Source organism: Juglans regia, chromosome 13 (assembly GCF_001411555.2).
Source record: "Juglans regia cultivar Chandler chromosome 13, Walnut 2.0, whole genome shotgun sequence".
NCBI classification, from domain to species: domain Eukaryota; kingdom Viridiplantae; phylum Streptophyta; class Magnoliopsida; order Fagales; family Juglandaceae; genus Juglans; species Juglans regia.
The window spans coordinates 36024314-36096402 of record NC_049913.1 but is presented as its reverse complement, the minus strand read 5'-3'; the positions used below and the strand labels follow the sequence as shown (position 1 = coordinate 36096402).

General features: G+C 35.6%; 3 protein-coding genes across 8 annotated transcripts; 2 read left to right on the top strand and 1 right to left on the bottom strand.

The window, feature by feature from the left end:
• Nucleotides 1-23261: 23261 nt before the first annotated feature.
• LOC108997223 (low affinity sulfate transporter 3) lies at nucleotides 23262-27844 on the top strand. Of its 2 annotated transcripts, XM_035684237.1 has the most exons (12): nucleotides 23269-23743; nucleotides 23856-23904; nucleotides 24095-24302; nucleotides 24442-24616; nucleotides 24790-24855; nucleotides 24957-25187; nucleotides 25273-25399; nucleotides 25535-25821; nucleotides 26755-26948; nucleotides 27040-27125; nucleotides 27365-27441; nucleotides 27539-27844. In XM_035684237.1, the coding sequence occupies exons 1-12, from the start codon at nucleotides 23408-23410 to the stop codon at nucleotides 27686-27688; spliced, it is 1986 nt and encodes a 661-aa protein (XP_035540130.1). In that variant the 5' UTR covers nucleotides 23269-23407; the 3' UTR covers nucleotides 27689-27844. The 2 variants fall into 2 exon arrangements, 1 of the variants encoding a protein (XP_035540130.1); XR_004797965.1 differs by lacking the exon at nucleotides 27040-27125 and having other exon boundaries at nucleotides 23262-23743; nucleotides 27539-27648.
• A 5394-nt stretch (nucleotides 27845-33238) lies between these two features.
• On the bottom strand, nucleotides 33239-41797 carry LOC108997227. 5 transcript variants are annotated; one of them, XM_035684238.1, is made up of 13 exons: nucleotides 41576-41792; nucleotides 41291-41479; nucleotides 40519-40578; nucleotides 40358-40411; nucleotides 40187-40247; nucleotides 39954-40030; nucleotides 39000-39049; nucleotides 36805-36887; nucleotides 35632-35702; nucleotides 35370-35526; nucleotides 33985-34127; nucleotides 33810-33908; nucleotides 33239-33537 (listed from the first exon to the last, which is right to left on the bottom strand). In XM_035684238.1, exons 2-13 carry the CDS (start codon nucleotides 41327-41329, stop codon nucleotides 33442-33444), a joined length of 990 nt encoding a protein of 329 aa, XP_035540131.1. In that variant the 5' UTR covers nucleotides 41330-41479; nucleotides 41576-41792; the 3' UTR covers nucleotides 33239-33441. The 5 variants fall into 5 exon arrangements, with proteins under 5 accessions (XP_035540131.1, XP_035540133.1, XP_035540134.1 ...); XM_035684240.1 differs by having other exon boundaries at nucleotides 41291-41391; nucleotides 41576-41780; XM_035684241.1 differs by having other exon boundaries at nucleotides 41291-41364; nucleotides 41576-41780.
• Nucleotides 41798-61853: 20056 nt separating this feature from the next.
• On the top strand, nucleotides 61854-64129 carry LOC108997222 (zinc finger CCCH domain-containing protein 15 homolog). The gene is made up of 2 exons (XM_018973399.2): nucleotides 61854-62042; nucleotides 63695-64129. The coding sequence occupies exons 1-2, from the start codon at nucleotides 61944-61946 to the stop codon at nucleotides 63827-63829; spliced, it is 234 nt and encodes a 77-aa protein (XP_018828944.2). The 5' UTR covers nucleotides 61854-61943; the 3' UTR covers nucleotides 63830-64129.
• The last annotated feature ends 7960 nt before the right edge of the window (nucleotides 64130-72089 follow it).

Below are 72089 nucleotides of genomic sequence, written 5' to 3'. Positions count from 1 at the left end.
ATGCATGTTCCTTCATGGTGACAATAAAGAAATTCTCAATAACATAAATTAAAAGCACCCAAAAAGCTCGAAAATATCTTTAATCCAACACATCAAGATATCCAAACATAATCAATTTACTAACTATGACTCTCAAATAAGTACTTGTATCATCAGACATTTATTCTTCTACTCATCACACTTTGTAAAACTTCCTACTCTTATTTTTCAGCTAAACCATCAAAATTATCTGAAAAATGTTTGGAGATAAGGAGTGAGTTATCAACAACTCAGTAAGCAGAGAACATATACTAGTGTGTATACACGAGGATTTACAAAGTTCATAGAACAAAACATTTTCTTTCAGAATGCAAAACAAAATATTTTTTTTCCAAATGCAGAATCAGAATATTATCAAAAATATCAGAGCGAAAGTTAAAAAAATATTCATAATCAAAATCCATCTGACATAGCATAAACTGAAATATCACATCTTATCTTATTATATTAGACTAGAGACCATGTTTAACTCCCATGGTAGGGTTGTGCAAACCCCGGTGGCCAGCTGATCATAAATAGAATGTGAATCTTCCCCTTATTATTCTCAGAACCTCAAGTGTGCACACAGGAAAGACCACTAAGAAAACCACTTTGCTTCCAAAGTGGGTGCACTGAAAATAGAAAAGTTGGTACCAACCCGAATAGAGGTCACAATTTTACACCTGTGGTAAAGTTAGAATGGTATAGAAACATAATGTTATGACAGAGGTTTTCAGAAATCACATCATATCATATCAGAGTACAGAACATTTTCAGAAATTAGATCACAAAAACATAATTTATGCACAAAATTTCATATTCGCTCTCTTTTACACAGTTTATAAACAAAATGCCAAAATAGCTCATGTGTACACCAGTCATGCCAGAAAATACTTTATTATTAAATATAATCTCAGGAATAATGCAGAACAAATAACTGAGGTAATTCAAATTTCTTTTCATAACCAAACATGCATATTTTTCAAAAACCCCGTTTATCTAGACTTCTTAAATTTTTGAAATTCTCCATAATAGTATCGAACGAAAATTAATCGTCACCTATAAGATTATCACGTAATTTCTATAAACATCCGAAATTAACACATTTTTCAAAACTTAAGCCTTAAATGCTAAGTAACCTATTTCCTAAAAATTTAAAATTTCTCAAAACCCTAAAAATATATCATAAAATTCTGGAATACATCGATATTCACTAAATTTTTCCGAACAATACATAAACTCTAAATTCTTAAGACCTTAATACCAACTGCAATTTAAAAACTTCAACTATTTTTTGTCAGACAAACTTTTTGAACTAATTTAAAGTAAGTCGAAGCCCACTAAAAGAAATCCAATAATTTTCTACAAAAAAGACTCAACGTAAGAAACTAACCCATTGAAACATAACTTTAAAAAAACTCATGCTTTGGTTTAAAAATTTGAGGGCAAAGTTGTAACTTTAACAAAAACAAGTCTTCCTACCATCTCTACGTAAGAGCTCTACAAAAAAAATTGTAACCCATGTTTTGTTTTGTTTGCATGGATATACAGTCACATGACCCAGGGTTGTGCGAGGGATGCTTACTAAGAGGACAATCGCGAAGTGGAGGAGAAGAGGGCGGCGCTGGGTGGCTGATCATTAAGAGAGAGAGTTAACGCAAAAAGAAAGAGAGAGAGAGAGACCACGACGAGATAAGAAAACGTGAGAGGCAGGGGTAGTTTCGGCATGGGCTTACCGTGCTGATGATAAACGTGCAGCTGATCAGAGCTGACGAAGAGTGGTTGGCTGGGTGGTTTTCCGTCGTGTAATGGGGCTGAAAAGCTGAGGGCACGAGGAGATTTTCTTACTCTATTTTAAGGTGTTGAAAACAGAGGCGTGATGGTAGCTTGAGTTTTCCGTCGTGTAGAGGAGATCTCGATCGAGGCAGTGGCTGGCAATGGAGTGGTAGATGCTTTGTTTTGGGGAGCAAAAATATAGGTCCCTTTTTCGGTGATGGCTAGCAGTGGCTCCACGTAGGTTCATGGCTAGGCTATGGTGGCTTATGGTTTCACATGGGGCTAGGCAATGGCCAGTGGCTTCCGTTGTGTAGGGGAAAACTCGCACGGGGGTGGTTTCTATTCGGCTAAGCGCACACGGGCATGGGTTTTTGTGATGGTGAGGTCGTGCAACTAGGCTGCAGGCAAGGTCTAACACCGTGGGTGTGGAGGTGCAAAGACAACGACGGTGACTGCATGAAGGTTGTGGAGGGTGGCGGCTTGTGGTGGATGATGGAGCTATTTCTGTGCGTGGGTGGAGACTGCCGTCGAAGGTTTGCGGAAGCTATAGGCTTGGTAAACTATCACATCCAGATACGTATGTATATATTTATAGGCGATGGAAAAATCCTAGAGAAAATGAGGGAGATGTGCATGTGCATGTGAGTGGATAAATACATTAGAGACGTGTAAGCTTATGACTAATGGAAAGAGATGTGTAAAGGTGAGGAGTTTTTTAAAAACAAACTGCCTTAGGTCTCCCAGTTTAATAAAAACGGGTGTGGGCCATGCGGATCAGGTAGAATCCATTTCAAAAATTTGGGTCCAAGACTGGTAGTGAATAAAAACAATAAATGGATTGTTACCTAAGTTTTGGGTCTCGAACCAAACTCTGCAATATTCCAACTTGTCTCTTGAAAAAATATTATCGGCCCATAAAAATATTCGACAAATCAACTGGCTTTCCATACGTATAAATCCAAAAATTTTAGAAAACAACTCGGTGCTGGTCTGTTGTATTACACGAGGGTCGGGCAGTCAAGAGACTGACATAGTCCATAATTTACGGTGAGTCAAGGGACCCGACTTGGTACCTAAGGGTTGGGTAGTCAAGGGACTGTTATTGCCCATGGTTCGTGGCAAATCAAGGGACTCGGATTTTGTTTGCATGACGGTCGGACAGTCAAGGGACTTAACCGCCCATTGTTAACATCCTGTAAGAGGAAACACATAGTTTGGAAAGAAGGAAATTTTATTCATGGTTTCCAACATTTACCAACACATTTTTACCACTAAGCCATTGCATCTCCTTATATATTCAAGCCAAATATTTCTTTAGGTGCTCCGCGTTTTAAGGGTGCGATAATTTATTTCCTAAAGTGTCTTTAAGGTGATAAGACCCCTGCTTGTTGTTGGCGACGACGACAAAAGGTCCCTCCCATCGCGACACTAGCTTCCATTCCTCGCGCATGTTTGTTCTTATTTCTCATAGGAACAAATCACCTACTTTGAAGGACCTAAGCTTGACCCTCCTGCTGAAGTAGTGCTCTGCTTTCCTTTCGTTAATTATCGTCCAGAGCTTGGCTTCCTCTCTCATGTCTTCCATCAAGTCTAATTGCTCTTCTAGCTTCTCGTCATTAGATCTTTGGTCGAAGTGCTAGACTTTGTAGGCCAGCATTCCTACTTTCACCGGTACCACCGTTTTGCTCCTATTGGTGAGAGGGAAAGGGGTTTCTCTCATTGGCGTTCTGACGATGGTCCTGTATTCCCACAACACCCCTAGGAGTTCTTCCACCCAACTTCCCTTCTTGTCCGTCAGATTTTTCTTCAGGATTCTAAGCAAGGATTTGATGGTTGCCTTGTCTTGTTTGTTGGCCTGCGGATGACTAGAGGAGGAATATTTGAATTTGATCCCCAGTTCTGCACACTAATCACGATAATGGTTTGAAACGAATTGTCGTCCGTTGTCCGAGATTATACTCTAGGGAATGCCAAACCTGCAGACGATGGACTTCCATAGGAACTTGGTGATGTTGTTTGTTGTAATGGTTACTAAGGCTTTTACCTCTACCCACTCAGTGAAGTAGTCCACGAAGACGACGATGACCACGAATCCCATGTCCCCTTACTTAGGGGTAATGGGCCGACCAGGTTGATACCCCATTGCACGAAGGGCCATGACGCATTATTGATGTCAGTTCTTCTGGTGGGTAGTGTGGTACCGGCGCATACAACTAGCATTTTTGGCATTTTTTTACAAAATTTTCCGCATATTTGTGGGCATGCAGCCAGTAATAAATTGCTCTTACAACTTTCCTGGCTAAGGCTATTTTGTTGGGATGACTTCTTGTATCTCGACTAGCATGATTGGCTTCTTCTAGTAAAACACACCTAATGAAGGGGAACTGAGAAACCCGCCTATACAAAACCCCATCTATCAAAGTGAAGTGTGCCTTTTGTTCTTCACCTTCCTAGCCTCCTATTTTTTCGTCAGGGAGCTCCCTAACATCCAGGTATTTTATCACACCTAATGCCCATTTTGGCGCTCCCAGCTTTACCTCCGAGATTTCGTTCCCCATGGCGGGTACATCAATTATTTTGACGACTATCTGTTCTGGTAAGGCGGAATCCTCCTATCTCGAGGAGGCTCGTGCTAGCTTTTCAACCTTCTGATTCTCTCTCCTTGGCACCTATTGTATACGAAAATACTGAAAATGACCGCATTTTTTACATACCAATTGCAAATATTTTTTCAGTTTATCACCCTTCACAACGAACTCTCCTAAGACTTGGTTGATGACTACTTGAGAGTCGGCTCTCACTTCCACTTCTATGACTCCCAGGTGCTTTTTTTCAAAGGTGCTTTTATCAGCACCTTGATCAGGTGGGCTTGAAAATATGACCTTAAGCGTTAAGCTGCCATTACTAGTGTGAAAGCCAGCATGTCCATTCGAGAATATCTCGCCTTCACTCCTCAAAAGGCTCAACTAGTGTAATACACCAGCTTCTGGATGCCTTTCGTCTTCATCACTAAAGCTGCCGAGACAACATTTGGGAAAATGAATATAGATTTAGAGCCTCTCCCAACTCTGCTTGGCTAAGGAGTAGCGGGTTGGTTAGATTGTCCTTGAGTTTTCACAATGGCCGGTTGCATTCGTCATTCTAGGTTTGTGCCTTCCACAATACTTTAAAGAATACCAGGAAACAAACTGGTTAAGGGCGGCTATCCATCTTATCAACCTATGTACTTCGTTTATGTTTCGAGGCGGTGACATGTTCATTATGGCTCCAATCTTTTCTGGGTTGGCATCTATCCCTCTTTCTTAGACCATGAAGCCCAAAAACATACCCGAGTCTATGTACTTCATTTATGTTTCGAGGTGGTGACGTGTTCATTATGGCTCCAATCTTTTCTAGGTTGGTGTCTATCCCTCTTTCTGAGATCATGAAGCCCAAAAACATACCCGAGTCTACTCCGAATGTGTACTTTGTCGGATTCAACTTCATCTTATATCGGTGCAGGATAGTGAACTTCCCATATCTCATCCATGTGTTGCTCAGGTTCCTTGCTTTTGACTAGCAGATCATCCGCGTAAACCTCCATGTTGCGGCCTATTTGGTCCTTAAATATGTGGTTAACCAATCATTGGTAAGTTGCTCACACATTCTTGAGTTCGAAGGGCATGGCTCGATAACAATAGAGCCATTGGTCCTTTATGAACGACGTTCTCTATTCATCATCGGGGTTCACTATGATCTGATTATTGATTAGGCGTCCATAAAGCTCAGCATGCGATGGCCTACCGTGGAGTCTACTATTAGGTCGATGTGCAGCAATGGGAAACTGTCCTTCGGGCATGCTTTATTTAGATCGATGAAGTAGACGCATATCCTCCATTTCCCGTTTGACTTCTTTACCATAATTACGTTGGACAACCATTCCAGGTACTACGCTTCTTGGATGAAACCCGTAACTGGAAGCTAGTCGACGTCGACTATGGCAGCATACTTCTCCATGCTAAAGCTTCTGCACTTTTGTTTGACTTTCTTGGCTTCTGGGTCAACACAAAGTCAGCGCTCGATGACCTCATTGTCTATCCCAGGCATGTCCTCGTGACTTTAGGCGAACATGTCTTGGCGCTCCGTTAGGTGTCACTTCATCAACTGCCTCATTTTTAGGGGTGATAAACGGTCCAGTTGGGCCAAATGGATCGATCGTTTCAGTTCAGACCGGACCGGACCAAGACTAAGACCGATCGGTCTTGATCCACGTTTGAAAAGTTTTGGTCTGGTCCACGGTTCGGGATTTTTTGGGACCAGACCGAATGAAAAAAAAATTATATATATTATTTATATAATAATTGTACAATTAACAATATAAAATTTTGAATATGTTATTAATACTTGTTAATATTCTATAAATTAACAATATTTTATATATATTTTCATCTAACCTATCACTATTAACAATATAAAATTTTAAATATGTTATTAACACTTGTTAATATTCTATGAATTAACTAATATATAATATCAATTAGTTAATTATATAGTAATTATATAAATTAATAATGTAATTTTCATCTAGTTTATTATCATTGATGGACCGAAAATGTTTGGTCCATCGCCGGACCGGATTGGACCGACCGATTTGCTCCCCTACTCATTTTCAGTTCCATCTTGGTTCCTAGTCTCACTGTGGTCTCGGGGTTGCCTGGATCTAAGGCTACTAACTTCAACGGCTTGTATGGTTCTGCTTGTCGAATATTCTGCTCATCCTTAATATTTTCCCTCTGGTTGGCGAGTGATGGTGGCGGCTCCTCGTGCAAGTTGCACTTTCTGCCATTCGAACATTTCTTCCGCTGGTTCTGAGTTTGTTCACATAGCATTCTCATGCCAACACTTGCTAGCCCTGGAATTCTCCTACACCCACCTCTATCAGGAATTTCATCTTCAAATGGTAGGTCAACGTTACTACTTGCAGATTGTTTATTGTTGGTCACCCTAAGACGGTGTTGTAGGAAGACAGAGCTTTCACTACCAGAAAGTCGGTCATGGTTGCAGCAGTACGGGTTGCTTTGCCGACTAAGATCGACAAAGTTATGGCACCCACATGTTGGACCACATCCTCTGAGAACCCCTTTAGAGGATGACATAAGAGGATGTTGGTCGATTCCCATTTTCATGAATGCATCCCATAAGAGGATGTCAGTCGAGCTTCCGTTGTCTATCAGGAACCTCTAGGTTGTGTAATTGGTCACTAGCATGGTCACTACCAACACATTATCGTGAGGGTAGAGTACCCCCTGCTGTCCTCCTTTTCGAAAGCAACAGTAGTGTCTGTCGAATGCCTTTCCCTATTTTCCGAGTGCTTCTCTATAGAAAATACCTCATCATACCTGACTTCCTTGGCGTACGCCTTCCTAATATAGGAGGTGGGGCCGCCTCCAGCAAAACCGTCGGCTATGGTGCGGATCTTCCCCAAGGGGTGCTGTGAGCTGAGGTCCGGCAAGGTGCATTCCATGTATCTCCGTGATCTGTTCTTCGCCATTTGGGACTCTCACTTCTGAGTGGCCCTCAGGATCGTTCCATTCTTTGTTCGGATGGTTTCCCCCAGTTTGTCGATTGTTGGGGAACCAGTCGTTCCAGCTTTCCACTCCCCTTCATTTCTTCTATTTTCTTCTTGAGAGTGTAGTAGTCTTCAGTCTTGTGACTTTTTGTCCAGTGGTAGGTACAAAAGTGACGATCTCTCCGTTCATGATAGTCGATGTCACGGGCAATTGGATTGCTTTCTTCTTGCACATTCAAACTGGCATGTGCGTGATGGTTGCCTTGCCCTAAAAAAAATGTGTTTTCTTCTCGCCTTTGGTTGGGATGCCCCTTTTTAGACTTCTCCAGGGCCTTCGTGCGGCTCGGCCTATTAGACCCCTTTTCTGCTCATTCTAAATCGACTTTACTTGATGACCCTAAAAGTGTCCTCTGCGTTGATGAAGCCATCTGCTCGGTCCATGAACTCTTGCAATGTCATCGAGGTATTTCTAGCAAACTCGGACATGAACGGGTCTCGAGACCAGATGCCCCCCAAGAGAGCTATTTTCTCATATTGGTCATTTGTTGTAATACGTGCTTTGTTAAACCGCATTAGGTATGCCTTTAGAGACTCGTCGTCCCGTTGCTTGATGGTGAGAAGGTACGTCGCAAGCCTCCTCCTCCTCTTGCTTGCCATAAATTGCGTAAAAAAAGTCAGGCAAGTTCTCCGAAGCTATTGATCAAGCCCGATGGTAAAGATCCAAACCATCGTTTCACCACACCTTTAAGTGTTAGTGGAAAAGCTCGACAGACACTCATTTTAGCTCAGTGTTGCATCTTCTTGAGTCTTCCTGCTTCTTCTTTTTAGTGTTTCATTTTCCTGTCAGAGATTTTCCATCTCTACTACCATCTTTTTTATGTGCTCCTCAATCTTTGTGAATCTTCCTTCCATGTACCTCGAGTTTGCTTCCTGATTGCGGGTTGTTTGAGAGCGTGATGCAGCCAACATGCTAAGGACACATTAATTCATAAAGAAGATATTACAAACGACGTCACTGTTAACAAAGTGTTTCACACACCAGTCACCGGGCTCGATGCTCCTACAACACGAGAAATGTGAGGGTTCAAGGGGTGGTGAGACACCTCAGATGCCCAAGTCAGTTTCTTGATCCTTAGAGAGAATTTCTGTATGTAAAAGTATGTGAGAGACGTTTTTGACCCGAGGTTGAGCTTTTATACTTCCTATCAAGGTTGGGCCCATATCCTATGTTAATGGCGTCTATCTCCCGTATAGGGTTCCACGTCGTCATGTTTAATGCGGCTCAGCTCTCTTGGGTCACATCCCCTATGGCAGGTGGGTGAGTGTGGCCACTACCTAGTCATTTTGTCAGGAACAAGGCCTTCCGCCGAATTCTCCTGTTTGCGCTCCGTATCTGTACATTTAATGCAGGGTGGTGCCCTTACAGGCCATCCAGACAAGGTTGTGTCAGAGCAGGCATTGTCCCATCTCCCATGCCGATCCTTCTTTCCTTGTGGGCTTTGGGTCCTCTTCTTCCTTTATCGCTTGGTGGGCTGGTTACATCCTAGTCGTTGGTAAATTATGTTTGGTCCCTTTTTACTAATAAATTATTGTTTCTTTAGCCATTGCATGTAGAGCATTGAACCTAATTTGAGGTTTAAGAAATATCATTCTCTTTCGATTCTGGATCTTTCATTTTTTTCATTAATAATCCCATAATCAATATTTCGCACTTTTTGTTATCATGTTGTCGTGGGAGCAACGACTTAATGCATGAACCCAACATTACTAGTGCTAAATTAAAGCGAAATTGTTGACAAATATCCATGCTGCATACTACATCGATCTAATGAAATTAGAAAAACAAAATTACAATTATTTCCCTTTATTCTTACAAAATCTTTCCATTTTCCAAGCACAAAACTCCTTTTATTCAGCTCCCCTGATGATAATGGCAGTGAGAGGCACTACAAGAAAAATGAGTATTTATGATAGTTATTTGCGACAAAAATGACTATATGCAACAAGAATAGACTAATTTTAACAAGATATAATCATTTTGACATAAAATAGCTGACAGTAAATAAGCAAATTGTTTTTTTTTTTTTTTTTTTTTGTAGTGAGGCCATGCCCTTACTCCATTGCAAAGTTATGAGTCATGTACTATAGCAACCCTACCAGCTGCAGGCAACATACTGCAATATTGTTGGTAATTTAACACCTCCAAGTTTGCTTTGACCCCGTAACTTCCAGCTTTGCTTGTGCTACAGATAGCATGTCATTTGGTTTGCAGCTTTTCCTCATTACAAAAAAATATGCCTATTTTAGATAGGTTATTTGCAACGAAAATGATTTTTTATAATAAACATGAATTTGATACAGAATAAGCATTTTTCTGGCAGTATATCTCTGACTTCCACGCTGTAAAATCTTTGAAAAGTATGAGGCCAATTCAATTTGTACCAAACTTTAGATATTGCTGGTAAGACAAGTCAAATAATGCAATGGGTACAAGACCTTGTGCCCATTGAAAACAAGCAATTATCAGCATCCTGCAAAGAGCTATAGAGTTCAGGGCAAGGAGTAGTCTGGCCCAATGTTGAAAGCTAGGCCAGCTTAGCCCATTATACTATACTACTAATTCTACCAACCTTGTTTTTGTTTTGTTAGGCAAGCTAGCTAGGGCTGAGCAAAAATCCGACAATCCGACTCCGAATCCGACTCCGCTCCGGCTCCGCTCCGACTCCGCTCCGGCTCCGACTTGTTGGAGTCGGAGTCGGAGGTTTTTTCTTCATGACAGTCGGAGTCGGAGTCGGAGTCGGATCCATTGATGATCCGACTCCGACTCCGACTCCGCTCCGATCCGACTCCGATCCTCCGCCTCCGCCTCCGACGTCTCCCTCCGACTCCGCCTCCGCCTCCACCTCCGATTTTATACATATTTTATAAAATATGTGTTTTTCTATATATTAATTATTTAAATTTTATACAACTATATCTTATATAGTTAGTTAAACTCAATAATATACTAGTTAAATAATATATTTATACTATAATATATAGACTAAATTGACTAATAATAGTTTAGTATATGACTATATGTAAATATCATACTATTACAAATTTACAATATTACTACCATGTAACACTAAATTACTAATGTATAAATATAATAGCATATAATACTAATAACTAATGTATATATAATATACTATAAACACTAAGATGAATAATAACATCGACATGTAATATTGTAATACTAATGTATAAACACTAATCTATAAATTTATAATAACATATAATACTAATGTATAATAACTAAAGTATTATTCATATAAATTACTAATAGTCTAATAGTATTAATTACTATATATAAATTAGTAAACCACTTTAAGCCTATATATAAATGACTATATAAATTACTGTAGTAATAGTATCAATTACTAATACTATATTACTATATGATACTATTAAGTTATTAACTATAGTGATATACTAGTATTAGAAATTAAGTATACTAATACAATCAGTAATATAGTCAGTATAATACTAATATACTAATACTATTATATAGTTATACTAAATTAAAATCATTATAGCAAATACTAATATATAGTTATTCTAATCATTACAACTAATTCTAATACTAATATAGACTATAGTTATAACTTGTAGTATCATAACTATACTAAATCACTATAACTTATACTAATATAGTTATACTAAATGACTATATCTATAACTATATATATTATATAGTATTAATATCACTATTAGTATAATATATAGTATTAATAATAACTAATAGTCTAATACTAATATAACTATTAATATAACTAATATCACTACTAGTATAACTAATATTAATACTAATACTAATATACTAATACTATTATATAGTTATACTAAATTAAAATCATTATAGCAAATACTAATATATAGTTATTCTAATCACTACAACTAATTCTAATACTAATATAGACTATAGTTATAACTTGTAGTATCATAATTATACTAAATCACTATAACTTATACTAATATAGTTATACTAAATGACTTTAACTATAACTATATATATTATATAGTATTAATATCACTATTAGTATAATATATAGTATTAATAATGACTAATAGTCTAATACTAATATAACTATTAGAATAACTAATATCACTACTAGTATAACTAATATTAATACTAATACTAATATACTAATACTATTAGTGTATTACATATATTTATATATATATTAATATATATATAAAGTATATTAGTGTATTAATAATATTTCGTATACAGTGTCGGTGTCTTTTTTTTAATATTCATATATAATAATATATATCATATATTTTTTTATGAATCTTCATATATATATATATATATATAATATAAATTATAATGATAACATTAGATTGATATTGCATGGTCTTCTATTTAGTTTAGATTGTAATATTGATAAAGTTGAAATTTGAAAGCTCACAAATTTTTTTTTTTTTTTAAATGGGTCAAATATGAAATTAAAAAAGACAAAAAAATAAAATAAAAAAATCCGACTCCGCTCCGACAAGTCGGAGTCGGAGTCGGATCGGATAATATACATCGCGGAGTCGGAGTCGGAGGTCGGATTCGACCTCCGACAAAGTCGGAGTCGGAGTCAGAGTCTGGGCCCTCCGACTCCGAATAGGTCGGTGCTCAGCCCTAAAGCTAGCTTTGTTTTGTTTTTGGAGTGAATTATAGCTTTGTTTTTGGAGTGGATAGCTGTGTATGTAATTTCTTTGATGCCCGTAACACTTCTCTTTTGGATTGAGGGAGACATCTCGAGGACAAGGTAGATGGTGGATCCCCACCCTTCCTCCCTCCATTAATCTCTGAAAATGGTGCCCCTTCATGTGTGGTGGTATAGGAGATCTCCTTCCACCAATGAGGGGCAGCGCAGAAGTAACCTTTTTTTTCTAATTTTTTTATTATTCAAAAATTGAAAGAGAAAATATTTTTGAATTTTAATTTTCTTAAAATATTGTCAAGACTTTAGATTTGTGAAGGGGAAAAAAAAAGATTTCTTAATTTCCATTTTTACATATGTCGCTCTGAATAACTAGGAGTGTCATATTAAGGACTTATTTGATTTCAAAGTTTAGAAATCAATTACTGATCTTCAAGAAAATCAAATAGATTATTTTAACATTCAACTAAATAAATTTGAATAAAGGGTTTTGGCCTCTTACATGACCACACATGCACCATACATGTTTTAATTTTTTTTAATTTTATTCATACTAAACTAATTGAGTTTTTCTACTTATCATTCTTACATCACATACCTGCTAAAAGAAAAAAAAAATCAAAAGATAAAAAATCAAAATCGGTGTGTGGTGTAAGGATGATGAGTAGAATTTTTCTCGAATAAAACATAGCATCTCTGATCTGCAGTGTATGTTGTTGTTCTTTCTTTGGAAGAAATTACTAGGAGACTAGTTTGCCTATTTGTTTTCCTCTTATCTCTTTTCATTTCATGAAAACTAAGTTTCATTTTTCGTTGGTTTCGGGTGAATGAACAAAGTTGTACTACATGGGCTAACAACCTTTTGCACCTGAGAGTTTTAGGGTGAACTCGTTTTGGTCTAGTCGGTTCAAAGGGTATTTTTTGGACTAGACCAAATCCCTTTGATCCAAGATTTACCTACCTTGGACCGGACCGAACTCCCAAAGGGACCAGACTAGAGTGGCCCTATCGGTCCAACCCAGTACCAGATGGGCCAATTAGCCCAATTCTATGATGTTCGGCCCAACTGAAAATTGTAGTATATTTTCAGCCAAAAAATACCAAAAAAGAACTTGAAAAGAATCCAATAATATCCAAGCTCAAAATAAAAGGAAAATATATAAAAAATAAAAACTATCTATATCCATCCAAACAAGGTTAACAATCATGATTCATACTAATAAAATTAAAACAAAAATAGAGATTAAAAATTTATAAAAATCCATAATCATCCAAATTCTAAACTCTGAAGAAAAAAAAAACCAAAAAAAGTAAACATATAAAAATTATTACAATTTAACAATCCATGCATCTAGCCATAACCCACTTACTTATAAAGTAATACTTCAAATTACAAATATTACAAACAATTGAATGATATTAAAAAAATACAAATGACTAAATGATTGACAATGATGTCACAAGTTCACAACACAAACTCTAAGTCTCCAAGTCCACAACTCCATGTCACCACAACTCATAACAACGATTTTACTACAAAATACAAAATAAATAATAAATATCTTAGGTTAAACTTTTTTTCATACTAACCAAAATAATAAATATGTTAGTCATTCTCACCTCAATCATCTGCATTGGGTGTAGATATTGTATTTGACGTCTCTATAAAATTTTCAACCTCCCCAACAAATTCTAGGCATAAAAGATAAAACAAAGCAAATTATAAAAATGAAATCAATGAATCATGAAAAGATATAAAAATAAATAAATTTGTTACAAAAAAAAAATATTCCACTTCATCCATTAAAATCCTAAGCCTTATTGGAGTAGAATAAGAAAGAAGCCAATTTTGTGCATAAATGAGACCCTCAACCATCATCAGAGATAAACTACTTTGAAAATGATCAAGTATACAATCTGCCATGTTAAATACAAATTTAGAGGCCACTACCGAAAATGATCAAGTACACAATCTGCAAGTACATCGCAAGGAAAATACCTTAACATAGTTCATCCAATGGGTTATGTATTTTATAACTAATATCCAATTTGTTACAGTACTATCTTTATATCTATGAAATACTATTCACACGCAAGATTTCAAATATTGTAAATATTATTCTTATTCAATCCATCTTGAAACACATGGATATAAATAGAACTATTCTTCAATTTAATAATTTAATATCACGTTAATAGATGAAAAAAATTATAATAAATAGTATTTTTGTAGAAAAAACCACATCCACCCAAAAAAAGCAAACCACCTAAACTCATAATGTTAGGTACAAATCTTAAATAGACAAAACTCATATAAGTTTTTTGTAAAAAATTGAGTCTCATTAATAAAAAATAGTTTTATTTTTATTTTATTTTTTTAAAGGTGTGGTCCACTTTTTTACAATGGCTTGCATGAGACTTGTCTATTTCAGAATTGTACAAATCATTTCTCAAATAGAATCATGTTATCATGCATGTGGGGTGAGATTGTGAGAAGAATTTCTACTAGAATTGAAAAGTGGTCACGGATAGGGGTGTACAGAATTCGGTCTAGATTGAAAAAATTGACAAAATTTCGATCTAGACTTGACCGAATACTGTACCGGTCGGTCTCGATCCTAAAAATTGTGGATGGAAGAAATTCGGTCCAGTCCTAGGGTCTATAAATTTTGGAACGGACCAGACCGAACTATATATATATTTTTAAAAATATTTTTAATAATTTAATATATTATTTTTATATAGTAATTATATGAGTTAATGATACAATTTTTATTTAATCTATTATCATTGATCATATAAAATAATATATGCTATTAATTAATAATATATCATAAATAATGTGATAATTTATGTCATATATGTAAATAATTAATACATCATACATTCATACATATTCTATTATTTACACTTAATTAAAGTAATTCTTTCAAGTTTTTTAATATACCTAAGTTGCAAGCAAACATTAATAATATATGTTATCAATTAATAATATATCATAAATCATGTCATAATTTATGTTATTATATGTAAATAGTAAATATATCATGCATTCATACATACTTTATTATTTACACTTAATTAAATTAATTAGGTAATTTTTTTAAAATACCTAAGTTGCAAGCAAGCATTAATAATATATACTATCAATTATAATATATCATAAATTATGTGATAATATATGTCATTATATGTAAATGGTTAATACATACTCTACTATTTACATTTAATTAAAGTAATTAGGTAATTGTTTTAAGATACTTAAATTGCAAGCAAGCATTAACTATTTAATTACAAATATTCTATCAATTAACTAATGTATTATATCAATTAATTAACCTATCATCATTAGCTAATTACTAACATCTACATTTATGATCTAATTAAAGTATAATAATTATATAATTAATTATGTAATTTTCATCTAACTTATCACCATTGACAATATAAAATGTTAAATATTTAATTACAAATGTGCTATCAATTAACTAACCTATCACCATTAACTAACCACTAACATCTATATTTATGATCTCATTAAAGTTATAAGATAATTTTTTTTATAAAATACCTAAGTTGCAAGTAAGTGTAAAGTATGTATGGTCAATGAAAAATTGACAATTATTTATTAATAATATACAAAATGTAAAAATTTTAATATAGCCCATTATGCATTAACTATCATAATACATTTACATACTTTAAGTTAGTAACAAATTAGCAATTAACATCATAAATCTAATTATAATTAATTATTTTTTAATGAGTTAAATAGTTAATTACATAATCCACATTAAATAGTTTACTTAATTTTATTTTACTAATTTAAATAATTTTTTAATCATTTATGTGAGAAAAATATAAAAGAATTAAAAAAATGGCTCTTACTCAGCACAAGAAACGGTGCCATTTAGTGTAATATTGGACCTAAACAGCACCATTTAGGTCTAGTAGCAAGTAAAATTAAAATTGAGTTGTCGTTTCATGTAATTCAGTTTTTTTTAAATAACCCATCCATTGAAACAACGCCACTTAGGGTTATTTTCAATCCAAAATGCGTTGTTTCAACATAAGGGTTACACTTATAAGACCCCCCTAGAATCCCTCCCATTCTCTCACACTTCCTCTAACGCAAAACCTAGCATTTTTAGATCCCCCTATCGTCATCCGTTATCCCTTCCCTCTCTAACTCCTTCGTCGCATCTCCCTCCCCTCTCTAGCCCCTCCATCACATTCTCTCCCCTTTTCGAAACCTTCGCAACCCCTACCCCCTTAGGTACGGTCTTCACTCTTCAATTTTCTTTTCTCTCAGTGTAGTGAATTTTCTCGTTGGCCCTATTTAAATATTTACAATGTAGTGATTCTAGTTAATCAGTGATAAATTTGTATATAAAATATTAGATTCGCATCCCTATTTACATATAATTTGTATGAATATCTTTTCTGATGGATTTCTTTGGATACTAATATTCACGGCTTGATTAGTACCTAGTATCTATAGTACTCATGTCATTGGATTTAAGACATTTCAAACTAGTTCTTTAGGTTTGTTATTTTTCTAGATGTACCCTATAAAAGAAACGATTCCGAGAGACTCTACCACAGATGATGCTAACAAGTCAACACAAGAGCAAGGGCAAGGTATTCTTCCACTCCTACCCAATGTAAGTACTAAACTGAGTGCTAGTAGACCTAGTGGTAGTAGAATTAGGTCAATGGTTTGATATCACTTTACAAAAATACTAAAAGGTGATCTCACTAAACTTAGGACTGCATGTAATTACTATGGTGCTTCGTATGCATGTGATACGAAGATCAACTATACAAAATCTATGAAGTACCACATTGAGAAATAGTGTAAGAAAATGTCCATTTAATAAGACGGACAAGTCCCAAACCACTTTAGGTTGGTAGGCAAAGGATGTGGTAAGTGGTAGTGGGGGACTTGTTCCCATAACATTTAGTGTTGAGGCTTGTAGACAAGCCTTATCGGAGATATTGATTTTTTATGAGTTGCCCTTTAGGTTCGTTGAATGTGAGGGTTTCAAAAGATTTATGCTTGTTGAAGGATAAAGATTTCATCTTGTGTTACGATTGCAAAAGATTGTGTTAATGTGTATGTGAGGGAAAAAGTAAGTTGAAAACTGCTCTTCAAGGGCAACAGATTTCCTTTACCACAGATACATGAACATCTATGCAAATCTCAATTATATGTATATCACTGCACACTTTATTGATGATGATTGGAATCTACAGAAAATGATTCTTTCTTTTTCTTTGATTGAAAATCACAATGTAATACACTTGGTAAGGCCATAGAGATGTGCTTGCATGATTGGGGGAGACCAAAAATACTTGCAATTACTGTTGATAATGCAAGTTATAATAACGAAGCAATATCTTATTTGAAAAGAAGACCAAGCATAGGAGGGATACTGTCTTCGAACATCAATTTTTGTATGTTTGGTGTTGTGCCCACATATTAAATTTAATTGTCCATGAGAGGTTGAAAGAGTATGATGACTCTATTGCAAGGGTGAGAAGTGTTGTAAAATACGTTAAATCATCCCCTCAAATGTGGAGTACATTTAAGTTGTATGTATAACTAGAAGACATTATATGCAAAGATCATGTTTGCATGGATGTGCAAACTAGATGAAACTTTACCTATCTTATGTTGGAGAATGCGGAAAAATTTAGAAAAACTTTTGAACGGTTAGCGGAAAAAGATTCAAATTTCTTTACTAGTATTGGATATGATAATGATGACGATGACGATTCATTGATGAGGAGAACGTCAAGGAAGTTAGGACCTCACAAGAATGATGATTGGGAGAAGGTAAAGTTATTTGTGAAGTTTCTTCAAGTTTTTCATGATACGCCTTTACATTTCTCGAGGGGTGAATATGTAACTTGCAACTCTTTTTTTATGGAGTTGGTTATAATTCAAAATGTGACATGGAGTGTGATGAAGGAAGCCTTGTGGTGGGATTAATGACGGTGAATATGAGGAAAACAATTTGATAAATATTGAAGTAATATTGAAAATGTGAATATGTTGTTGTATGTTAAGCTTGCTCGGTACAAGATGCGATATCTTGAATTTTCATTAGAATCAAAATTTTATAAAAATATGAATTTTACATAACCTGCTGAGAATGCTCTTATATGAAAGTAGAAAAGGAATAGTTGGTGTGTGTTTTTAAGACACCAACCATGTATGTATGTGAGATAACGTACTGCTCATGATATCGGTGCGAGGAGCTTTAGTAGTTAATTGGTTAAAGACGGAGCTGTCGAATAAGCTAGTAATATATACATGCATGGGTTAGTGGAAGATTTGGCAGAAAAGTTGAAGGAAGTAGTTTAGACAATAATGGTACATATATAGTAGCTAGCCAGCTAACTAAAGGTACGTAGTACTGGTATTAATAGAACACAACTTGAATGCATCCCACATCTATATATGAAATATGAATCCACCCCTATTACTCTCCAAATTCACGCCATGTTTTTCATCTTGGGGATATCTAATAACCACTTTGCTTTCAAAACTTTGGATTTGATGTAGACACTATAGGAAGCCCGACTTGCAGTAGTCTTTTCCACTCTCGAGGAATACTCGATTGCAAAATACAGCATCTTTGAACTCTTTTGGTTTTGGATGCATAGACGCACTCGCTCTGAATTAAAGCGAAATCACGTGATCATCATCATCATCATCATCTTGATCTAGCAGCTCCCAAAATATCTCTCCATTATAATCCCCGGTCAAGATGATCAGCCTGGCCTGGCATGTCTTTTCTTGATTGTGCCATAAATATAATTGCTTGATTGACAGTACCGCAACTCTGAATCAAGGTCTTGTTTACACGTACCTATTTATAATGAAGAATGGATTCTTGTATATTCTGCCCCAAATGTGGATAAGAACATACGTACTTACTCCACCCAAAAGCAATATTGCGGGCGATGAGGATGAAAGCTGACCGTCGAGAAGTGCAAAATGCAGGAATAAAGTTAGTGGGTCGGCTTCAAATATATGGGTTGGGATGGGATTGAAGTGGGTGCATGTTTTCATCAGTCATAAGGATATGATGAGCAGTACTATATATGACAGTGGCTACAGGCCGTATATGGACTTTGATTGAACTCAATGCATGGGACCAGATTGAGCACAAAGTCGTACACCAATCTCCCCCATACCCTATATTCATCCACGTTCACAAATTTATATGGTAAGTGGACAGGCCACCTGCATAAAGCTAGCTAGCATGGTGTTGCTGCTTTATTCACATGACCAAACCCAGTACTCCAATTCCATTGGTTTCCATCACCTACGACAGCCATTGCTCCTGCCTTACCTAAGATCACCAAGTTCATTTTCTAGAATTTTGCTACACATTAATCGATTAATACTATTTATAGTGAGACTCATTATAATTTAAAAAAAAAAACTAAAATACCAATAATTTTTAAACATACATAGCTGATGTGAAAGTCTTCTTGATCCACGTCAGCAGACTTTCACATCAACGATGTGTTATGAGATTCCATTTCCAATGCTATCATAATTGGTTTCTAACTAGTAATTTTGAGATTCCATATATATATGCTTTTTAGAACACACACACTGACTATGTAGGAAAATGTTATGTTTCTCCGACACTCTCGTTCACTCAAATTTGATTCATGTGATGAGATGGCCGTATTATTCATCAAACTTTGAATTTGTTGTTTTTTGAAAAAAAAAATTAAGTTGATCTTATGGTTGATAATCAACAATATAATGACACATCTAAATCTTGTTGGGTGTAGGAATAGATCATACATTCATGAGCAAGTTGCAGGTCCCATGCATTAATTAATACTTCATGAATGCTTGGTTTTAAACCATATGAACAGAATTTGCTGATAACATTTTCAAGCCCGGATCTCCATAATATGACACAACTAGCTCATGTCGATCCCCGCCCGGCTGTAAACTTAATTCTGATGTTGCTGTTACGTACAGACATTTCCATGCTATTAGTTGCATGTTTCTTTCTAGAAACTTTGAAAGCTCCATTTATGTGTGTGTGTATATATATATATCTCATGCTGCATGGACAGTAGACAAGTTAGGTAGCTTGGGCAACTATACCTACCCAAGCTAACCGTCATAATTAAAGGGATCGAAACTGACTTGTGATCACCATGCATGGCCGTTCAGTGCCACGTACCCGCGGGATCGATCTCACCTCAGGCTGACACACGATATCCCTCTTCAATACAGATATCCACCAGCTGCTGCCATCCTTTCCAATATTCCCAAATGGCAAGTAATTTGCAAGATGCATCGCTGTGCACGTAGACTGCATTCCCGTCAATCCCTATATATCCTCCCCCGGCCCTTGCCGTACTGTAACTCTCTTGTTTCTTTTTTTTTTAATCGCTCTTCCCGGCCTTCTGATTAGCATGACTTATTATATAGATATAATGCAGGTTTGATCTATCCGATCGATTAAATTTTTTTATTTGAAATCGGATGTAGTACTTTATTAAGTTGTTTGTAATTTATTATTAATCTTGCTAGATTTTTTAGCAGTGTTTATAAATATACATTACAAGAAAGTTATTTATTTATAACCAATTATATATTTTTTGTGAAAATGATTATTTTCTATTAAAATGAGACTGTTTCGATCATAAATATAATCATTCTCGTTAGAAGTAATATATCTTAAATACTCGTTTTTCTTATATATAATACTATACGGGATGACAACTTTATATATGTACATGTAATCGACAATGCATATGTCATGCGGGCGTATGCTCAGATCATTAAGATACAAATAAGATCATTTGCCCACCAAGAATGAAAAAAAAAAAATTGTTATTTTAATTTAATGTTTGAATTACGTACTATATATTTCTGCTTGGAGATCAATATTTATATCTAGGAAAATCTTCCTTCTACTTTCTATAATGTATGAAGTTTGGCATATGCAAGATTGTGACATGATTGTATTCTTTTACAGTTTTAATAATGCCTTCCGTTTCCGTTTTCTGCAGTGCAGAAAGATCTTTTAAGGTTCATTTATGATCGCAGGTTTTTAAAGCTGTTAATATATGTATGATTGGTCGAGAATATCAGCTCGTAAGGGCCAAAGGGCTGGCATGGTGCGATATTTCATCATAAGTTTGGAGATAGAAAGATAAACAAAATGAGTTTTATTATATATTTAAGGTAAGGGAAATGTGCGTCCTTCATTTTTATAAAATTTTTTATCTCATTTTATATAATTATTATAATCTTTTTAAATTTTTATATAAAATAAAATAAATAATTTAATTTTTTTAAATTTTAAAATAATAATATTAAAAAAATATATTTTAATAATATTTTATCTCATCTCATTTTATCTATAAAAATAATCAAAATTTCGTTAATATTTGGAGAATAAAAACAACACAAAAGAGAATATTTCTTTTTATAATAATTGATGTGATAGGCTCTTACATCAACACTGTATGTTTGGATAATAGATACTCTATTTCGTTATTTTGAATAGTGAGCAAGGGGATTAATTAATTTTTTATGGGTGATCAAATTTATCTATATATATTTTTATTTAATAAGATAAATTTAAATAATTAATGAAGACAAGATTACTTGCACATTTGAAATTGTATTTTTGAAAATTATATAAGATGAGAGATGAGTTGAGATTAAAATTAAAAAGTTAAATAAAATATTGTAATTTACGGTGTGTGATTGTAATTTCTTTTAAAATAAAATTTCTTACATCTCTATAGATGTAGGTACGTTACCGAATCACATTAATTTTATATTATGTAATTATTTACTTTTATTTTATTTTTCATCGTTATTTTCACAATAATATGAAACGCCATAATGGCTTTTTTTCCGTCCAAAATATTTGCAGAAACATAATTTCGCCGCAAAAAAGTAGAGTTTAGTGTTGACTTCTTCTTCACAGTAAATGAAACGATGCTAATGCACAAAATCAACTTTTTGCGTCAAATATTACTGGCGCTCAAAAAATTTGGCCGCGAAAAGACATATTTCTTGGAAGCTGGGATGGTTGCAAAGATGCTGCAATTGGATTAAGTACTTGTAAGTTTGATTGGTGTCTTCTATATAGATTGTCGCAGAGTCATGTTTTATGTTTAAAGAGTTTTTCAAAAGGTTTCATGAAAAAATTTCTTGTCTATTGATTACTATTCATGCCATCATGTGTGGACGTTGATATTGAATAGACTTGGTTTTTCATCGTTTAATTGTGCAAGCCATGGGACCGGATCAGCACATTAGTCATAAAAAGTTCACGTTACAGGAATCTACTTAAGTGGATGATGTGAGATGAGTAATAAAACTAGTTAAACGGATTTACAGGAAAATGAATCGGATGATATGGCTCAACAAGAGCAAATATATATATATATATATATATTTTAATACATAGTTAAATGAGGAAAATATATATACTTTGTCACCAGAAAACAGAGTATGCTCAGAAGTCAGAAAAATGCTTGTCTTTGTCCTCGAAGTATGCTCTTATAAAGGGAAAAGCGATCAAATAGTAGTGTCGAATGTCTATCCAGTATGCACAGATTCTGGCTAAAAGATAAGAGCATACTTTGACGAAATCAAATAATGGGTAATCACTTAAATAGTAGTCGGTAATCACTTCTCCATTAATTGTGGCCGTCTCCCTCCCCCTCCTTGATCAGTCATTTCAAAGGTGTGAAATTAGAGGTTGGAGGATCATATCCTCTCCCACAAGCACAATGTATTAGATAGATTTGGATTCTCTTTGCATACCCCAAATCTCTCTTTGCATCATGGATAGTTTATATTCACAACTGTAACTAGTATTATAATGAATTAGTTAAGGTTATTGAAAATTATGGAATAATTTACCAATAAAATGAGGACTTTTAACACACTTACTGATGAAATTTGATAATTATTTATATGTTTTTTTGGGACACACTGAAGTGTTTGATCATGTGGCTTGTTCATTGGGAATCTTCGGTGCAGAGAATTGTCCTGTTCCATCAATAAATTGAAGCATAAGAAAACCATTAACAAAGTTTAAAAAAAAAAAAAAAAAAAAAAAAAAAGGTCATTCTCCCTTTTTTATGAGTTCCAAACATCTGATAAGTAAGTTGCCACTCCTGACATGACCCAAATATAGTGACCCTTGAAGGCCAAGCACTTTCTAATAGGTAAGGCATCAGCCAAATTCAACTTTATTACGCTAATGGGTAGCATATAACCAACACTTTTGAGTTACATAACAAGTAACTCAAAGAGAGTTCACCCAAACACTTCAACTTCAAAGTTCAAACAACCATGATCAGTTCAGTTCCAACTGAGACCTTCAGTGTGGAGACTCGGCAGCTCGACATCGAGGATGCTAGTCGGGCTCCGAGGGCTGAATGGGTGCTCAATTCTCCTGACCCACCAGGTCTATGCCAAGAGCTCCTAGGTTCAATCAAAGAGACAGTCTTTCCTAACAGAAAGAAGCCATCTTCATCCTCCAAGATGAAGAATCCATGGAGATGTGCTGTGGCTTCATTCCTGCAGGGTCTATTTCCCATCCTCAGCTGGGGAAAGAATTACAAGGCTTCAACGTTTAAAAGCGATCTGATGGCTGGTTTGACACTGGCTAGCCTTAGCATTCCTCAGGTATTCACATGTTAGCCTATATCTTTTGTTTAAAACATTCTACTATATATATGTCATTTTTCTTCTTTCTCATCATTTCCCCCTTATATTAGTTTCATGAAATTTCTTGCAGAGTATAGGATACGCTAGTTTAGCAAAACTTGATCCTCAATATGGCCTATGTAAGTTACTGAGTTCAGTTTAGTACCGTATATTATGCTTCAAGTTTCTCAATTGCTAGTCTGATCAGGTCATTGATTCTTTCACACCCAGAGACATACTGCTGGAGAAAGAAACAGTAGTTATTATATTGTGGAACCTTATATTTGATGTTAGATTGGCATTTTTCTGATTTTACCTTCCTTTATTTAGACACAAGCGTTGTCCCTCCTCTGATTTATGCTCTAATGGGGAGCTCAAGAGAGCTAGCTATTGGACCAGTAGCTGTTGTTTCCATGCTGCTCTCCTCCATGGTTCAGCAAATACAAGATCCTATGGCTGATCCCATTGCTTATAGAAAACTCATTTTCACAGTGACCTTCTTCGCCGGAACTTTCCAAGCTCTATTTGGAATATTCAGGTAATTATGGGCTTTAAAGAGCCAGTTACATTTTCTTGTAATGTGATTCTTGTTCATTCTTATTTTGTTTTTCCTTGTCAACTTAAGTCTAGTCTTCTTTGTTCTAAGAAGTCTAATATCTAATCTCCAATATCTGCAGATTGGGATTCCTTGTGGACTTTCTTTCACATGCTGCCATTGTTGGATTCATGGCGGGTGCAGCCATTATCATTGGTCTTCAACAGCTAAAAGGGCTACTTGGGATTAGTCACTTCACCGTCAAAACAGATGTGGTGTCGGTCTTAGAGTCTGTTGTTAGATCAATTAACGATGAAGTAAGCTCTGCTTAAAGAACCATGGTTTGAAGAGGACAAAAATGAAATGATAAATGAAGAGTATTAAAATATTAGTCTCTGTTATTTGTACTTCTGCTCTATAGTTTTATGCGCTTTTGTTGATGTGTCACAAATTTGACAGTACCATCTTTTCCCCATGCTTTCATTGACAGTTGTACCCACTGAATTTCGTCCTTGGTTGTTCATTCCTGATCTTCCTCCTATTTACTAGATTTCTAGTAAGTAATTGAATCCTAGTGTCTCCCTTTATGATTTCTCCTTTATGGCACTCTTTTTCTGTTTCATTCATCCAATCTTGATAAATCTGTGACATTTGAAGGGCAGGAGAAACAAGAACCTCTTCTGGTTGCCTGCTATTGCTCCTTTGATATCAGTAATGTTATCCACTTTGATTGTGTTTTTGACAAAAGCTGATAAGCACGGAGTTAATATTATAAAAAACATCAAAAGGGGAGTAAATCAAAGTTCAGTTCATCAATTACAATTTAAAGGTCCACATGTTGGACAAGCAGCAAAAGTTGGACTAGTTTCTGCAATTATTGCTCTCACGGTCTGTCATCAACCCTTTACCCATTTGGTGATACTTGAATTTTTTCAGTATAAGTTTTTCAATGGTTATCCAATTTTCACCGCAGGAAGCCATCGCCGTTGGCAGATCTTTCGCTTCCATTAGGGGCTATCACCTGGATGGGAACAAGGAAATGGTAGCCATGGGCTTTATGAACCTAGCAGGATCTTTATCCTCATGCTATGTGGCAACCGGTGAGCTTTTCTGGTAACTTTTTTCCCTTTCTTTATATCTCACACACTACAAGAAGATCAGATGTCCACTTAAGCTGACAACCTCACAGACACAGCATATCAAATTATTTGAGAGGTTTTGGTGAATTACTGTAGGGTCATTCTCTAGGACAGCGGTAAATGTCAGCTCAGGATGTCAAACAGTAGTGTCAAATTTAGTGATGGCCATTACTGTGCTTCTGTCACTGGAATTGCTTACTAGGCTCTTGTACTTCACTCCCATTGCAATCCTAGCTTCAATCATTCTCTCTGCTCTTCCTGGACTTATTGACATAAATGAAGCTTACAATATCTGGAAGGTCGACAAATTAGATTTCCTTGCATGTATTGGTGCATTTCTTGGGGTCTTGTTTGCATCGGTGGAGATTGGCCTTCTGGTTGCGGTAAAGTTCCAAACTTCTCTCTGGCGTTTTTTCCCCGTTAACTTCTCTGAGTTTACTTTGAATGTGCTGATTCGGTTCCATTTTGGTGCATGAACTGTTGAAATAATCCACCTTAAAAAGGGAACCAAACTTGCAGTAAACAGACAACTTTATCATAATTGATTCGTAAGAGCACAAATACTGTTGGATAGAATCCGAGTCTTCATTGCCCAATTGGAAGAGCATGGTTGTCCCGTGATTGGTGGGTTCCATAACATAATGGAGCTTTATAATTCAACTGCTTTCTGAAAAGTGGGTGCTCACATGACTTGGGGTCCATATATAAACCTTCAAAGGCAGCAAACTGATTAGACCCTTTTGGCGCGTCCGGCTGATGCTGTTTTGAACTTTTGTGTATCCACGGACCACTGCCCACTTTCGGTATCTGTTTTGCTTTCTGGATGAATGATGTAGCCTGTAGGATCCCTTTAAGCTCAGACTCGACTTGCATATAGTTGAGCACTATATGTGAATAGGATACTGCAACCCATCATGGCATCATTTGCATTCAAATAAACATACACCAAAAACGGTCTATGAAACATTTCAAGGTATTTATTATTGCTAATGATCGAAGAATCATGTCACGTTTAGAAAACTCTATGATCATATTAAAAGCAAGAATAAATCTGAACACTTTTTCGCTAGCTAATATATGGAAACCATAGAATCTCAGGTCTGGTTTCTTCATGCTAATTAAGATGGAGTGATTTTATTGAACTGTTCAAGTCAAACACCCACCGTTGACAGATCATATTCAAATCTGAGTAGATGGTCATTATAACTTTATTCAATATGAAACATGTTCTTTCATATGAGGGGATATGAAAACTTCCATCGCCTTGGATAGTAACTACTAGTTCTATCTTGATATTTATCTTTTATGGAGTGCAGGTAACAATCTCATTTGGAAAAATATTACTAAAATCAATTCGACCTGGCATAGAAAAAATGGGGAGACTTCCTGGAACAGATATCTTCTGTGACATAAGCCAATACCCGATGGTCATTAAGACTCCGGCCATCCTGATAATCCGCATCGACTCTGCTTCCATGTGCTTTGTTAATGCTAATTTCATAAGAGAAAGGTATGAGTTTATGATTATTTCCTTATTTTATGGAAAAATGATAGAGAAATGGTGCAAGTTGAACTTAGTCCACGAATGGCTCTCGTTTCAGGATATTAGGGTTGATGAGAGAAGAAGAAAATAAAATGACAGAAAATGCAAATGGAACTGTTCAAGCATTAATCCTTGACATGTCCAGTGAGTTTTGTAAACTTGTATATCCGCTACCAACTAGATATTCTAAGTCCTCCTACTTGCGAAGTGGACGCTATTGACATAACAAGATTTGATTTGTAAGAGAAATTTAAAAATTAATTTATCTTGCAATTCAAAGCTTGCAATGTCTGAATAGTGCAGAGTGTACCCCTTTATACCGGCTTGCAAATATAATTTTCTTCAAGGGCATCACTGACCAAGTTGAATTTCTCTTATGATAGACATGATGAACATTGACACTTCAGGAATTATAGCACTAGAGGAACTGCACAGGAAGTTGGTTTCTCATGGCAAAGAAGTAAGGAATCGACCTGCACTTCAAGCCTTTCTCATGTTAATTACAATCTATGTATGTGGTTTCTGAGCTTTTAAAGCATTTACTTGTGCTCTTCCAGTTTGCTCTAGCAAACCCAAGGATGCAAGTGATTCACAAGCTGAAGGTGGCTAAATTTGTAGAAAAAGTTGGAAGAGGATGGGTTTTCCTCTCTGTCTGCGAAGCTGTAGATGCATGTCTCGGTTCTAAATCGGTGAATCTTGACACTTGATGGCTGTCTTGTGTATACTAAGTCGGTAAATTTTGTAAAATATAATAACCCTCAAGGACATCACAGCAGCAGCAGTTGTTGTGACCATGAACGTTGGTCTTGGAGGATAAAGATTAGTGCAGTATGGATTTTTATTAAAAATTGCTGTTTGATCTATTTGAGACTAGTGTTTGATGATAGGTAAAAGTTGGAAGATGTAATTAAACCTCACTTTCTGCGTTTGAAAAATGCATGACAATATTAGCTGATTGCATATATATATATATATATATATAGGAGTTGGGTAAATCCATCCAAGTGAAAGGTCGAATTTTGATAAAATATTTAGTAAAATATGGATTTAAGAGTTTGAAATCCTACTCCAGTTCTCAGAAGTGCTTTGTCCATCGACAAGAAGTATTAAGAATATAATACAAATAATAAAATTTATCTCTTCTTATCAACTTAGGTGTTTGAGATAAATGGTAAATTTATATAGTATTAGAGCAGAGGTCTTGAATTTTTTAGACAAATGATTATTTCACACAGAGAATTAAAAACAAAAGTAAATAATGGTTACTATATACTGTATACGTTCTTCTATTCATATGAACTTATATGAATGAGTTATGCTACAGCCACTGAAAAAGTGGCCCGAATAAGGATCCCGAACATCGTATTTCTCTTTTTTATTTTTCTTTTCTTTTTTTTTCATGTATTTTTTTAATCATCATAAACATTTTTTAAAAAAATAAAAAATTCATAACATTATTAAAAAACACTTCCTTAATCATTAAATAAATAAATAAACCATTTGGGACACAAATTCGGGACTCATTTTCAGAATCCAAAGCATTTCTATATATGAATAGTTACATGTGTATCACTATTTTGTTATTTTAATTTAAACTATAATATTCATTTTAATTTAAACTATAATATTCCACATCGTATTGTCAATAGTGGTATTTTTTATGGTGCTTCTGGATTGCAGCCAAACTCAAAATAAATCTCCAAAAAAAAAAAAAAAAAATTCAGACCATTGAAAATTCAAGTAATAAATTATATTTTTAGCCAAACTCATCTAGGTGTTATTGTAACACCTGCTGATGCACCTCATATTTGGGACTTAGGTGTCAAATGTGATGTTGTTACCTGTTTGTTTAAATTATATTCTTTATTTTGGCACAACAAGGAGTTTAGTATGGTCAGTGCAGTGAGATTTTTGGAAACTAATCGTCGTAAAGCATCTTTACAACTGTCTATTGCGATGTCAATGTATTCTTAAATATTCTTCATTATTATTTATTATTTTATTATTAATTTTCAAATATTTTTTACTATTATTTATTACAATTCAATTTTTTATCATTATTTTATTATTATTATTCAATAAATACCTCACTATCCAAACGCAATTTAGCCGCACCACCCCAGATAGAGGCACCCTGGAGGAGACGCTTGCGAACTCCTTAGATTAATCTCCTGGCTATTAAAGAGTACATAGAAAAGGCTATCACAACATTTTCATGTCCTAGCCCTAACGGATAGGCGTGAAGCGTATTTCATAACCTTTCCTTCTTAAAATGCCGGAAGAAAATTAGTAGAACTAAAAATTAAACATAATAAATCTGATATATGAATTTGAAAATATTTACCGTTAGTATGATATTTTATTTTATTTTATTTTTAAAAAAAATACGGAATATGAGTAACTCAATTTGAAGATTTTGCACTTGTCAAAAAAATTTTAAAGATTTACTTTTTTTTTTTTTTTTATGAGAGATAAAATTCTAGCAAAATCCAAGTTGAGCGTATAGAATTTGTTAATTGTTTATATATAGAATAGAATGGTATTACATTTATTTATAATTTTATTTACAATACTCATTTTATTAATTATTTTTTTTAAAATTCAAATATCATAATTTTTAAGGCATGTATATAAATAAAAAAAAATTATAAATTTTTCTTTAAAGTATATTTTACTTATTTATAATTGGCCTAATGGCCTTTGTAAAGTAAACAAAGATAAATTATGCATGAGACTATAGTCAGTCTGTTAGACCCCCACGTCGAGTTGCCTTTAGAGTTGCCGCACATGCCTTAGTCATGATGGGGACATGGCTCTTGGCTAGCCCACAAGCATACTTTGGCTCGTGTCGTGACACGCACGAGGCGCCCATCATACATGCATGCCTTGACTCGCGCGATGACACACATGGGACGCCCAACATGCAGGCCAGCGAGGTTAGTGACCCTAGCATGCACATGCCCATGCGCGTGGCATTGCATGCAGCACTGTGCCGCGTGGCCCTGCACACACCCATGTGCGTGCGCCCTACGCCGCATAACCCTCATGCGCAGCGCCACACTGCCAGTGCCCAAGCCTCCAGCCTAGGCCATGCCGCTCAGCAGCACGCCCCAGCCCACCTACCGCGCACCAGCGAGGTTGGTGACATGCCCTCACAGGCATGCCATCCAGTGCATGGCTCCAGCCTCAATACCCCAGCCACCAGCTTGGGCCATGCAAAGCCAGCACCCAGGCCACCAGCTTGGGCCATGCAGCACACACACATGGCTCACCATCAGCAAGCCATGTCGCACCACTTAGCCATGGGCCAACCGGAAGACCACCATGCACCATCTTAGCCCACCATGGACTCATGTATGCCACGACCAGCTTGGTCCATGCCACTATGTTTATTTATTTTATTTATTTATTTTTATTTATTTTCAATGGACCTATTGGGAGTTTTCAATTTTTATTGCTTATAAATAGGACATCTTTCACTTGCTTTAGAATCTTTTGGCAAATACCCTAGAGTGAGGATTATTATTTGAGAAATCATAAACGGCGCCTTTGCACTAGGACTTTTTGGGTGAAATTAATGAATCCCAAAGAGAGAATCACACTTTGCAATTCTTTGAATAAGTGTGATTCATTTAGCTTGCTCTTGCAACTTGGTGCAATTCGTGAATCCAAGTTGCGTTTATCAATATATGAGGTTTATTCAACTCTTGTGCAATCCATGAATCAATTGTTGAATTGTCATTATTGTTCATTCAAGTTCTTAAGTATTTTTGCTTTTGTTCTTAAGTGTTCATCATTGTGTTCTTGGTATTCTTCATCCATTTGCTATTCCAATCCATCCAATCCATATTTTCGACCAACCCTAGTGTTTGTCACTTTCCATAAATTGTTTGCCTCATCATCTTTTGCCCTAGCCGAAACACCCATCCAATTTGAATTCCAATTCAAATTTCGACAATCACTTGCCTAATTTGAATTTGTCCTAACCGTCCACCATACTTTCCATAATTAATGTTCCTATAATTTAGGAACCCTAATTGCTTCCTCTTACTTCTATAGCCAGTCATACACATCACCTTTGACTTCCAAGATTTTAAGAACCTTTCCTAAAATCTCTTACTAGCCAAACTCGACCAACCCTAGCCGCCCAACTCCAAAACCCTAAACCTAAACCCTAGCCGTCCATCCCCATCTTCCAAACCCTAAACCCAAAGTTCCAAGTGACACCAACCCTAGTTCCTCACTAGTGTCGTGCGCCCCTTGCTCCATTGTAGCCCATACACTTCATCAACCTTTTCCATCATTTCATACACCAATTCAAGTCTAAACACCTAACCTCACCATACCAAAGTGGTCATCTTTGTGACCATTGTTCAAGAATCAAGCAAGAAAGGAACAGACATTCGGTCACCACAAGGAGATCCAAGGCGTGGAGATCATAGTGTTTAGGGACTTGACCGAGATCCCTAACATTAATTGGTGCTTTCATTGAGAGGATTCTTGCTTGGTGAATTATTGAGAAGTTCTCACATTTCTCCTAAAGATAAACGATATTGTGTTAACCCAAAAACTTTGTGAATTGGTTGGGAGAAACCATCGTTGGATCCCATTTATTTTTTGTTGATTGTGAAATACTAAGTTTGGAAGTTGAGGTGGAGAACGGAGTAGTGTTCTTAAAGGGATCGACCACCCTTGAAGGTGAAGGATCCAAGGTTGGACCATGAGTGTGCAAAAGGGGTTGCCCACCCACAAAGGTGGACAACTCAAGGTTGGACTTTTTGAGGCCTTCCTACCGTCCAAGAAGAGTGCACATTGCTATCCAAGCTACTCCAATCAGAAAATTCAATTTGCAAGACTAGTTTACAAGAGTTTCAAGTGGTTAGTTTGCAAGCATCATGTCCACAAGCAATCAAGAAGCTGAGTTGAACAAGAGTTCCAACCGGAAACGAATTGAGGTGCTTGAAGAGCACAATACTAAAGTCATGGACATTCTAAGTGAGGTCAACACCACTATGGTCGAACTTAGGATGACTTTGAATGTTATTACCCGTGATAGTGAAGAGCATAGAAGAACCATGGAGACTATGAGAAGAGAAACTCTGAACTTATTTTACTACTATTCACATATATACTGAGATAGTCTAAGTATCCAAACAAGACCTTAGTGTGATTTGTCAATATACTTTGTAATAAAAAGAGTGTTACAACCTTATAGATCATATTAAGTTACGCCAATTTTGTAGCATTTGGATTGGGAATTTCAATGAAATGGGAAGTCGATCTGTAGCATTTGGTGGGTACATTGCCAATTTCTATTGTTGTGTAGTGTATGACTAATCTACGTTTTGCAGATGAAAATTAATGTACATCTAAGCATACATGTTTGCATGCTGTATTTTTAGTTTGGACAAGTTAATATTAATTATTGAAAATAAAAATTTATGTAAATCTAGCACCTAATATACTACTTTCAAATAATAATTAGTCAACTTGACAAAGATTCATGGACATAGAAGTAGTCCACAAATAACTCAACTCATACAGGGAGATCTCTCCATCGCTCAATATACTACGAGAAGTTGTGCGAGTACTGAGTGGAGATCTCTCCCCTAGTGCACAGCGGGGAGCAGGTTTGGCAAGTGGGATGAGACACAAAAGTCTCATATCATCATTATAACTTTTTCAAATTTCCACATAAAATATAATAAACAATTCAACTTTTTCAAATCTCAAAACAATAATAATATTAAAAAATAATATTTTAAACTTTCATCTAAAATAAAAAATTCTCATCTCACTATCCAAACTTGCAGGAGAACACTTACCCACTGAAGCTGGTAGAGAGAGAGAGAGGATTCTTTTAGACAAGAAAATATGATAATAGTATGCACTAATTTGGTTCCCCTTTCCCCTTCGGATTGTGTTTAGTTGGGTTTCAACCCCAACCCCCTCATTTTATAACTTGGATCATACATCCTATAAAACTACCTTAACTGGAAAAAGAAAAAACATACCAATGTCACACTGATTTATAAGATAAAATTTGATGCCAATAGCACACTGATTTATTCATTCACCAAGAATCCATACTTCATTATGGCCAGCTACATAAAATTCGAAGCACATAACTAATCAAAAGGTAATTAACTCTCGAAACGCACTTAATTTCTGCTAGCTACTGTCGTGGAATCCATCAAGGGAGCCAAGGTCATGACATGGATCATCCATTTATCACCATGAAAACAGATCAAGGAATATAAAATCCAAAACATCCAAAGCCAGTTGGACAGATATCAATAATCATGGATAGCAATCAGTTGAGCGAGTACATATTCTATCAAATGTATATATGAATGTAAAGCAATTAGCATTTTAACAATCGAAAGTTTGGCAAGGAAAGTTGAACAGCTTAATTCCTTGCTCACCTTTACTCCCCTTGCATTTTTTTTTTTTTCAAAGTTCACAAACACGTGAACTGATTGCGAGAACCAGTGTTCTGGAACATCATGCGAGCAACACCAAACCCTTCTGTGTATGCTGCGTTCAGGTATGACCTCTGCAATAATGATAATCATGAACATGGTAGAACCATAACATTACATGAAAAAGCTTTCCACAATCACGACCAATAATAATGCAAGGAACCGATGCCTCAACATGCAAGCCATGTGTTCTATAAAATTGCCATGTTCAGTTGCTGCTTTTCAAACTAAGGATAAATAATAAATGTTTGAAAAAGAAAAAGGTGTCATGACTGACTGTTCCTTTTCCGAAAAAGAATAAATGTTTGAAAAGGTAAAAATACAACTGCTGTATCCAAATACTTACAGTATCTGCCTTCAACTCAGCACTAAGACGTTCTCTGATACAATTTGATACAACAGCTCCTAGCCGCTCTCCATGTTGCTTAATAGTGTCCTCAGTTATCTGTATGATTTGATTTCTCTAGCACAATCCAGAAGAATCTCTTTGCGGAAAAAAAGAACAGGAAAAAAATGCTTACCTCTGAAAGTAATAGTGCTGATGTTTTATCCAGTATCTCTTCCACATATTGCCCAACATCTTTGAACGAGTTGGATGGTTGCACGCTACCAACAGGTTTGTCCTTTACATTTTTAACTTTTTTGGATGGCTCAGCACCTTTTGCTGCATAAAAAATAATTAGTATATTAGGTTACAATGATTAAGAACAAAACATTCTGGGATGAAGTTTGGAACATCCCCCCCCACCGAAAAAAGAATATTTTTTCCCCAAAAAACTGACTATATTCAACTCAATAATTATCAAAACTCCTAATAGATGAGTCTGATCTAAAAACGAACATAAATGGGCAGCTTCAAGGAAGTTGCATGGTGCATTGATTCACTTGCATAGGTTGCATGTGCCACTGTTAAGTTGCATATGGCATGTATTTGGCGCACAGGTTTAGGTTAGACATCACATCCATCTATTTATGCTTGCTTTGTGCAGAGACCACCATATTGGCATATTGGTATGAACATCCTATATCAGGAAAGACAGTAGCTAGAATACCACAATCACTATTTGGGGACAAAAAAGAGAGAGAGAAACTAGGAAATGGCCTTTCCCTGGAATCAATTTGGTGACTGGCATGTCAGAAAACAATGGTCTAGCTGAATAGAACACACTTGAAAAAACTTAAACCAATTTCAATTGTTGAAGATGATTACTCAACACCATGTGTATCAAACCAATTTAAGTATCAAAGATTATTAATGAGCAACACCTGGGAGGAAATCTAAGATGAAGACTTTGTATATACACCTGCCTCCCCCGCATCACCTGGGAGGAAAAAATGATACTCTTATCTGAGAATGCAATACCTCATGAATTTCCAATCTAACATTTTTTACTTTCCGATTGTTTGACTAAGATGCTTGCTTCCAGGCATAAATCAAGGGGCTTTGCATAGATTGTCTCCCTAAGCCCCTCATGGCCCACAAAGAAAATTGCACATACCACACCAACGCAATTGTTTGCTCAGCACAGCAACATAAAACCGAGCAATAATACGGGGCCCCAGTGGTTCGTACAATCCTTTCAGATGTGATAACATGTTTGAAAGAATAACCGGCTGATATAGGAGAAGCAAGGGCAACTGCTAAAGAAGATTTTAGAAAATTCCCCACGTCTAAAAACATTCATATGCAACCAAGACAATTAGCTCATTTTCACATCATGTACAATGAATGCCACAAAAAACAATACAAGAAATGATCATTCTCCTAACTGCAACGTTTTGCATCTTCACCATGCAGATAGTCCTCCAAATTAGGGAAAATATGAAATACACAAGCATTCATATCTTTATCTTTGTTCAAGCACATGATTGGGTGGCAATATCATATTTTGGGGAAAAAAGGTACCAGTAATTTCCATGGACTTGCTAACTGAAACAGCATGATCTTTTGTAGGACCTTGAACTGAAGCTGCTTTTTCCAGGAGATCTGGTACAACCATAGAATCAGATGGAACAAGATCAGCTAGATCAGGAGGATTGTCTTTCCCTACAGGAGGATTAGCCTGAAAAAAATAAAACCCAAAAGAAACAAAAAAAAGATTAAATCACACAAAAAAATAAAGAATTATTTGTTGAACCTACATTAAAAAAAAAAAATCCCAAATCACCTCCAGGTCAACATATGAGGAGTTTCTGCCAATTGATCTTAGAAATTTGTCGAGCTCACAGACATTAAGAGCTGTAAGTAGGAAACCAAGTGTCAGGGGCTAAATAAAAAACAAAATGCATGTATCTTTACCAATAAATTCATTTACTGGTGCAGCCTCCCATGTACCCAAATGTTGTGAAGTAAGCAGCAGGTAAAAGTTGAAAATGAACTCAAAGTCTTTTGAGTAATGCTACCCCTCACAGAAGGTTTTTATGGAGCTCACATACAAAACACAAGGGGTTGACTTCCCATAATTTTTCATAGATAAATAGTTGCCATTATGTATGTACATATGAATTTCTGTAGCTGTAACATTTTCTTCAATCTGTTATGAAACTAAATGAAATTTTTTTTCCCCTAAAGTATATGCTTGTTCCTTGAAATCACCCCCCGATTTCAGTTCTATCTATAAAAGAATTTCCATCCAAGTTACTCCTATGTTTTCTTCAAATGAGTCAAATTAGTTTCTTGACACAACAAAGTCATGTTATGCAACATAAAAGGCTGACGTGTATCTCCTATTTTTTTAATCTTGTATGACCCAAGAAAAGTTCAAACTACATTTTTGAGTTTATACTCCAAAAGAACTAGGCAAGATTACCATGGAGTTTCTTGGGATCATGGAATGACGGGGCATTACTTGTCACATAACAAACTTCATATATTGTCCACTATTATTGGTTAAATGTTTATGACGTTATACCATAAAGGAGGTACAACGGAGGTGATGAGATTCTATGTCAAAATTTATCAGATTTGTGGCGGGTGTTGGTTCTATGTTAGGCTTTTGAAACAATGTGTGTTGTGGGATCAGCCTTTGAAGATATCTTACCCGAAGTCGTATGGTATTGCTAATTGTAAGGATGTATGTGTGGCAGAGACTGTGCAAATCCAAAATGGAAGTATTCAGTGGGATACACTTTTTACTAGACCCGTGCAAGAAGAGCCTCCTTTTTCTTTTTATAAGTAGAATCTCCTCTCTTTTTTTGCCTATACCCTCAAAACCCTTTTGCAAGATACATGTTAAACAACCTAGCATGCTAAATAACCACGATGAAAGTGGTTTTGAAATTATATCTGATAAAAAAAATGACCAGAGATTTTCTGTTTCTACAAACCCCTTCTAACTTACATATTGTCATGTCATTTGACAGTGGGTGGAATAAGCAGTGCTCCTTGCCTTTAAAACCTTGATCCAACAACAGGGAGACATGTCTTCACAGTGCAAAGACAGAAGATAAGACGAAACTGAGAATATACAGATAAATATTGCAAATAAAGGACCAGAGGGATAGATAGAGAGAGAAGGGAGTTAAAAGTTACATGATATCTGTGGGAATTTTTCTTAATTCAGGTTTAATGCACATGAAAGTCTGGCACAGAAAGATTACAAACAAATTACCCTTAACCCTAACTAAAGAATAAAAACTGACTGACAAGACAATTCTACTGTACCAAAACCAATTCAACAATGACAATCAATGAAACCAAAAAGGGAACCTTTTCTTATAAGTAATAATCATCTCATTTAAAAATGCTCGATGGTGCATTTCACTTACAACGAGCTGTGCGCAAGAAAGTCATCTTCTTAGAAATAGAAATAGATACAAGATAGTCATGTAGATGAAGCCCATTAAAGTCTATGGATACTGTCATAAGGAGAGTGTTAAAGAAAGTCTTGAAATCCTCATTTGTGGACTACCACCTAATCCTCCCGATAAGTTAAGAAGGTCCACTATGCTTCTAGGCATAATCCAAGTCATGCCAATGTGTCCTTTTCTCATATTGTTCATGGTAAGAATCTTCCCAAGATATGCTTTTTTGATAAGTTTCCCAACATATGTCCTTTTTTTATGAATTATTATTATTATTATTATTTTATAAGTAGACAAGTAACAAGGCAAAGCCAAGTAAACAGGAAGTATACAAAAACTGAACCTATTACATGTCAGGAACTAGAAAAAGAAACAAGAAAATCATGGACACTAGTTCCATTAAATACAAGTTTCCCAATATATGCTGTCATGCTGTCCAAGCAATATACACAACTCCTAGAGGTACCTTAGTCTTCCACATTCTATTATATGGAAAAAAGTTGGTAATATGAGGGACAAGAACATTATAGAAAGAATGGACATTAAACCTCCCTGTCTTGAATGGAGTCCAAAGCAGTTTGTCTTCACCTCTTATTCTCGAACTAGTGGAGTACAATAGATTAAAAAACCCAATAAAGGCCTCAACCTCCCAATCATGAGCCACAAATAAAACCTACATTTCACTGAGTGAGTCCATTATCTATCTCAAAAAGGTTCGCCATGAAGTGTCCTTCACCTGAGCCACATGTGTGTGGTGTGTGTTCCTAGGTGACACTGGAGCATCTAAGAAGCCATCTAAACCAAGCAGGCCTACAGTCCACTTGGATCTGCCACCAGCTAGCATCACTTCAGTCTTTATTCTTGTGTTTATGAGTGTCCTAATTGTGTCTCCTTTTCCACAGTTTTGGTATGCTATGCCCTATTCTTATTTTAAAAAATACAGCTCGCATGTAATTTTTAATGAGATGGCATTGTTATTATAAGATCGAGGTAAAATAACTAAAGGGGAAGACATTAATTTGCCAAAGGTCAGTAGATCTATTACGAGGCAGTGCAAGCAGTCTACTGTTATGTAGCATATCCAATTTCGCTTTGGTACATTGCTCAGCCTCATAAAGCTAGAAATGTATCCTTCAATCCAGATCTACAATTAATCGCATCACTAGGAGATAAGAAGAAGATAGAAGCTTCTACAAAATTCACATGAAAACACTACTGTGGAAGAAAAATGTCATTTGGGGCAGCCAGCGAATAAAATATGAAACCATTTAAATTACGATATTCACACGAGAAATTCTATCCTCACAAGCATGACTCTGCACAAAATAGTATTGGTCTAGAGATAGAAAAATGTTTGCTCTTTATTCTAATTATTGACTTCATTAAAGAAATTTAAATACAGGAAGAGCACAAAAAGTATGCCTGAGAACTACAAAAAAAAATCAGAAGTTCTAAAAACTCTAAAAAAGAAGAGACCTTCCTACCAATAATAGAAAGGTTCCCCATTAAGTCTCCAGAATTTCCCTTCAGTGGAGAATTTTTTAATAAAAAAATAACGTTAATACAGATTTCAATGCATCGCCTCCAACAACGAAAAAAATATTGGACAGAATATGAATCATTTTGCAAAAATGTAACTTCAAGGCATACGTAACAGTACTATGACATGTCTGAACAAAAAAGTATACAGAAAGAAGTTCAATTTCCAGTGTGACTAACAATTACTTCATACCTTGCTGAATCATTAATAAGTGCAAATGGAGTAACGCAACCCAAAGGTACCTTCCAAAAACAAAAAGACAAGCAATAAAATCAGGGAGCAGATTAAAGTCAAATCAATGAGTAGTACTGAGTATTGAGCCAAATAAATCATATGAAAAATGTACACATCAGATACATTTTTTTTCTTTTTCTTTTTTTTTTTAATGTCGGGGAGCCTCTCCAAGGGCAGGGCTTTTTGGATCCACCCCTACAGAGTAAACCCCGGTCCCGTGCACCGCGCTCTCGAAAATTTCCCTACACGAAACTGGTTAGATCGCTGGCTTTTCACCAGGGGGTGTCGCCCCAAAGGATTGTTTACACCCATGGTGTATTGAATCTTGGACATTGAAGGGAGTGATACCCAAGACTAAGGCCTTCACCACTTGAGCCAACCCCTTGGGGTTGTACACTTCAGATACACATAATAGAAAGCATTTGAGTTAAATAATTAAATAATACTGATAAAAGAAAATGGTCATCCTTTGTAGTAATAGACATATATTAGCCACCCTAGCCAAAAACAAACTACCATGCGGTCAATCCATCAGGCTTGGATTTGTCAATCACAAAAAGGGACTGAATCTGCCATCAGACTAGGGCTCTACCTCCTTATAGCTCCTCAATGAAAAGTTGAAAACTACTATGCACAATATGTGAGAGAAAACTTTATTTGAAAGAGGAGAGAGCTTACGCATGCAGGACTGCATCTGGAAGGTTCCTCTAAAGAAAGAATTTATATATTTTCAAAAATGAAGAGATATGAGCTAAATATGCTTCACATGTAGGTATTTGCAGAGGAATGGAACTATTGGCAACAAGAAAAACTAGGTTGAAAGGGAATGAGCAGCATAATGGTGCAACGTGTCATTGTAGGCACAAAACAGGGGGCATGTAGCAGGAGCTGAACTGATAGTCTTATACCAACCTGAAGTATTTCACCCAATGCTTCTTCAGGAGCCATTCTCAAACCTCCTTTCCCCAAACCAAGCCTTTGAGATAGAACTGCTCAGTTTTGAAGAAACGGTTTGCTCCATCAATGCCCACAAAAATAGAAGCAATGTAAGAGCAAGACCAATCCAATAGGAATTCAGAGATGGCAAGCATCTCTTGAAAATCTACTTGCCTTGCCCGTATGCGATGAGGTGTAGATTTATATACCTTTCAGATCTACTTTAGTATCTGCCAGAGCGGAAACAACATAGAATCTATTTTTCTTGTCCTGTATATACATACAAGTCCAGGTGTTGGGCCACAGACTACATCAACCAAGAGAAAAACGCCCAAATTTAACACTTTGCAGCAGCTGTACTAAGTCTAAAACTATCATACCTTCAAAAATAAGTTTTTACTCAGTCCACCGCCAGTATTTCTAACATATTTTGCCTGCCAGAAAATACATATTCTTGATTCAGAAACCATAAGTACATATGAAAGAGGAAGGAATACAGCACAGTTTTTTTTATTCTGTTTTTTTATCAGTATCATTTTACCTGAGCTTCAACCATCATGACAACAGGATGTTCATACTGGGAGAACTCAATTTTAAGCTCCTAAAAAAAACCAAACATATTAGCCTCTTGAAAGAAAACAAACCAAATGATACAAATCCGTTGGCCCATTGGCATAAACCTGAACCGCATAGATTCGCATGAAACTAAATCCTATGCCTTGTAGGCTGGTGGATTTTCTAGCAAGCTGGAGAGGATTCCAAGGCAATCCTTAAGTGGAAGCAATATGGAAGATGGCCCCTATATGTATGTGTGGGTGCATTTGGCGGGAGCAAAATGATAGAAGTTTCGAGGATCGCAAGAGGACAATGGATGAGCTTAAAGTTCTCTTTTTTAAAACCTTGTTCTTATGGGCGGGGTCCTCAGTTTTAATGGTCTAAATGTCCATCATTTTCTACTTTCGGTTATAATGGCCCCTATGAATAAAATTTTTTATTAACTATAAAAAAAATAGTAATCGCTTGTCACAGTTCCAATAAAACACTGCAGAATTCAGCCAAGTATCACAACATTCAACAAGATCATTCTTCTTCTAACTCATATCTTAAAATTTTCAAAGCGAAAAGTAGTTCATTCTGTTACCAGCGGAGGTTGCTCATTTACATAATAGCAAAAAATATCGGAAATCACCAATCGAACATGGAAATTGAATTCTGAGCCAACATGAAGAATACCCAGATCAAATTGAACTAGAAAGAAAAAGGCTGAAATACAGCAAGAAAAAAACGAAATTGGGGGGTGCTGCAAAAAGAACCTGTAAGCGAGCGAGCAACTGATCCTTGGAATAACCCATTGCTTAGTTCCGTCCTCTGGGTGCCAATTGCCACACTTGGGAGGGAAAAAAAAAAAGAAGCACTAGAAAAATGGAACGGCGAATAATTTGCAGAATATAGGTTAGACTCAGAGACTGCGGAGTGGAGACGCCAAGTTCGTTTGGGACTGACTGCTTATGCGACACCGTTGCATGTAGAAGTATGAATTTTACACTTCAGATACCCCAAAAATCCTAGTATGTAATTTCAAAAAAAAAAAAACTTACCGTTGAGGGGGCAAGACTCGGCAGACAGACAGGGGCCGAGAGAGTTGAGAGAAGAGAGAGTGAGAGACGAGAGAGTTGAGAGTGAGGGACGAGAGACGCCCAGGCTGAGAGTGAGCGGACGAGAAAGTGAGAGGCGAGCCGCGAGAGCAGTGAGCACTGAGAAGAGGTTGAGAAGTGAGGCTATACGAAGTTACGAGACAGACGATTTTAGAGTTTAGTTGTAGGGAAAAGTGGAAAACGGCGCCATTTGGCGTATTTATAAAATATTTGATTATTTTCATTTTTTAATGTGTTTTTTTTTCTTTTAAATGATAATTAAAATTTATATATATTTGTAATACATTTAATAGACTTAAGACTATAGTAATTTAGTATAACTATATATATATATATATATTTATAATACATTTAATATATTATAGTCTAATATATTATATATTAGACTATAAAATATGCTAATATATTAGACTATAAAATATGCTAATATATTAGACTATAACTATTTAACTAATAATAATATATAATATATAAGTCTATAACTATTTAACTAATAATAATATATGATCAATTAAATTTTTATTTTTAATATTAAACTTTTATTTTTTAATAATATTATCTTATATATAATTATATTAATAGCATATGATCAAACAAATCATAAATGTTCAAATTTAAGATGAACATTTTATGTTATAATTTATAAATTATAATATGAAATTATTTATATATGATATATATAATTTATATATCATATATAATTATATATATCATATATAAAATTTTCACATATAATTATACATTATATATAAAATTTATATATATAATATTTTGTATAATTTTAATTTTGTATAAAACTTATATATAAAATATTAATTTATATATATATATATATATTTTATCAATCGGTCCAGTCCAATCCAATTCGGGAAATTCTAAAATCGGAACCGAATCGGTTTCGGCCCGTTTACGCATTACAAGAATCGGTCATGGACCAGACCGATTTTTCAGTTTAAATTTACACTGTGATATCCCATATGATATGGATAAGGGTATGTGGTGTATGGGATCCTACATTGCTTGGGAATAAGAAGTTCTTGCTCTTTATAAGGTTCCAATGGAGCTCCAATTATATCATTGACTAGTCCTTTTAGAGTATAGGTCATATGGTTTGGGCCTTCCATTGGGGCGTTACAGATGATATCAGAGCCTATCCCAACCAGAAATGTGGGACTTGAGCCGTGCCACCTACGAAGGACAAGCCCGACGAGGACGTCGGGAATTTAAGGGGGGAGATTATGATACCTCATATGATAAGAATAAGGGTAAGTGGTGTATGGGATCCCACATTGCTTGGGAATGAGAAGTTCTTGCTCTTTATAAGGTTCTAATGGGGCTCAAACTATATCATTGACTAGTCATTTTGGAGTATAAGTCATGTGGTTTTGGCCTTCTATTGGGGCGTTACATACATCCTTAGTAGTATGCATGAATCATGATTCCTAAGTTTGCAAAATTATAAGCAGAGGCAAGAAATTTAGTCGGGAAAAAAAGAGCAAAAATAGTTCTATGCATGGATGATTGCATGGGATATGAGCCTGAAAAACATCTATATATATGTCAGTTTATACTGCTTGTGAGTGCATAATAATGCAATTAATTAATCAATGATTGTCTCATTAATTAATCAGGTTAGAGATAGTGAATTTTAAGAGGTTACATAGTACACCCAAGGTGGTGGGCACATTAGTGACGGTGATGGGAACCATGGTGATGACTTTGTGCAAAGTAAGGCTGTTCATCCGAGTCGGACTTTTTTCCTCCAGATCCGAAACCCGGATAACTAGGTTCCGGTTACGGGTTCCGACCCGGTACCTGCACAACAATACTCAAGTACATCCGGGCCGGGTTCCGGGTTTTAAACTAGAACCCGGCTTTAAACCCGGTACCCAGGTTTTTTTTTCTTGTGCGTTCAATCCGTAAACAAAAAGCAATTCCAGACGTTAGTTCAAAATTTCGAACAAGAGAAATGAAAAACATCAGCCTACATCCTCAACACACCGTGTTGAGTTGAAGAAAAAAAAAAAAATTTCTGAAGGGTGTGCTGCGGCTTCCGGCTGATGCCCAGCATTACCCTTCGAACAAACACAGAAACCACGTACATGTTTCTGTCTTCCTTCTCTCGACTTTCGTTTCCTCCATTAAAATGCCAATAAAAGCATTTCGTCTCCCCTCTCATTGGAACCTCAAGTTCATCAACAATGGCAGAGACTAACAGCCGAATCCCGTGCTCTTTGCCGCAGACCCATCAATTGAATCCCGTGCTTCAGTCTCTCTTCCACGCCCTTTGCAGAACAGAGATGGACAAGGATGCCGGGAGCTATCCTTACTGGAATGAAAAGCACAACTTGGACCCAATGCATGCAGAGTCTTACATAGTCATTGAATTTTTTTTTTAATGTGTATGAGTTTTGCAGAGTCAAAGATCTAAGACAGGAAGATGAAGAACTCGGTCTCGGATTACAGCTTCTAAATTGACAACGATGAAGAAGTGGATGCCGGGAAAGAAATTGACAAAAGACAACGATGGAAATGCAGAAATGAGACAAGTGCTTACGTCTCCCTTTTTAGTGCAACAGAGAACGTGGCTTTGGGTTCAGTCCCTTTTTAGTGCAACAGCAGATGATAGAGATGGGGACTTGTGTGTTTTAATTGCTTTATCCCAACTCCCAAGACTCTTCCGAGTTCCAAGGGCGACATTTCTATGCTTTTATATAATAATTGTACTTTAGTTCGTCGCTTCTTCTATTCTCTTTTCTTTATTTTTTTTCATTTTTATTTTTTGATATTACTTTTCAAAAAATTTATAAACAATGTTAAAAAAAAATCCGAGTTTAATCCGGAACTCGTAATACGGATTTTTCATCTGAGTTCTAGTCCGGGTCTAACCCGGTCCAAATTTCGGCCTGGGTTTAAAATTCGGTATATCCAAATTTTCGGATCGAAATTCGGATGAATTGTACTAATACAAACGCCCCTTCGTCAATTTCTTTTTTTTTTTTTTTGGGAGGGGAGGGGAGGGGAGGGAGAGCGCAAAGCCACCAAAAAGCCAGCACATAGTCTGCAGATCAGCATTGGGTCACCGGGACTTTAATGCTCCTAGGCAATAACTGTGGCTGGGCCAGTTCTTTATATTGCAGTGCGTAATATTATAAATATATACAAGTTTTAATTTACTGTTTTGGATGATTTCTATATTATGAAATTATATTCTGAAATATGGCATGCATCCTTGTGGAGATCAGTCATTTACGTTGAAGATGTACCCGGTAGCTTGGATATGCTTAATGGGGATGGTGGAAGGTTCAATCGTATCGCTTATCATGGAACGTCGCGACCTCAGTGTCTGGGCTATTGGCTGGGATTCAAGGCTCCTTGCTGCTGTTTACTCTGTAAGCAGCTTGCAATCAATTAATTAAGCCATTTTTATTACAATCTTCTTGCTTTACTTTGCAACCCAATTCATTACATATTGTACATCATGAGTACACCAAAAGATGTATTATATAAATAGTCTACCCAATCCTCAATTTATTTCAACTCTGTGTACATCATGAACAATATATCTCGATCGTAATGTGCGTGCTAGCTAGCTAGCTAGAATGCACATGGCGCGCGGCTTGATCGATCAGTATTTAGAGCAATGTCTTAATCTTTATGATGTGTTGATTATACATATATATATATATATATATATATATATATATACATGTTTAATTGTTTCGCTATGACTTGATGATCAGTACGTACATATATTATAAAAAAATTGATTATTTGTGATCAATTATTTTTAATAAAATGATTATTTTTAATTAAAATGAATCTATTTTTATCGTAAATAGTCATTTTTATCATACAAAAATGATCATAAATATCTATTTTTCTTGTCTTCGACATTTACAGAGTCTTGTGGGAGTAAAAACAAAGATGCTCCAAACGCAAAAGGTATAGTGGCCGATGAGAAAGGAACCCAAGAATTGCCAATCACAGACACCATTAGATCATATATCATCAATTATAACCACTGCTACTGCTGCTGCTGATAGCAACGACGATGCAGCTAATTCCAAGTGTCAAAGATTCCTCATGCAACAGCGCCACTCCACCAGTACTAGTATAGGGTTTTGAAAGATTGTACACGATTTATATATTATAATCTTCTCCCCCTTTTCTCCGGAGTGGGACTGCTAGCTCTAATTATCATGTATCATGTTTTGATGTTCGTTCGTAGAGATCGATTACAATGTCAGACAACATAAATAAATTATCACCAATTATGTCGATATATATCACATATCATGTACGTACCTACGTAGTGTTCTTTTATTATACTATAAAAGGTTTATTTAGGAAAATTAAATATTTTGGAAACAAGATCAAACTCGCTTGAAAAATAAATTAGTTGTTCATAAACGTAAAATAAAACTGGATCATAAATTCGAGTTTGAGTGCTCGTATTCAATTAAAAATTCAAATTATAAAAAGTTCTCACAAAAATAAACTCACAATCATATAATAGGCTGAGATTGAATAAACAACTAGGATCTAGCATGAATAAACCGTTTTAAGTTTGAGATCATTAGGAACATTATCGCGTATCTTATTTGCTAGAAATTAGAGCCATAGTTTCAAGCTATGTTTCGATATTGAGGTGATCTTAGATAATCTGTGAATAGTAATGAAAAAGTAGTGAATCTCTCTTTTTGTTCTCTCTTGAGATCAAAGTATCTAGACTGTAGATGTGTTGAGTGTTACTCTAAATTATTCTATGTAGTATACTTCACCACCAAGAGGAGATACTTAAGACTTACTGGATTATTTGTTCAAGCTAGATAAACTTGTGGAGCAACTTAATAAGTTGTGCTTGAGGTATTCCACTGTGTACTCTAACATATTCAATTAAAAATTGAAAAATAAGGAGTACTTCATGACTAGCTATCTCCTATTTTGTAAAAAAAAATATTTTAGTTACAAAGAGTTTTCACAAAAGTAAACTCACAATTAGGCCTGCAACCCGACGTGATATAGTTGGTTTTGTGTCAGACCCGATCCAAGAAAACAAATTTATGGCGTCAAACCGGTCCGACCCGACCCGACAAAAAATAGAATCGGATCGAACCCGCATGACCCTTTTTGTAAAAAATAAAAATAAAATTGAAAATCTTGCTTTCTTCTTCATCAGGCAGAAGAACTAGCTTCCATTTTTTAATTGAATACCAATTTATTTTCCCCCAAATCAAACTTCAACTTTCAATCTTATCGACAATTTCTATCATGCTGATCTCTACAGAAATGCTGAGATTAAAAGAAAACAAAGAAAAATATTAAGAACAAAAAAATACTGACATTACCGCTTCCTTTCCCTTCACACTTTCTTAGAAACCAAACAAATACAGACCCACTAAATATTGGATTGAGTTTTATAAATACTGGACTGAAATAACCATACTAAACCCACTAAAGATCCTTTAAATCTGGACTAAACACAAAAAAAAAAAAAATCCTTTAAATTTGAGAATTACCGTAAGCCTAGATCTCAACCCCCTCACTCCACACAGGCAAAATCATTGACCTTCTTTGGCAAGCCTTGTACATCAATAATTAGTGATCTCTACAAAGTCTTTATGGAGTTTCCTAGGCTAATGTAACCAAATGTAAAAAGGCATTTTCCAACCTCAAATGATGTACCACAAGGACGGTCAACCTTTTCCCAAACTTCTGTGATTTTCTCTGTCAATCCCCTAGGTGCACTGACTGGTTTACAGAATTCATAACCAAATGGGAAGCCTCAAGAGCTTTAACTTCAGTCAATCAACTTGATCTATACTTGTGTATATTGTACATTTTTTATTTAAAAAAAAGTCTGTTGAGTGTGTTAAATCATTTTCCTTTTCACAATTTTTCATAAGACTGGCTGATCCAACTTCCTCATTTCTCCAGCATTGTTAAATCGTATTCAGTTTTCCCAACAAGTAAAAGGGTTGATTTTTAAAAAACTGTGTTATGTGCAATGTACTGAGTGATACCTACTTGATTTTTCCCCTCCTTATTTTCTCTCCGCACAATTTTTCTGTTTTTTTCGTCTGTTTTGGTTGGTGATGTTGTTCATGGGAGGTTGAGTGAGGGATGATTGCAAATATGAGTAGGAATACAAGCAAGTTGAATGTTGTCATTATTGATCGTAAATTCTTTGAGGTAGTTAGAACTGGGTGATGGGAGAACATTATAGAAAGGGGTTGGAAGTTGGTGAGGAGTCTTCACTTGGAGCTAGCCTCGGCATGGTGGTTCACTAAAGCTCTGGAAGACTGCCTGAAGATGGGAGGAAGGGAATTTTATTCAGCACACAGAGGAGACAGGGGCTTCATAACCCAGAGATGCTCAAACTCCCAAGGGGCCTTCATGTTGTTGGTGGAATTCAAACAAGGGGGTAGGAGAAACAACATTCTTATTCCTGAAGGGAGAGATGGGAGGGGGTGGAGAAATCTGGTAGAGGTCTTGAGGGAGGCAGGAAGAGAAGTCTGTGTAGCTGGGCAAGCACCTCCAATGGAGGCACTGTAGAAACCCTGTACTCGAGGTCCTGCTTGTCTTAGCACGAGACGTGTTGTCGCCATATATGCAGAGAAGTGTAAGGAGGGTGGTGGCAGTGGTAGGGATGATGGAAAACTTACTGAGGGCTCTGTCAGTGATGCAAAATCAGTAGAACGAACAAGATGTAAACTAATCTAGTTGGCTTGATACAAGTGGTAGAGGAAGATAAAGGGGAAAAGGTGATACGGTGCGTGTTGAAATATTTTCAGAAGGGATCGAAACGGTGTGTAGAGTAGGGCTGAGCACCGACACTTTCGGAGTCGGAGGGCCCAACCTCCGACTCCGACTCCGACATGTAGAGAATCCGCTCTGCCTCCGACTCCGACTTGTCGGAGCGGAGTCAGAGCGGAGTCGGATTTTTTGACTTTTTTTTTTTATTTTTTTTAACTTCATATTTGTCCCACTTTTTAAAAAAAATTTGTGGGCTTTCAAATTTCAATTTTCTCAAAATTACAATCCAAACTTACTAAACTTTTGATTATAATAAAAAATACAACTAAATAAAACAAGTAACATATTAACATACATTCAAAAATTAAAAATAAAAAGGAAGTCCTATTTTTACATGTACTCCCATCATCCATGATTCCATATCCACATCCAACTAATCACTATAATAAACAAAGGCACCGTATACGAAATAAAGATTAAAAAAAAAGGCACCATATAATTACTATAGTATGCTATTATAATTACTATGAATCTGTTTTTAATTATATTATATATATATTATTATATATGAATATTAAAAAAAAATCACCGTATATGAAATGAAGATTCAAAAAATAGTATTACTATTTTATATATAATATAGTATTAATATATTATATTATACTATTAGTCTATTACTATATCTTATAGTATAATTACTAATACTATAGTATCATACTATTAGTTTGTTAGTGATTTAATATTATATATATTAAATCTCTAATCTCTTATACTTGATATATATATTAATATATATAAATATTAGTAATACACTAATAGTATTAGTATATTAGTATTAGTATTAGTTATACTAGTAGTGATATTAGTTATACTAATAGTTATATTAGTATTAGTTATTATTAATACTATATATTATACTAATAGTGATATTAATACTATATATAATTATTACTAATAGTGATATTAATACTATATATAGTTATAATGATTAGTATAACTACATTAGTATTAGTTATAGTGATTTAGCATAACTATATTAGTATAAGTTATAGTGATTTAGTATAGGTATAATACTATAAGTTATAACTATAGTTTATAATAGTATTAGTATAAATATTAGTATTAGTTATAGTAATTTAGTATAACTATATTAATATAAGTTATAGTGATTTAGTATAGGTATAATACTATAAGTTATAATTATAGTCTATATTAATATTAGTATTAGTTATAGTGATTAGCATAACTATATATCAGTATTTGTTATAGTGATTTCAATTTAGTATAACTATATAATATTATTAGTATAAATCACTATACTAACTATATTACTGATAGTATTAGTATACTAATACTAGTATATCACTATAGTTAATAGTATCATATAGTAATATAGTATTAGTAATTAATACTATAGTGATTTATATAGTAATTTATATATAGACTTAAAGTGGATTACTAATAGTATTAGTATTAGACCATAAATCTAATTAATATACTAATGTATATTTGTATTACTAATATATTTATCAAAAGGAATATGTTAAGAATTTATTAAGTCAAAAAATATAATTAATACAAGATATTGTTATATAAAATTTATATAAATAATACTTTAGTTATTATACATTAGTATTATATGTTATTCTAAATTTATAGATTAGTGTTTATCCATTAGTATTACATGTTGATGTTATTATGCATCTTAGTGTTTATAGTATATTATATATACATTAGTATTACATGTTATTATATTTATACATTAGTAATTTAGTGCTACAATTTACATGTAACATGGTAGTAATATTGTAAATTTGTAATAGTATGATATTTACATATAGTCATATACTAAACTATTTTTATTTATTAGTCAATTTAGTCTATATATTATAGTATAAATATATTATTTAACTAGTATATTATTGAGTTTAACTAACTATATAAGATATAGTTGTATAAAATTTAAATGATTAATACATAGAAAAACACATATATTTTTATAAAATATATATAAAATCGGAGGCGGAGTCGGAGGACCAAGTCGGAGGCAGATTGTCGGAGGCGGAGTCGGAGCGGAGTCGGAGTCGGAGTCGGTTCTTCAATGACTCCGACTCCGACTCCGACTTCCAATAGGGAAAAAACTCCGACTCCGACTCCGACAAGCGGACTCGGAACGGAGCCGGAGCGGAGTCGGATTGTCAGATTTTTGCTCAGCCCTAGTGTAGAGGGTGTAAACGAGGGGGATGTGGGCTTGGGCCATGGGCTTGCTGAAGGCTGGGTTGGAGGTTTGGGCTCGAGATAGGAGGTTGGGCCTATTGGAGGGCTGGGCTTGGGGAAAGGCCCGTTACGAGTATGGAGGCCTTTGAGCAAAAATCCGTGTATTGGCATTTTTAGGGACACGAAAGGGGCTAGCACGATGGCGCCAGAGCCTGTGCCGATGGCACCACCACTGGCACAAAAAATGTCATCGGTCCTTGGTGAGTCTTCTGGTGGTGCGATGGTGCCAGTGCTATCACCAAAGAAGAAGGAGGGAGTCCTCGAAAGGGCCTGTAATGCCGATGGTCATGCCATGCTCGAGGAAGCTGATTTCGAGGAGGGGGAAATTGTGGGGATGAAGAAGGAGGTGAAGGGGTTTTGGGAGCCATGCTGTTGGAGGGAGAGGTGCCACCAGTTCTAGACATGCCAGAGTGTTCTAGGTTGCAGCAGAGTGTGCTGTTGGGTGGTAGGTTGTCACAGAACCTACCAAAGGAGGGAGGGGAGCCACTGTTTGAGGAAGACTTGAAGGTTCTAGAAAGGGGGAAGGAGGTGGAGATGGGGGAGGTGGAAGGGGACGGTGCACTGGTTCTTTTCAACCCAAAGGGGAGGATCCTTCACCAATACGTATTATGCCACCTCTACCTACTGACTGTATTAAACAAGGTGGAGGAACTGGAAAGTGAGGTGGGGATTTCGTGTGATGGTTAATAGCCATAGAGGCAGGTAATCCACAACAGGGGAAATGGCTAAAAAGAAGCTGGGAGTTGAAGTGGCTCAATTGGTCTATTAACTATGATGGAAAGGAGGGGAGTGCAAGTCGTGGTAGGAATAAAGGAAGGGCTGGATTTGTTGTTAAATGAAGCCCAAAATTCTAATTTGGAATGTTAGGGGGTTGAATGAGATCAATAAACGCCTCAAAATAAGATCATTGTTAAGACAATGAAATATGAACATTATTTGTTTGCAGGAAACAAAGTTAAAGATCATTACAAGAAGAACTATTCGGAGTATTTTGAGCTGCCAATATGTAGGATGTACATACTTACCTTCTAAGGGAGCTTCGGGTAGAATTTTGGTCATGTGGGACAAGAGGGTAGTGGAGAACATTGATGAATTTGTGAGAGATTACTCAATGGGAGTTTCCTTTAATAAGTCTGTAGATGGCTTTGAATGGGCCTTTGCTGGGGTTTATGGCCCTAACTTAGATAGTAAACGACGGTTGCTTTGGGATGAGCTAGAAGGCCTATGTACTTGGTGGGATGTTCTGTGGTGTATTGGTGGGGATTTCAATGTGACAAGATTTCCCAGTGAAAGATCGGGAGAGGTGCGACAAACTCAAGCTATGGTGGACTTCTCAGATTTCTTTTTTTCGAACTAGTACTCATGGACTTACCACTCATGGGAGGTGACTAAACTTGGTCTAACAATCAAGCTTGGTCAAAGTTGGACAGATGCCTCATTTCTCCTTCATGGGAAATACAATTTCCAGAGTTATGTCAGAAAAGACTTCCTCGGGTATGCTTTGATCACTTTCCCATAGTGTTAGATTGTGAAAGAATTTCAAAGAGTAGAAGACTGTTCAAATTTGAGAATATGTGGTTGAAAGTGGAGGAGTTTGTGGAATTCGTTAGACAATGGTGGAATTCATATGATCTAGAGGGCACCCCGAGCAAGGTCTTGGCTTGAAAATTGAAAGCTTTGAAGGTGGATTTGAAGATATGGAATAAACAGGTATTTGGTAATGTAATATTACAAAAGAAGAATCTCCTTTAGGAATTGCAAAGCCTGTAGGGTGTGGAAGAAGAGAATGAACACAAAGGCCAAGTTGTCTTAGAGATAGAAAGGTTGATATTAATGGAGGAGATCTCGTGGAGGCAAAAGTCAATGGCATTGTGGCTTAGGGAGGGGGATAAATGTACAAAGTTTTTTCATCAAGTTGCAAACTCACATAAGAGGTTTAATTCCATTGAATCCATGACTATTGATGAAGGTTTATCATCAGATCAAGCAGCAATTAGAGAGCATGTTGCTGGACACATTGAACAATTGTTGACGGGAACATATGCGTGGAGACCAAAGGTAGATGGTCTAGCTTTTAAGGCCATTGATCATAATAGTATGGTCTAGTTAGAGAGACCATTTGAAGAGAAAGAGGTACGAATAGTAATCAAAAAAATAAATAAGGATAAAGCGTCGGGTCCGGATGGTTTCACTATAACATTTTTCCAGACTTGTTGGGAGGTGGTGGAAGGGGAGATTATGCAGGTTTTTCAAGAATTCTTTTCGTTTGGAAAATTTTAGAGAAGTTTAAATACTATTTTTATTGCACTTGTTCCTAAAAAGGTATGTGCAATAGAGGTGCAAGATTTCAAGCCTATTAGCCTTGTGGGCAGTATATATAATAATTGCCAAGGTTCTTGTCAACAGGATGAGCACTATTATGGATAAGATTATTTCGAAGTCCCAAAATGCATTTGTGAGAAGTAGACAAATTTTGGACTCGGTTCTTATAGCTATTGAATGCTTGGACAACAAGCTTAAGTTGGGAGTACCGGGTATCTTATGTAAACTAGACATGGAGAAGGTCTATGACCACATCAACTCGAATTTTCTGTTCTATTTGCTAAGTAGATGTGGTTTCGGGAAAAGATGGCAGGGGTGGATGAAGCATTGTGTGACAATGGCTCGGTTCTCGGTTTTGGTAAATGGTGATCTTGTGGGTTTCTTTAATAGTTCACAAGGGTTACAACAAAGTGATCCACTATCACAACTATTATTTGTGCTTGTGATGCAGGCTCTTAGTAGAATGGTGTCGACGGCGGTAGAGGGAGGGGGGTTTTTTCAGGATTCTCAGCTGGGGCTGCTAACCATGACTCCCACCATTATTTCTCATCTATTATTTGCAGATGATACGTTGCTGTTTTGTGATGATGAGGTAAGAAATATTCAATCTTTGAAGGCCATCTTGCTATGTTTTGAAGCAACTTATGGATTGAAGATAAATCTTACTAAAACAGAGATGGTTGTAGTGGTGAGGTAAGAAATATTAGAAGATTGGCCAACATATTGGGGTGTGTGGTTTCTTCGCTACCATTGAAGTATCTTGGTTTGCCGTTGTTAGCAACTTGAAAAGCCAAGACAATTTGGAGGTGTTAAAGAAATTAAAGCGTAAGTTAGCCAGGTGAAAAATGTTATACTTATCGAAAGGGGGGGCGAATCACACTTATAAAAAGCACTCTTTCCAATCTTCCCACATATTTCTTGTCTTTATTACCCCCTTCCGACGAGCATTGCAACTAGGTTTGAGAAACACCAACACGATTTTCTGTGTAGTGGTATGGGTGATGAGTTTAAATTTCATCTAGTTGGTTGGGATAGAGTGTGTACTCTTTTGAGAGATGGTGGGTTGGGGGTCCGTAATGTGAGGTTCTTCAATAAGGCTTTATTAGGGAAATGGTTGTGGCGTTATAATCATGAGAGAGAAGCCTTATGGAAATGTGTGATTGATGCGAAGTATGGGTGTGCAAGAAGGGGTTGGTGTTCTAATGAGGGGAGGGGGGCTTACGGGGTAGGGTTGTGGAAGTATACAAGGCAAGGGTGGGGGGATTACTTGAGTAACACTCGGTTGTGTTTAGGAGATGACAACAAAATTAGCTTTTGGGAGGATGTGTGGGTGGGAGATTTGGCTCTTAAGGATGCTTATCCTAATATTTTAAAAATTACACGAGATAAGGAAGTTATGATGGCTGATGTGAGGGCAATTAGTCAAGGTTCACAAGTGTGGAATATCAACCTCACTAGGGAGGTACAAGATTGGGAAGTGAGTGTGCTGGAGGAGTTCTTCAACTTGCTGTACAACATCACTGTTGGGGTTCCAGCTGAAGACACAATGGAATGGAGACCTTCTAAGAAAAGAAAATTCTCGGTTCGCTCTTTTTATGATATACTTTCAGCTCAAACTAGGTCCAATTTCTCGTGGTAGAACATATGGAGGAGTAAAGCACCTCCCAAGGCTACATTCTTTGTTTGTACAACAGCTCTAGGGAAGATCCTAACCATTGATAATCTAAGGAGGGGAATTATTATTATGGATTGGTGTTGTATGTGCAGAAATAGTGGGGAATCGGTAGACCATTTACTACTACACTGTAATTTTGCTAGGGACATATGGAATTATTTCTTCAGAAGTATGGGACTAGCTTGGGTAGTGCCGGGAATGGTGGTGGAACTACTAGCTCGTTGGAGAGGGATCGTAGGGACACCACAGATTGTAGCAATATGATAGATGATTCCTATTTGTATTTTCTGGTGTATTTGGAGAGAACGAAATGATAGACTTTTTTAGGATCATGAACTTTCCTCGGAGGATTTTAGGAGATTTTTTGGAAGACTTTATTTATGTGGGCTATTGCTCTAGAGTTAAATGGTTAGCTTCCATAACTTTCTTGTAACAGTTTCTAGTCTTAATTTGGTATACTCATATGTATACCTTCGGTGTACTTGGGTTATGCCTATTTTTATCAATACAACTACTTATTACTTATAAAAAAAATCATAATTTTTCATAAGTTAGAGACTATTGATATGAAAGAAGGGTAAATTTTTTAGGAAAAATGGTAAATAGTCCACATGGAGTATACAAGAGAAAAAAGTAAACATATCCAAAAAGTTATGGGAACTAGAACAAGAAAGTACGAAATGTGCAACCATTTAGTGGTGCAAAGTTCTAAAAGGATTAAGTCAAAGATCCACACAATCTTCACTTACTCATTGAAGCAACGGTCACTTCTTGCCTATGGTGGTATTTTTGTAGGGAGAGGAACGATAGAAGCTTTGAAGATCGCGAATGGTCAATGGACAAGAATAGAGCTTTCTTTTTTAACACTTTTCTCCATTGGTCGATTGTATTAGACTTCAATGGTCTGAATATCCATGAATTCCTTGTATCCCTAATCAATCATGCCTAGGTGTTGCTCTTGTATATGTCCCGTGTATCTAGGTTATGCCTAGTTCTTGTCAATAAAACTCTTATTTACTGATCAAATAGAATTCCTCTCCAAATGCACCACATATTTTTTAATCAGTAAATAGGAATTTTATTGACGACTCTCCAAATGCACGACATTAAACATATTGGAATTATTTTCCACAATGTATTGGTATGATGGCTATTGAATCTCCCTTTTCAACACTCCAGGACACAATTTGAGGCATAACCCAAATTAGTCAAAAATAAAAAGCGTAAGGTAGAGTAAGACATAGTTGAATGATTCTGGTACGATATTTGGTGTGGTGATGTTGCCTTCAAAAATGTTTTCCCTTCTCTTTATAGGATTGCGTTGGATAAGGGTGCCTCAATGGCTGACAACATGGACATTTCTACTAGTTCTCTTTAATGGTCTATGAGGTTTATTAGAGATGTCCAAGATTGGGAGGTGGGGTATTACTGAATTTTACAGCGTATACTGGACGGGAAGATAGGTTGCTTTGGACTCATTTGGGGAAAAAGAACTTCTCGGTCAAATCCTATTATAAGGTTATGTCGACCCATTCTTCCATTGCTTTCCCGTGGAAGTGCATTTGGAGGAGTAATGTTCCTCTCAAGATTGCTTTCTTTGGTTGATTGACCTCCCATGAGAAAATATTGACTACCGATAAGCTGAGTAAGTGTGACCTTTATATAATAGATTGGAGTTTCATTGTAAAAGAAACGAAGAATTGGCGGATCATCTTCTTCTTCATTGTGCAGTAGTTAAGGCTTTATGGGATGAAATCTTCACTAAGCTTTAGGCTTGGTATTGTATGGCTAATGCCTAAGAGGGTGGTAGATTTATTGTCTTGTTGGAGAGGAATTCGAGGCAATCGTCAAATCGCAGTTGTTTAGAAGATCGCGCCTCTATGTTTAATGTGGTGTACTTAGAACGAGAGGAATGGTCGTTGTTTTGATAATAGGGAACGTTCATCGGGTTTAGGGACTTTTTCTTTCATACATTGTTACTTTGGGCTTCAGCTATTGTATCGAATGAGACTAGTTTTAAGGCTCTTTTGTTTTCACAACTCATCTTAACTCATTTAATATAATCTAATCATTACAATTTTTTTAAATTCTCGTACAAAATAAAATAAACAATTCAACTTTTTCAAATCTCAAAATGAAAATAATATTAAAAGTATATATTCTAACAATATTTTATTCAACTTTTAAATTTTATCTCAACTCATCTCATCTCATCTGTGAAAACAAACGAGGCGTTAATGACTTTTATGCTGTTTTTCATAGCGCTTAGCTTGTAATTAGGTTCATCTCCTGTGTACTTGAGCCTTGCCTAATTATGCGGATCAATAAATTATTCTTACTTATAAAAAAAGTTCATCTTCCATATGTAATACCAAGTTACCAGAAATATTTATCACTTTCGCATATTTTCCAACATAAGGATCTTCCTTGAAATGGCCGTCCAAAAAAGGAAAGTCGCCCTCAAAATGGATTTACTCGGCCATATATGAATGGAAAAGAGCTACTGTGGGGAGCTAAAGTATTGTAGAACGATCTAACTTTAAACACCCCTCTCTTGGAAGGGACTCGTCATAGCTTGTTTTCACCACCTTTTGTTAAACAAACTACATAAAATTGATTAAAAAAACAAAAATTTCCACCTCCCAATTGTGAGGCAATCTAATAAAATCTACATCCCACTGGTACGAGTCTTTAACATACTGAAGCGACCTACCACAAAAGCATATTTGGCACGCACAATATTGTATTAACTATGAGATGGTTACCTTGAGAGATTGAACTCCATGCCATATATCATTCCAAGACCTTATCCTAGAAACGTCTCACACCCATATTCAATTCACCGAGAAAACCCCCCTATCCTTGGTGGATATTCTTACATAGACCAACCTCATATGTCCAATTAACCTCGTTGAACACTATCTGCCCCAAGAGCTACCATATTTGGCATCCACCCCATACTGTCTCAGCCATTTTCCCAACAAACCTCCATCATACGACCTTTCGGATATCCAAACCTCAATCAGAGATCGAAGAATACATGGTTGACCAATTAACCCAGTGAGATTTAGGTCCCTCCCCATACCACCCCAAAGAAAATCCCTTTGTACTTCCTCTCAGGGATTACCAACTCAAGGAAAATTAGTTAAGGAAACTTAAATCAATGTACCCAAGCCACTTTTAGACAACTAAAGTCTCTTCTGGCCAGTCAAATAGAGCTCCGTCTTTTCAAGAATGTCATTTGTAAAGATACAAAAGCAAGTCAAAGATATCATGGTGCACACTCTGGTTCATGTTCCTAAGGTCAACCTCTCATCATCTAATCAGCTTTGTCAACCAACTCCAATTATTTTTCTGGTGTTACTATCATGGTTTTATTTCCCTTTACATTAATTTGTATTCTTGAAAATGACACAAAATAAGATACAATACCATGAAACAACTCGCCCACATTCGGACATAATTCAAAGCTAAATGGAAAGCATAGCAATTGTAAAATTTTCTACCCAAAAATAATGCATTTCAATTATAAGATAATGAAAATTTCCTAAATCCAAAGAGGTACCTCCAGTAAGCATTGCTTTACAAGTCTCTTATGCACATCCAAAGCATATGACTACAACCCCAAGTCTTTCTCTAACAATCTTCGTACCCCCTCAAATGTCAAGGAACTGCATTTCAAAAACAATTTCATAAGTAACTCAGTTTTTGAATAACCCACGACACGCTCGAGTCACAAAATTCTCTCTAATATACTAAGGAAACAATATAAAGCAAATAGATTGCTTCCACTATCATGCAAAAAAAGAAAGTTAAAAAGTTAATCAATGAGTGATATAAACCAATAATTGAATTCATTACCATCAACACAATCAGTAAATTCTTCATATATGGCAAAGAATCATATGCATAAAAAAATTGACTTACAACAAAATTCTTCCATCTAAATTTGGGGCATATGAAATACACCAAAATTTGGGCAAAATTACTGACCTACAGTAGTCAGTAATTCTGTTTGTGAGTCGTTTATTATCAGCAGTATCATAATTCTTGTGTACTTGGGTTGTTTCCCTTTGTGTTTCGGATCAACTTACCTTGCTTATAAATAAAAATTACCTACATTTCTTTTTCACAAAAAACAAAATCTAACCATTGATAATATACATACATACATGTGCATCTAATATATGTTTGTATCTGAGCGTGTATGTGTGTATCTTGTTATTATGGAAAAGGCAATGGGAAACAACAAGGGAGCTAAATAAATATAAGCGAGCAAACAAGAATTTTGTATGCTTCTGCAAAAAGCTTATGACACTCCCAAACAAGTACAAGAAATAGACATATAATCAAACAGCACTAGAAAGGTACGCTCCAATAAGAAATTTAAACTATCATACAATCTTCAAAACCCCGCAGAGTTATATTTCACATGAACATACTTCTATGTTAATTCGGATCCTATATGCCTCTATATTCCCGAATAGAGCCCAGAACACGGAAATCCTTCAAAACCCTGAAATTAAGGGCAGGTTTGGGCGCTCAGTTGGGATGAGATTTCTCATCCCAATTCTTTAAACTGAGATGAGACATACTTTCCAAACAATCACTTCAAGATTTCTCATAAATCTCTCCCATTTTCCAAAACATCTCAAAATTGTTCATAGACAAGACCTTTATGCAGAACATGCAGCGTCTGTCCCCCTTTCACATTACTCCCCCCAACGTTCGTATAATGCCATTACCCTTCCTCCACAGCACAGTTCGTTGTCTCCCAAACAAACCCATCCTCCTCCATTACCAAAGGCTCAAGCTAGCACACTTCCTCCACAGAAAACTCAAAATCATCCGCCATTTGAGAAGCAACAGACTTGGAAACACACAACTTGTTAAACAAAAAACCCCCATTTATCGATCGGTGCCTTTTCAAGCCTGATCAAAGCGAGGTCTGACCGACGCAGATTTGAAGTTTCTCAAGGCATCCGATGAGAGTACTCACCACTAAGCTCATCTTCATCGTTTGAGGTAAAAACTTCACAAAACCCTACTTTCCCTCTGCCCCATGCCACTGTGAATCTCTAAACACTTTCATGTCAATCAAGCAGGGTATTGTTCACCCTGACGAAGCCAAATCTTGAACCTAGCTGTTTTGTGCAGTGAAATTAGATTGACCTAACCTCACCTGCACAAAATCACACCTCGCGTGGGCAGCAATAGTTGCATAGGAAATCCGTTTGGACGTCTCTTATATAATAGATAACAATGATGTATAAAAGAGTAATGGTTGATAGAGAGGAAGACACCCGTATGAAGCGAATCAACCCTTGCACCGTCATCCACAAATCTGATAGTCGTTGCCTCCACAACTGCACCACTACGGGTTCGAAGACTCGGTCGTACTAGGTGAGTATCAAGAAGCCCCCATTTTTTTGTTTATTGTTTGTTTGAGGGCTACTTATTGAATCATCGGTCTTTCTTGTAGCGTTACTACTTGAGGCGTGTTTCCACTTCATCCTTTCGCCAGGTATCTATCATTTGAATAGGTGTGATTCATTTATCTTGTTCTTACAACTTGATGCAATTCGTGAATCCAAGTTATGTTTATCAATTTATGAGGTTTATACAACTCTTGTGCAATCCGTGAATCAATTGTTGAATTGTCATTGTTGTTCATTTGTTCATTCAAGTTCTTAAGTATTTTTGCTTTTGTTCTTGAGTGTTCGTCATTATGTTCTTGGTGTTCTTCATTCATTTACTCTTCCAATCCATCTAATCTATATTTTCCACCAACCCTAGTGTTTGTCACTTTCCATAATTGCCTCATCATCTTTTGCCCTAGCCGAAACACCCATCCAATTTGACTTTGTCCTAACTGTCCACCATACTTTCCATAATTAGTGTTTCTATAATTTAGAAATTCTAATTGCTTTCTCTTACTTCCATAGCTGGCCATACACATCACCTTTGACTTCCAAGATTTTAGAAACATTTCCTAAAATCTCTTACTAGCCAAACTCGACCAACCCTAGCCGCCCAACTCCAAAATTCTAAACCTAAACCTTAGCTGTCTATCACCATCTTCCAAACCCTAAACCCAAAGTTCTAAGTGGCGCCAACCCTAGTTCCTCACTAGTGCCGTGCGCCCCTTGCTCCATTGTAGCCCATACACTTCATCAACCATTTCCATTATTCCACACACCAATTCAAGCCTAAACACCTAACCTCACCACACCAAAATGGTCATCTTTGTGACCATTGTTCTAAAATCAAGTAAGAGAGGAACGTGCATTCGGCATGGGCGGCTCAATACAAATTGAGACCTAAGGCGAAATTTAAGTGACGTATTCGTAAAAATATAAATTATTATATGGAATAATTTTCAAAATTTTCAATAAAATAAGATTTTATTTAAAATCTTTAAATAAAATTTTTGAATTTATGTTTATTACAACAACATAAAATGAGGTCTCAATGTAAATTTTATACCTCAATTTAGCTAAATCTTAAAAAAATTATTTAAAACATAAATAATTCATTGTATTAAATATTAGATTTAGTATTACTCGGGCTTGCACATTAAAAAATATAAAAATTATTTAAAATTTTATTTAATAGAATAATTTTTTTTTAAACATTTAAAAAAAATACCTCATTTTTATTTTTGGAAGCCTTACATAGAGTGTGGGCCTTAACAATATCCTAAATAACCTTGTTATTGAGCCAGTTGCATTTGGTCATCATAAGGAGATCCTAGGCGTAAAGATATTTAGGCCTCGTTTGTTTTTAGAAAATATCTCATATCATCTCATTTAATCTAATCATTACAATTTTTTTTAACTTTCAATACAAAATAAAATAAACAATTCAATTTTTTCAAATTCTAAAATAAAAATAATATTAAAAAATATATTTTAATAATATTTTATTCAACTTTTTAATTTTAGGTTGAGTTTGGATGTTGAAGTGAGTTGAGTTGAGTTGAAATGAGTTGAGTTGAGTTGAGTTGAGATGATAAAATATTGTTAGAATATTAGTTTTTAATATTATTATTATTTTAGAATTTGAAAAAATTGAATTGTTTATTATATTTTGTGTTAAAATTTAAAAAAATTATAATAATAAATTGAGATGAATTGAGATGGATTGATGATCCAAACGAAACCTTATCTCATTTCATTTCTTAAAACGAACGAGTCATTGGAGACTTGACCGAGTTGCCTAACACAGTCCCACGACACGCATCACACAGACGATCCGTTTGGACGAAAAGAAAAGAGAATGGGAGCGGAAGGAGAAGAGCAGGAAAAGCAGGGAAATCAGAATCCAAAACCCAATGCTATCACGCAGGCCCAGTTCCTCTCTTGGAAACGTCAGAAGGTCCTATCCGATTCCTTTTTTTTTTTTTTTAATCTTTTTCTCTCAGGTCTCCGCTAGGGTTTTCCTTCTCCACTTTTTATTTAGGTCGTATTGTCCCCCCAATTCGTTACGCTTACTGTGATAATTTCTTCATGGTGTGCCTGTTAGCCGTTTGAGGAGTTCATATTCATGAAAACGGAGAATTAGGGTTTTTTTTTTTTTTTGTCCTGTTCTTATTAATTAATACTTCGGTTTGGATGATATTGCATATTTTTTAGGGAATGGTAGCTTGTGTGCTATTATTACTGTTCTTACTCACGTTAATTAGCTTTAGACTAGTAGCAATTTAATAATAGCGGTGGTTTTGGAATAAGGAAGATTAGCATCTGGCCCGATTGATATATCTCTTTAGTTATAGACGCTTAGATTAGATGCTGGAGAAGTGGTAGTGGTGGGTGAGATTTATATTACTATACGCATTTAGTTGAGATATGGTGTAGGCGCTTCAAATGTTTCCATTGATATAGAGCCACGTACACATACCTCCAATAATGAGTGACATTCCCAAGGAAGTAGGGAGTAGAAACTTTTCTTTTGGAGGTAAAGGGCTGGAAGGGATGAGACCCCTAACCATGGCTCTGAGAAGGCAGACTTTGAGAAGGGAATTACCCCACTAACCCTATAGACTCAGCTACTGCTTCACTACCATATGAGTGTTGTGGGATGCGAACCCATTAATCGAGGAGAGAAAGTGTATTTACCACTCATCTTCCGGTTAGTTGCTCATTTGATTGTTTATTTCAAGTTTATGATTCATATGTGGCTTTTGATGTTAGGATCTGTCAGTTCTCATACCACCCTGACCCACTAATCTCACTTCTTACCCAAAGAAGCAAACCATCTCATTAGACCTACATTTTTATGAAGAAATTTCTGAGTTTTCTTGCTAGAAAGTGAAACACTTCTTGTATACTTGGGCTATGCCTATTTCTCATCAATAAAATTCTTTTTTACTGATCCAAAAAAAAAAGGAAGGTGCAATAGAACTTATAAATATTGGAAAGGGCCTTTAAAGTACAAACGAAAATTGACAGATGGAGAAAAAAGTTTGCCTCTAGCCCCAACATACACAGGTGATCCAATGATGCTGTTTCTTGTGACAAAGAGAAACCATATTGGCTGATTGAAGTGGTAGATTCTTGAGGCACTGCTAGGTTGCTAATTTCAATTTTGCCTGGTGCTTACCTAAAATCTTTTTTTTTGGAGATCAGTAGGGGCTTACCATTAATGATCTCAGTGATTTATCATGTCACTCTATGCCATCATGGGAAGATAATATCGAACACTGTCGGCAGTGTTCAATCTGTAGCAGGGATCTTCAGATGGTGTGTGCCCTGCTGCTTCTCACAAGGTTTTTACAATGTGTTAAACCATCCAATTCACATCTGAACTGATACGAGAAATTAGATATTGTGCAAACACAGTGAACCATATTTGTAGACTTAAATGTTATCTTGAACATGGTTGCTTAACTGACTAGGATGGTTAAGTAGCATTGTATGTTTTGAAGTGTCTGGCTGTGCAATCTGGTTTCCTTAACCTGCTTTAGGATTCGTTGCCCAGTCACACTCACATTTCTAATGGTTTTTTAAAATGTATGTACTTTAATGCAGGATTCTGATGCATCAGCTAGAAAAGCTGAAGCAGCTAGAAAACGTGAAGAGGATATCGCTGCAGGAACAGTCCAGATGAATGGCCGTGAGTTGTTTGCGCATGAGCCTTGGGTGTTTGATAACACCCGTTATTGAGTTGCTCCTGCGAAGAATTATATGATTCATATCTATATCCAAGTTTGACTTTTAGTGATTCTTTTCATGATGTTGACTTCCTATCTTGCTTTGCTTTTCTTTTCAGTTATGCTGCCTTTTTTTTGAGTATATAAGTTATCGTGCTTTGCTGGGAACAATAGTCTGCATGTATTCACAGGTTCTCATGAAGAGCCACATGCCAGAGAAGCACTGTATTCAATCATCAATATTAAAGCCAATGGCTGCATTATCACTCATAGACGCTCGTGTGGAAATGTTGCCCTGTAAAAGATTTGTAAAGAATACATAACTTAAAAGTAAAAAGATTTCTCATGCTCTGAATGATTAAAATACAAAAAAGTGTGTAGCCCACTTCTATTTGTTTTCTTTCTTGCCCAGCTTATCTTTGTCATTTAGATTGGAGATGAAATGTCTCTATCATTTCTCACAAGTTTTTATTTCTCTCACAAGTTTTTATTTCTTCCATTTGGCGGTCGCACATAAACTGGTAATGGCTGAACTTGTGCGCCCCAATTAAACCCATAAGAGCATTCCCAATCGCTCGAATTAAACCCCTGAGAGCATTGACAATGGCCTAGCTAAATGCTAATGCAAGTCCAAACTTTAGTTAGATGTGAGAAAAAGCCTTCACATTGGACTAACCAATTGTCCAAAGCTCAACACTTGAGCTATAGTAATTCTTGGGTGCTCTCTAAACTTGGTGAGTTACTATTCACGTTGGGTAAGTGTATTTTATTATTTCATCTACCTCCCACTTTCTCTTTCCCTCTTTCTTCATCCCGCAAGCTCCCCAGCACAAGATACCTCGCAGGCTCTTCTTCAACCCGCAAGCCCCCTTGTCTTCGTCGATTGTCTACGTTGTCGTCATCTTCCAGTCCAAACGGTAATCTCTCTTCCTCACTCCTCTCTCCCTCTTCTCTTTCTATTTTCTCCCATTTTTTCTTCATCGAGTGATTGAATCAACGTGTGTTTTGCTTTGCAAGGGGACCATTGATGTGTTGAACCCCTTTCCTTGCCGGTGAATTGTCGTCTAGAAGGTTGCGCAATTTCCTCCACAAATCTGTCACAAGAAAATCGCGATTCGGATAACTGGTTTGCTACATATCATTTTCAGTATGAAATTAGCTAAACTTCCGTTCATAGATCTACGGTTGTGTCAAAAATTTGGTTTTGCGTATTTGGGTATTGTGATGGTGTTGCGTATTTGAGTATTGCGATGAGTATTGCGTATTTGGAAATTGCTATGAGTATGTTTCGGTTCATGCATATTTGGGTATTGCGATGATGGACTATATATTATCTCAAAAGATAGAACCAGTTCTTGCACCTTATTTCTCATTGTGCACCTTGGCTTATCCTTTTTGGTTTAAGCATTTCAAGGCCTTGTTGTGGCCTTAAGCACAATCAATGGAGCTTACCTAAGATATCAAGGCTTTGTTAATTTCAGTTCTTCATTTTTGAATTGTAGATCATTGTCCATGTTGAATTGCAATAATCCACTCATCTTAATATATATCTAATAAGCTATGTGAATCTTTATTTGTCTTCATTGTCCATGTTGAAATGATATATATCTTCATTATCCATGTTGAATTGCTTTATTGGACTTGAAAATTGGGTAACTTTTTTGATTTCTTGAAAATTTAATATTTTTTAAAGATGAATACACAATTTTATGATAAATCATTCTTTACTACTCTCATACAGAGTGGTGGAGGAGAAGGTTGTAATACTACCCACAATGCAACATTCTAATGTTGTAGTCCAAGCAACCTCCAATGACGACGAAAATGGACATCTTTAAAAAAAAAAATTCAAAGGGGTGTATCTTTCACTGCAGAGGAGGATAGCCTCCTCGTCTCAGCTTGACTCAACAGTAGCATTGATGCAATAAAGGGTACCGATCAAAAGTCCACTCAAATGTAGGAAATAATTTTTACATTTTATCATGAATATAAAAAACCGACCATTGCCAACCGTTCTGAGGGCTCTTTGATGAATCAGTGGTCTATTTTTCAAAAATGCACAAATAAGTTTTGTGCATATGTAGTATTGGTAGAGTTATTGCACCCGAGTGTGCAACGGAAGAAAACAAGGTATGTAACATTGTCCTTTAATTATGCAATTATGTAAGACTAATTATACAATATTCTTTCACATTTATAGACTCATTTGAAACCTTCTCTTAAAAAGATTGGGTAGATATATTGGTGGTTCAACAAAGTAATCATTCCAAAAGCGTTGATGATCATCGAATGAATCACGTCTGATGAACTTACGACGTTGAGGATTACGATAAGGTAAAGAAGATGCTCTCTCAATATCATTGCAATTGCTTGCATCATAACCAACTCATGATCAGAATAATCATCATAGTCAATATGATCAATATTTGAAGAGGGATCCATAGGAAATTGAGGGAAGAAAAATAGAAGAATTGGAAGAAGAAATTTTGGTTTTTGATGAATGTAGTTAGAAGATGGGTATTTATAGGATTTGATCCTTAACTATTAGTTATAACTAAAAAAAGTTGACAAAAGAGTGAGAGTTGTCAAAAATTATTGTATTAGTTTCAAGAATTATAGATGGTGATTGATTGGTACAAGAAGTTGTGAGAATTTGTTTTTGTTAGTCTTTTAGAATTATAGATATGATTGTTGGGTAGAAGAAGAAGAGTGTGAAAATATTTGTTAGTTTAAAAATATCTAATTGTGATTGTTAGGTAGAAGAAAGGTTGTCACCATGTGTTTGTTTGTTTCACAAAATTTTAATTGATCCTAAATTATTAGTTACAATTAAAAAAGTTGGCAAAAGAAAAATGGTTGACAAAAATTAATCTATTAGCTTCAAGAATTATAGATGGTGATTGGTTGGTATAAAAAGTTGTAAAAGACTAACAAATACAAATTCTCACAACTTCTTGTATCAACCAATCACCACCTACAATTCTTGAAACTAATAAACTAATTTTTGTTAATATTTCTTTTGTCAACTTTTTTAGTCGTAATTAATAGTTAATGATCAAATTAGAATTTTGTGAAACCAACAAATACATGATGACAGTTTTTCTTCCACCCAACAATCACAACTAGATATCTTTAAACTAATACATATTTTCACACTATTCTTCTACCCAATAATCACATCTATAATTCTAAAAGACTAACAAATACAAGTTCTCATAACTTCTTATACTAACCAATTACCATCCATAATTATTAAAACTAATAAATTAATTTTTGACAATCATTATTCTTTTGCCAACTTTTTAGTTGTAACTATTAGTTAAGGATCAAATCTTATAAATAGACTCATCCTCTAACTACATTCATGAAAAATCAAATTTTCTTCTTCCAATTCTTCTATTTTTTTTCCCTCAATTTGTTATAGATCTCTCTTCAAATATTGATCATATTGATTATGATGATTATTCTAATTTTGAGTTGGATATGATGCAGGCAATTGCAATGATATCCAAGGAAACATCTTATTCACCTCATCGTAATCCTCAACGTCGTAGGTTCATCAGACGTGATTCATTCGAAGGTCAACAATGCCTTTGGAATGATTACTTTGTTGAACTACCAATATATCCGCCCAATATTTTTAAGAGAAGGTTTCGAATGAGTCTACAAATGTGAATGAATATTGTATAATTAATCCTACATAATTGCATAATTAAAGGACAATGATACATACCTTGTATTGCTTCGTTGCACCATGAGTGGTGCAATGACTCTATATGTATTACATATGTACAAAACTTATTTGTGCATTTTTGAATCGTGGACCACCGACTCATCAAAGAGCCATCAAAACGGTTGGCAATGGTCGGTTTTTTATTTTCATGATAAAATGTGAAAATTCTTTCCCACATTTGAGTGGACTTTTGATCAGTGCCCTTTATCGCATCGATGTTAATGTTGAGCTAAGCTGAGACGAGGATGTTATCTTCTTCTGTAGTGAAAGATGCACCCCTTTGAATTTTTTTTTAAGGATGCCTCTTTTCACAGTCATTGGGGGTTGCTTGGACTACACTATTAGAATGTTGGGGTGCTTTTACAACTTTCTCCTCCACCACTCTGTATACAGTGGTGGAGAATTGGTCATCATCAAATTGATTGTCCATCTTTGAAAAATATTAAATTTTCAAGGAGTTAGAAAAATTACTAAATTTTCAAGTCCAATAAAACAATTCAACATGGACAATGCATGCATATAAAAATTCACATATCTTCTTAGATATAGATTAAAGTGGGTGGATTATAACAATGATCTAGAATTCAAAAATGAAGAACTGAAATTGACAAATCCTTGATATCTTGGGTAAGCTCCATTGATTGTGCTTGAGGCAACAAGAAGGCATTGAAATGTTTAAACCAAAAAGAATAAGAGAAATAATAGCCAAAGTGCATAGTGAGAAATAAGGTGCAAGAACTGGTTCTATCTCAAAAGATAATATACAGTCCACCATCATAATACCCAAATATGCATGAACCAAAACATACTCATAGCAATACTCATCACAGTACTCATAGTCTTTAAATGATAGTAGTAGCACAATTTGTTGCAAATTTTGTGTTGCCCAGTTTGAACTTCACCTTGTTATCTAATATTTACTAAAGACTTTGTATGTTACTTTGTTTACTGAGCATATTGAAATTATGAGTCTAGATCTGATTTTGTGTATTGAATAAAATGATTTGAAATAGAAGCTTGGTATATTGAATAAAATGATTTCTTATGAGCTTCTATTTTATTTTATTTTTAAGGGCCTATGGGTTATATATCAAGTTTTATTTTATTTTTAATAAGTTACCAAGTTTTATTCAATATTAATCATTCCTTAACTTGAAAAATCATTTTCTTCAATATATCAAGTTTCTATTCATTGTTATTTTCGTTTAGATAGTGGATCTCTGATTTGTGGGTGCCATTTTCTTCTCACATTCTCACTACTAATCCTTCTTAGAAATATTTTGACGTCAAACACTCCATGTCTTAGACTAAATGCAATCATCTATTTTTAAGTGCTTATTAATAACCTCCTTGTTAGAGATGCGCACAAGCAATGGAGAAGTTGGAATCTTTGTTCGTCCCTATAGCCTATAACTACTTTCCTCTCTACGAACATTACTTTTTCAGCAGTACCATCTTCTCTTAACAAAAGGCTAATGTTCAATTGAAGTTACTTGGGTGCTCTCATATTATTAATTGTGATTGAGGGTCAGAACTTTGTTGGGACTTCATATGAAACCGATAATGGCTGTTGAGAACTTATGCAATCACCATTTATCCAAATCATCAAATATCCTTAGAAGTAAACTCATGCAAATCTGTAAACAAGAATTAATAGTATAGTTTTTGTTTTTTTTGGATCAGTAGCTTCTAATACCCCCTTCCTCCTTAACATTCCAATTATTTTATGTATATGTTTTGTTTGAGCTACAGTTTGAGCAAGTGCTTATAGCAGTTGCTATTTGTTTCTACTGAGCATCCAGCTTATAGATGTTATAGAATCTATTTTTACAATTCAGTGAAATTATGAGTCTAGATATGATTTTGTACAATTATAATTTAATCAAGGATGAACACCATATTTGATGAAGATCCATTCTTTAACATTATATTGCAAAGTAGTGAACAAGGTATCTCTAGCACCCAATAGCTAGCAGACATGATAATGTTGTATTCCAAGTAACACAATTGGAATGGGAAAAAAAGGTCACCTCGTAAGATAACATAACGAGGTGTGTCTTTCACCGTAGAGGAGGACAATCTCCTCGTATCAACTTAGCTCAATATTAGCATAGATGCTACACGGATGATAGACCAAACTCTTTACAAATGTGGGAGAGAATTAGTGATTATTACAATGAATATAAAAAACCTAGTATGACAAATCAGTGTTTTTAGTCTCGTACCATATCGGATGTTACGGTCGGTATTTTCCGTACCGGCCACTAGGCTCGTATAGGTATCATATATGTTTCGTACTGGTCGATATTTTGGCTTTTAATTTTTTTTTTTAAACTACAAGCTTATTTTTTGACCCTTAATTCAAACTAGACTATTTATAATTTATATATTTATGTATTTATATATAATTTATTCATATATAGACTATTATTTTGGAACATAATTTATATATATTTATATATATAATTTATTCATATATCGACTATCCCGAAACGGTACACGAAACGGTACCGGTATCAAAATATTTCGTTCTAATGTCTTGACCGATACAACGTCCGGTACGGTATTCAGAACATTGTGAAAAATCGTTCTGGGGATTTATTGACCAATCGATGGTTGGTGATCTAAAAATGCACAAATAAGTTTTGTGCTGCTGTGATCAAGTAGAATCATTGCATCCAAGTGGTGCGACAAAGCAGGACAATGTATGAGTTTCTAATTGCATCAATTCTAAAATTTATTTATGAAATTCTCTTCTCACATTCTCACTACTTCGCATATTTAAATTGAAAGAGCCAAAATCATGTATAAAGAAATTGAGAATGCTACTTACAACATGGAATATTATTGACACCAACTAAAATTGCAGCAACATATGTCTATGTTGTTAATGAGAAGGAAACCACATGGGAAACACCCAACTATGGTGAAGTCGACTCCACTAGGAGACAACACGATAGATGACAACCTAGAAAAGCTTCTGATGCTAGATTTGTTAAGGCCTTAACTAGTATGAGAAATAATAGAGCCATATGTACTTTTGAAAGAAGACAAGCGGTCAGCAATTTGAATTATGATATGGCTGAATTACTAGTGGAGAAAAAGAGGAAGATGACATGGAGATAATGAAGTTAGATCTTGCTGGTATGAATGAAATGCAGTAAGAGTATTACTTGAATCTTCAAAAAGAGATTTTCAAGGATTCAAGAAAGCGATTTTCATTTGTATCTCCATCTCAACCTTTCGAAGATGCATAGCCCTTTGTTAGTGTAATATTTTGGGGTTGTTCTTATCCACTTAATATTATAATTGAACACTTTACAATTAGTTTTAGTAGCTGGGTAGCCACGTGGTTGAAATACATTTGTCTAGGCAACAACTATTGCCTATGCTATTTTGTGATTTTTTATTATATTGGACTTTAAATATGAGTGTTTGTGACTGTGGGTAGCAACTATATGTGAATGTTGTATTGATGAAACATTTATAGTTTGGGTGTTATATATTTTTTGTTCAAGTGATAAAACCTGTTGTGAAGCAATACCACCTTCGGTGTTATATATTTCTAGTTCAACTATATGTGAAGCAGTACCATCTTTGGTTCAACTATATGTGAAGCAATACTATATGTGAAACTTGTTGTGAAGCATACATGTATTTTCTCACTTGGCTCGTTTTCATCTATGCATGAGATATAGCAGGTAGTGTTGGATTGTGACTCTTATTTGTGTTGGATTTGTGTGTAAGTATATTTGTGATGGATTGTTGGGTTATAGCAGGTAGTGTTGGATTGTTTTTTTTTTTAACAAACATGTATCTATATTCAATAAAGAAGTATCCATAAGAACTTTATCCTATAAAATCAGACTATAGAGACCCTCAGGGCTATCTTCCATCCAAACAATTTCTTCATCTACATCTAAAACAAACTTAGTTAAAAAATCAACAGCCTTGTTTGCCTCTCTATACATATGACTAACAGTCCAATGAGGTCTGTTCTTTAGCATTCCTCTTATATCTTCTATGATCTGGTATTCTCATTCCCAATTATCATCTTCTTTATTTACAACATTTACCACACTTAGAGCATTCCCTTTGAACTCAGCTCTGCCCACCTACACTTCTTCACACAGCTTTAAGGCTCTCCAAAGTGCTATAGCTTCTGCTTGAGCTGAAAACATAATATAGTGATCTGGCATACATGCAGAAATCGAAACATAACCAAGTTGATCTCTAATAACAATCACTGCTCCCATCTTCTTGTTCTTTATAACAAAGGTAATATCCCAATTAACTTTTGAAACAACATCTCTAGGCTCACTCTGTCTCACCAACTCTCTACCATTGTGGTTACTCACTGTACCTCCAACACAGTTATCTTCCTTAAATTATGCAAGAGGCGATATAGCTTGTTTGAAGATAATATCAGGACTAGTGAATTGCTTTTCAAAGATAAATCTATTTCTTCTCAACCATAAGTTCCTCAAAACTGTAGCAGCTAGTTCTAGCTCCTCTTCACTCAATCTTTGTGCCATTTTCA

Coding starts and splice junctions, on each gene's coding strand:
- LOC108997223 (XM_035684237.1), top strand. CDS start 23,408: ATGATCAGTTCAGTTCCAACTGAGACCTTCAGTGTGGAGACTCGGCAG. Junction 23,905..24,094: donor TGATCCTCAATATGGCCTAT/GTAAGTTACTGA, acceptor TCCTTTATTTAG/ACACAAGCGTTGTCCCTCCT. Junction 24,617..24,789: donor TTAGATCAATTAACGATGAA/GTAAGCTCTGCT, acceptor TTTCATTGACAG/TTGTACCCACTGAATTTCGT.
- LOC108997222 (XM_018973399.2), top strand. CDS start 61,944: ATGGGAGCGGAAGGAGAAGAGCAGGAAAAGCAGGGAAATCAGAATCCA. Junction 62,043..63,694: donor TCTCTTGGAAACGTCAGAAG/GTCCTATCCGAT, acceptor ACTTTAATGCAG/GATTCTGATGCATCAGCTAG.
- LOC108997227 (XM_035684239.1), bottom strand. CDS start 41,329: ATGGGTTATTCCAAGGATCAGTTGCTCGCTCGCTTACAG. Junction 40,412..40,518: donor TCATGATGGTTGAAGCTCAG/GTAAAATGATAC, acceptor ATTTTCTGGCAG/GCAAAATATGTTAGAAATAC. Junction 39,050..39,953: donor CATTGGGTGAAATACTTCAG/GTTGGTATAAGA, acceptor TGTTTTTGGAAG/GTACCTTTGGGTTGCGTTAC.